The 70,039-nt window shown below is 43.3% G+C and overlaps 5 protein-coding genes across 6 annotated transcripts in view; 2 read left to right on the forward strand and 3 right to left on the reverse strand.

Moving 5' to 3' along the window:
• Nucleotides 1–2,357: 2,357 nt before the first annotated feature.
• On the forward strand, nt 2,358–21,326 carry mmel1 (membrane metallo-endopeptidase-like 1). Its single transcript, XM_030092678.1, is given in 31 exon segments — nt 2,358–2,504; nt 6,874–7,050; nt 8,087–8,131; nt 8,388–8,447; nt 8,553–8,714; nt 8,818–8,898; nt 9,710–9,729; nt 9,731–9,769; nt 9,771–9,807; nt 10,161–10,279; nt 11,517–11,575; nt 11,578–11,581; nt 11,942–12,076; nt 12,342–12,431; nt 13,579–13,595; nt 13,597–13,648; nt 13,651–13,715; nt 13,795–13,888; nt 14,459–14,468; nt 14,471–14,586; nt 15,530–15,628; nt 16,795–16,878; nt 16,980–17,083; nt 17,358–17,416; nt 17,917–18,036; nt 18,192–18,325; nt 18,457–18,522; nt 18,713–18,779; nt 18,782–18,807; nt 19,294–19,370; nt 20,073–21,326. Coding segments are annotated over 30 exon segments (2,298 nt in total). The 5' UTR covers nt 2,358–2,504; nt 6,874–6,893; the 3' UTR covers nt 20,173–21,326.
• A 4,559-nt stretch (nt 21,327–25,885) lies between these two features.
• Nucleotides 25,886–35,688, reverse strand: prxl2b (peroxiredoxin like 2B). The gene is made up of 7 exons (XM_030091445.1): nt 35,491–35,688; nt 33,012–33,216; nt 32,517–32,568; nt 32,286–32,349; nt 32,088–32,163; nt 30,777–30,895; nt 25,886–26,231 (listed from the first exon to the last, which is right to left on the reverse strand). The coding sequence occupies exons 1-7, from the start codon at nt 35,551–35,553 to the stop codon at nt 26,205–26,207; spliced, it is 606 nt and encodes a 201-aa protein (XP_029947305.1). The 5' UTR covers nt 35,554–35,688; the 3' UTR covers nt 25,886–26,204.
• A 2,896-nt stretch (nt 35,689–38,584) lies between these two features.
• slc45a1 (solute carrier family 45 member 1) lies at nt 38,585–45,828 on the forward strand. Of its 2 annotated transcripts, XM_030091444.1 has the most exons (10): nt 38,585–38,791; nt 39,395–39,835; nt 39,943–40,035; nt 40,207–40,431; nt 40,531–41,405; nt 41,502–41,655; nt 41,753–41,929; nt 42,039–42,244; nt 43,611–43,836; nt 45,094–45,828. In XM_030091444.1, exons 2-10 carry the CDS (start codon nt 39,415–39,417, stop codon nt 45,120–45,122), a joined length of 2,406 nt encoding a protein of 801 aa, XP_029947304.1. In that variant the 5' UTR covers nt 38,585–38,791; nt 39,395–39,414; the 3' UTR covers nt 45,123–45,828. The 2 variants fall into 2 exon arrangements, with proteins under 2 accessions (XP_029947304.1, XP_029947303.1); XM_030091443.1 differs by lacking the exon at nt 45,094–45,828 and having other exon boundaries at nt 43,611–43,883.
• An 812-nt stretch (nt 45,829–46,640) lies between these two features.
• LOC115388351 (parathymosin) lies at nt 46,641–48,754 on the reverse strand. Its single transcript, XM_030091446.1, has 5 exons — nt 48,543–48,754; nt 47,890–47,979; nt 47,380–47,443; nt 47,093–47,178; nt 46,641–46,995 (listed from the first exon to the last, which is right to left on the reverse strand). Exons 1-5 carry the CDS (start codon nt 48,591–48,593, stop codon nt 46,924–46,926), a joined length of 363 nt encoding a protein of 120 aa, XP_029947306.1. The 5' UTR covers nt 48,594–48,754; the 3' UTR covers nt 46,641–46,923.
• Nucleotides 48,755–64,027: 15,273 nt separating this feature from the next.
• tas1r3 (taste receptor, type 1, member 3) overlaps nt 64,028–70,039 on the reverse strand; it is a 6,095-nt gene continuing 83 nt past the window's right edge. Inside the window, exons 1-8 of the mRNA XM_030091131.1 lie at nt 69,920–70,039; nt 69,440–69,740; nt 68,129–68,485; nt 67,632–68,048; nt 67,352–67,552; nt 67,111–67,231; nt 66,507–66,877; nt 64,028–64,900 (exon numbers count right to left, since the gene is read on the reverse strand). The exon at nt 69,920–70,039 is cut by the window's right edge and continues 83 nt beyond it. Coding sequence (XP_029946991.1) covers nt 64,262–64,900; nt 66,507–66,877; nt 67,111–67,231; nt 67,352–67,552; nt 67,632–68,048; nt 68,129–68,485; nt 69,440–69,740; nt 69,920–70,039 — 2,527 coding nt within the window. The 3' untranslated portion in view covers nt 64,028–64,261. The remainder of the gene's footprint in view (nt 64,901–66,506; nt 66,878–67,110; nt 67,232–67,351; nt 67,553–67,631; nt 68,049–68,128; nt 68,486–69,439; nt 69,741–69,919) is intronic.

The raw sequence follows: 70,039 nt of genomic DNA on the forward strand, positions 1-70,039 counted from the left end.
ATTTCTGACCAAGATGGGAGAATCCAGTCTGAGAACAAGCCACAGGTATGTTTGGTGAAGCCTATTTAGGCGAAGAGAAGAGAAGAGGAAATATCTGGATATATAAATAAACGGGACTGCGTTCCTGACCTGTGTCTCCTGCCTCATCACGTCTGCAGCCAGTGGCTTTATGACTGTTTGCTTCTTGCTCTCTGTCTTTATCTTATCCTTTTCTTTATCATCCCCTCACCCCAACCTGACCTGCAGAAAGTCACCTGGTTCTGCTGCTTTCTTCCTGTTAAAAGGGAGGTTTTTTTTCTTTCCATCACTGATTTGACTGTATTTGTTGCTGTATGAGTAAAATGAATTGATGCAAACTTGCCAGTGAGTCAGCTCAGAAGTCTGCTTGCTTGTGTTCTCTTGCTAATACATTTTACTACAGTAGATAACGGTTTGCTGCTCCAGACTTTCAATTTCAAACGCATCTAGGGAAAAGTGGTGATTTTCAAATTTCATGAGTCTTCTGTGGTCTCAACAGCTGATGTTCAAAAGTTTTGCTTGGAAAAGACAGTTCACAATGAGATATCACCTGGTGGAAATATCCTCAAAGACAGGGCTGTGTGTGATCGACTTCAGCGGTACAAGACAGCATAAGCAAAACAAGCTGTTTTCAACAGATAGCGGGAAGTGAAATAATAAAATCTGATAAAAGATAAGTAGACAGAGGGTACGAATGAATTTCAACATGTGACATTACAACACAAACGTCAAATGAAGACCATACTAAGTGCTGCAGGGAATTCCTGTAGAGTGTTTAAGACCCGGGTTAGCTTTATTTACCATGAGGGGAGATACTGTCAGTCCCTCCTGCTGTGAAAGTAATCCAGACCAGAGGGTCTGTTCTTCCCCCGCGTCCCTGAGTCGTCTCCATACCTACACAAGAGTCGTTCATGAACACTTTTATCAAGAGATGAAGGCGTATGGTCCTGGACAAACACTCAAGTTAAACATTGGAGTAAATTGATTGCTCTTTTGCAGAAACGTTTCAACATGGCAAATCCACACGAGGAGCCATTCTCTCTGCTAAATAAAACCCATGAATAAATTATCAACTCAGTTGCAAATCTCAGCGCCCCACAGTGCAGCCCTCCATCCATCATGGTGTCGGTAAATGACTGCAGCTTTCTCACTCAAAAACAACTCCGCCAGATTCCCCCCCCCCCCCCAACGCTGAAAAGATGTGGCGTGCCAGCTGTAAACATATGGGTGCACCAGTCACATGCATTTGTTTTCAGTTTTGATGGAGATCGCTCTTCGACGTCATTAAACTGGCACGTGGATTTTCCTCGGGTAGCAGCGGCACCTGAGCAGCCGGGTGTCTGAGGACATGAGCCGACACACTGTGGTCCCCACTTTCTCTTTATTATCAGCTAATTAGTGTGGTTAATCAGGCTGATAATGAGCCCAGGCGCCGTGCCATTTCAGTCTGACTCCAGGCTGGGGTTCAGCTCCCCGCCAGGCTCTCCATGCATCCCACACCCCCCGAATGAAGGGTTGTCCTGGACAGAGGAGTCACACCGGCGAAAAAGGTTTCACCGGTCTGAACAGTCTGACAGGTTTGGGTGAAGTGTGTTGTTGGATCGTGTGTCTGCAGAGCTTCAGGAACACGTTTGTCATGTTTTACGGGAGCAGCTGGAGACCAGTGTGACACACCCAGGGTCCTGCTGACCCCTCAGCCACACACACACACGCACGCACGCACGCACGCACGCACACACGCACGCACGCACGCACGCACACACGCAGACACACACACACACACACACACACACACACACACACACACACACACACACACACACACGCGTCTTCCCTATCTCCATCATGTAATTAAAAACAATCCAGGACTATCACCTCCCATCTCCCTCTTCCTCTCCCTCTTCCTACTACACCTCCTCCCTCTCTTCTTCTCACTCTCTTCTTTCTCCCCCCTCTTCTCCCTCTCATCTTCCTCCTCCTCCTACCTCTCGTCCTCCTCCTTCTCCTCCTTCCTCTCCCTCTTTTCATCTTCCTCCTCCTCCCTCTCTTCATCCCCCTCCTCCCTCCTCCTCCTCCTCCTCCCTCTCTCTGCTCTCTCCTCCTTTCTCTCCCTCTCTTCATCCCCCTCCTCCCTCCTCCTCCCTCTCCTCCTCCCTCCTCCTCCTCCTCCTCCCTCTCTCTGCTCTCTCCTCCTTTCTCTCCCTCTCCTCCTCCCTCCTCCCTCCTCCTCCTCCCTCTCTCTGCTCTCTCCTCCTTTCTCTCCCTCCTCCTCCCTCTCCTCCTCCTCCCTCTCTTCATCTCCCTCCCTCCCTGCTGCCTCTCTCATTCCCTGAGCAGCATGTTGAACTGGGCAGTCTGGTTCAGCCCGCAGCACAGACTCATTTCTCCACACACCAGCTCTGAGTGGATGCTCAGCAGGGGTGTTTGAGATATTAGCGCGCTGTGGGGGATCGGCTCAGGGACTCAGGGACCATCCACATACAAAGGTAAGCCTCTGGATCCTCCACATCGCCTTCCTGCCAAAGTGAAACTGGTTAAAGTTATCCAGCTCCGGGTGCAGCCTTCAGGCATCACCCATGTCAGCAGTCCCAGGACGGATTTAAAACGCTGCGTCTGCTCTGATTTCAAGCTGCTCAGAATCCTTTACGGGGGGAGAATGAAGATGTCAGAGTGAGTGGCTGGAGGGTTCGCCGTGTGAGGCTGACTGAGTGGAAGCGTGCAGGCTGCTGACACAGAGCTGACCTGGGAGTTAATCCGTCTTTTGTTTGGAGGACCAAGTTCAGAGAGCAACTGTACCAGTCACAGAACACGGCGGCGTGTAATCTTAATGTGCTTAACAGGAGGAGAGCCTCCACCATTTAGACCGCATTAGTCTCACTTTGAGTGAAAACGACCTGCGTTTTGACACACTGAACCTCTGACCTCCTGGTATGTTCATGTCTCAATGCGCCTCATGCTTTGATTTGCTCACTTCTGTTTGTCTTGTGATGGTGGTAAAATGAGTGTAAGGCAATGTTTAATGACCTGAGAAGTAAATAACACATGGAGGAACTGCAGGATGTGGGAGCTGAACCCAGTCAGCAGTGTCTGATCAGTTCAGACGGTTCTGGTTTGATGAAGATCTGATCTCCTCTTTAATGTGTAATCACAACAGGTTTCTTGCAAGATGTTGATTCACAGCATCCGAACTGAGTTGAGTTAATCTCTTGTTTTGATTTTATCTCCATTTTTACCTGACTTCTTTGTACCTGATCAGATAAAGACCGGCTCGCCTGTGACAGGCAGAGAGAAAATGTAATCGTTTCTGAGCGGTGAGCCCTGAGAAGCTTCAGATGTTCGCCTGTGATGTGAATGCTTTCTACATTACGGGACAGCTGTGGAACAGTGGGTCATCTTTCAGTATCGGTGATGTGGTTCAATTCCCATCTCTCTATGATCCTGTTGAAATGTCCTCAGGCAAGACACACTGAACCCACAGCGAGCCCCCTGCATGGCAGCCGTCGCCACTGCTTTGTGTTTGAGCGAGTTGAAATCGCTCCAGAGGGCGACATAAAGTCATTTTACCGTTAACTGTTCAGGAATCGAGTCTTTGAAATGACAATAAGTAATGGTTACATTTCCATCTCTGGATCTGGCTGCGACTCAGTGACAAAACTGGACGTGGATTCGCTGCTCTGAGCCAATTCCTGGAGTTCAAGCCAAGGATTGTGTTGTTTCTGCATTCATATACAGTTCACCCTGGCAGCAGGCGTCTCATTTCAATTCAGGTTTGGTATCATTCACTTCAGTTCTTTTATCTTTTCGTCTTCAAACATACAGTATTTAGGATGAAATGAAGCAGAATATCTCACTGCACAGAACTTCCATCCATCATCTTGAAGAACTTCAGGCAGACGGAGGCGATCCCAGCTGACTGAGGCAGGGTACTCTGGATGTGTTGGAAAAAAAAAAAAACCCAGAAGTTTCAAGAGAAAGAAAACAGTTTTTCCACCTGACAGGAATTCAGTTAAATCTGCTCACTCTTAAAATGTTGATTCGGAGCAACTTTTAGTGTCCCAGAACTTTGTACAAAAGAGAGTTTTTAAGTGATGAATTTCTCTCTCAGTTTCTAAAAAGCTGTTTCTTACAATGTAATGTAAAATATATGTCAATTAGAAAGAACTTTAAACAAACTCTTTATTTCTTTTCATTGAGTGAAAATTTCCTTAATAATTTAAGCTGAAAATGAAAAGTTCCCGTCTGTTTTAATAGACTTGGTTTCATTCTCTGCCACAATAAGCTGTGATAGATTTAAGGGAGCAAATAAATATTAATGAGTTTTGGTTTCTGTGGGTGAAGCTATAACACAGGATTTATTCATCTGGCTGGAATGCAAAAACCATATCTGGCAGAGCAAAACGCAGTATTCTGTTGTTTTTATTAAAGTAATGCACAACTTGAGGCTCACTAAGTTCATTTCCCATCTGCTGCTGTTGCACTTTGTGCCACAAACACCCAGAAAACAACCCCATTAATAAAAATGTTGTATTTTTCCCACTCTGATTATTGACAAGCTGCTTGGTGGCAGTAATGCTTTTACTGGAATCGACGTAATGGCATTTCACGGACGCTGGTGAGTTTGAATTATTGTTCTGATTAGAGAAATCCTTCTGTAAAACCCTTTCATCCAGGATTAAAAGGTTTTATCCTCATTGTCCAACTCGACTGTTTAGCTCGGTTTTGCTGTGTTGAGTTGGGAAAAAAGCCACAAGCTTCCTTTTCCCTAAACACAATTAATTAAATCCATGTAACAGCAGATAAACTAACTTCTGTCTGTGAGAAACAACGCTCTGCGAGGGTGTTGAACCGCTAACAATTCCTGTGAAACCTTGGAGTTGGCGCAGGATTGTGTGCGTTCCAGTGAAGTGTGACGGCGGTGGACCTTCAGAGAGTCGGATCCAGTCTGCGGACGGCGGTGAAGCCCTAACAAGCCCCTGTCTGCTCTTCATCAGCGTTGCTGCCAGACATGTGCCCATGAGTATTCATCAGGAAGGGCTAATGGGGCAGAGCGGTGCGAGCCTCTGATTTACAGCCTGTCCCCCGTCAGGCCTAATGATAGGGCGATGAGGAGGCTCGGGGAAGAGGCAGGTGCCGCCGGGCGGATGGATGCAGAAGCGACGCCGCTGAAAGCCAACTGTGATTGTTGTTTTGTCCTTTGCTCAAACGCTCATTTGCGATATTATGTTCGCACATAATCACCACGCATAGAAATGAGTTCTCGGGATGTGGGCTTATGGCTTGGTGTGTGTGTGTGTGTGGAAAGGATGTGTGGGTAGGGGTGCTGTATGCAACGTCGTGTTTTAAATAGGTAACTTCTGCTGTTGTTTCCTGCATAAACTGAGTTCATACAATAATTTTTCTGTCTATATTAGATACATATGGAGCTCAATGACAGTGAATTAAAACTCCAAGATGTAATGAGAGGAGTGAAGTTTGAAAAAACACTATGATGAGCCTTTTTTTAGTGATTCAGGCAGATAACTGTCTTTCATTATAAAACAGTGAGTATAAATTGTTTGGAGCACGTCATGAAGTGATTTTGTTCCTGTGTGAAGCCGCCTGGCATCAACCCGCAAGTCTTCACCAAAAGTGACCCACAGACGATGACAAAGGTGGGATAAACTGTGCTTTTGACTTGAGGATAAGCTGCATTAATGCATGCGTATGCTCCTAACCGTTTTGGTTTGTGGCTCTGGAAGGGGAACGGGATGATTCGATTGCGTCTCGTCACAGACTCCAACAGGCACGTGGCCATTTTTGGTTTCCTCCAAATTCACAGTGTGGGGAGCTTCTCATGCGTATGGTCAGAGTACATACTCAATGATTTACCATTTTATCATAAATTGAATAGAATTACTTATCATTTAAAGAATTTTCTAAGCTATGAACTGAAAAAAAAGTTTGATTTATGGCTGTTTGTTACTTTCTAACAATTGTTATTACAGGAACAAACAGGAACAGGAACAAATATTAAATCACAAATCAGTCATCACATATAAGGGATTATATCTCGTAGATCAAAAGACCTCGGTGTTTGTGATTATTTCAACATTTGACTTCAATATGATGTAGCAGAGTGAAACATTTCAGCGCATGAAGTGACACTGCAGGTATTGATTCATTTGGTTGGCATTAGAGATTTCTAGGAAGCATGTAGGAATGTCTTACATCCTGTTGGTTTTCTGTTTGAGAGATTGGCTCAGTTTCCTCCAGTGGAGTGTGAGCAGCTTATCCAGATCAGTGTTTGTATGAAGGTGTGGACGTGATGGATGATATAAACCAGTAAATGCACCATATGAAAGATTTCTATGTGGACATAAGAGTTAGAAAACATTTCAACCAATGAATTCAGAATTAAAGTCACAAAAAAACTTTTTTTTGTTGTTATCATTATCTTGGTTGTCTCCTTGTTCTTTATCAGAGGCATTTAAAATGTGTCCAAATGGCCCATTTTAAGCCTTTATTGTCCTTTTTAACTGACTTTTTTTTTTCTTCTTAATAGTGAAGATAAAAAGTTTAGTTTGACATTGAGTTGAAGTTCAGTTTTTATGGAGGGATGAAAGTTTTCATGTTTGTGAAAGAGTCACAAAGTGTGATCGAGGCAGAAGAGCAACAGTTTTTCACAAGTCCTGTCAGTGAAGTTGTTGTAGGTGTTCAACTCCACTCTCACTGCAGGTCAGCTGGCAGCGTTCACCAGCGGATCAGCCCACACACACACACACACACACACACACACACACACACACACACACACACACACACACTCGGAGCTCTCTTCCTGGACCAATCCCACACTCCCCGGTGTCTCTCCCACAGAGCCGGCAGTGTGGAGGAATATGGGCAAATCCGAAAGCCAAATGGACATCATGGAGAAATCGAGCAAACCTGGGAAGCGCCGCTGGACCGCCGCAGAGATCGGTCTGTCCGTGCTGCTGCTGCTGGTCAGCTGCGCCCTCGCGGGGCTGGTGGTCCTCTACACGTCAGCAGTGAAAGGTAATGAGAGGCTGGACCTCACACTGCAGAATGTCATCACATCGTCTGGAGAAACTACTGAAAGTGTAACTTCTCCCTGGCAGAGTTAGATATCTGTGTTAGACTCTCTTTTGCAAACATTTCTCTCTTTCATTACAAACCAAAACTTTTAATTTCGGTTTCAGAAACCCAATACACTATCAAAAAAAGTCAGTCTATCTTTTATTTTGAGGGCAATTTCAGTTATCGAGGCCAAATAGAGTATTTCTATCATGTATCTTTTATCTTACAAGCAAATAATGGCAGTGCTATGACATTTTTAAGATTCTTTCATTTATTGTCCTTCTCTCTTTGGTTTTTCTCTTCTTGGACATTTTGAGGATTTTTCATCAATCATTTTCAACATCGACATGTTTTTTTGCCGTTTGGGGTGGCCACATCCGATCCCTTGATCCTCGTGTTTGGTCTGGCACCGGTTCTACTCCCTGATAAAACCCCCTCGCCATTCATGCAGGCTTTGGGCCACAGTGGCGCCCGTCCGGTGACTGGTGACGCAGCGGCGGGCAGCACTTCGGGGTCAGGGGCTCACTGCAATCACAAACCTCTGAAAATGCAGAGAAGCCTGATGCACGCACAGGGAGAACATGCAAACTTTAAACTGAGAACATGCAACTCGAAGTGAATGCTGACTCCGCAGTGATCAGGTAGCATACAGCTCACAAAAACAAAATGAATTGTGGTAAATGTAGCTTATAATCACTGTGAAGCAGCATTTTCTTTTATTTCGGGATGATCATATTCCTGTCAGACTCTAAAAAATGCTACAATCTTTTTTATTCTGGAGATGCCAAACAAAAGACTGTGGGCCAAAAGCTGCAGGAAGGTCCAACGCCTGGTCCTGGGAAAATCACTGGGAACAACATTTCACTGAAAATGTGGCTGCTATTCTTCACTCAGATGATACCAGAATGAACTGAGTCAGTCTGAATGTTCTGCTTGGAGTATCTGAAGAGACACTTTTGACCTTACAAACTCGTGTTTCTTTCCTTTAATTCAGAACAATCCAACAGGCCGAGCGTGTCCAGGAGCTCAGCAGGCGAAGGTGAGTCTGATCCAGCAAACTGCAGACAGGATGCACTGCGGGATGAGCGGTTTGCCTGGCGTCGCGGCCGTCTGACCCTCTGTTCGATGCTGTAATGCCGTTTTACTGCCTGATCAGCAGAGAGAGACGGTCGTCACCGCTGACACAGACGCTGCGTCGCTCACTTACAAACTGCTCTGTGCCTTTTAACACGCCGACATGGAGGCTGGTTCAGGCTCCTTCCAGATGTTCACAGTTGTGCACTGGGTGTTTGCAGGCCAGCTGTTTCGCTCCAGCCTCAGCAGCGTGTGCACGACCGCAGACTGTGTTACCGCAGGTGAGAGCAGCCGCTGCTGTTTGTTTTGTTTCCTCCCATCGTTTTTGCAAAGTCCCGTGGATCCTCACGCACTGTGTCTCCGTCCTCGCCTCTGCCGTCCCGAAGCCGCCCGCCTCTTGCAGAACATGGACGACTCCGTGAAGCCCTGCGACAACTTCTACCAGTACGCCTGCGGGGGCTGGCTGGAGCGGCATGTCATCCCGGAGACCAGCTCCCGCCACAGCATCTTCGACATTCTGAGAGACAAGCTGGAGATTGTCCTCAAAGGTCAGCCGGCTTTGATTCCCCGCGGTCAGTGGGCCGCGGTACCCAGAACCATGTGTGGGCTCCATTCACAAAGGGGATGTTTGCACACGCTCTGCTGTTGCAGGTGTCCTCGAAACAACAAACGAGCAGGACAGGGACGCCATCAGGAAGGCCAAAGTCCTGTACAGTTCCTGCATGAATGAAAGTAAGACTGAACAAAACACCAGGCAGCTTTTTTTATTTAGTTTTAACTCTAAAGAAATAATTACTTGTGGAATTTACATGATCTGATTTTGATCATTTAAAGTAATTGTAGAAGAATGAGCGCAAATTTTTAAAAACTACTTACACTAAGCTATCAAAATGAAAGCGGAAAGCACTCTGCCAGTCATGCAACATAAACTATACAACAATGAGAGCAGAGACTCAGGTTCTTATTGTTCAAGCCATGATTTTAGGAGTTCAGACCTATTTTACCTCAATAAATTCCTCTCACAAGCACAGCTCACATAATGTTTCACGTTGACTTTGACTCCAAACGACAACAAACCAACATGTGTGACATGGCATGAGATTACAGGAAGTCGGGTTAAATTACAGCTGTGCTGTCAGTTTTAGGTAACGAGCAGAAAGCTTTTTCGTGTCTGTGTTGATGATCTGTGAATTTAAAACCCAACAAAGACTGAATTACTGACTCTTACACCGGCCACGTACACTAACAATGTCTAACGGTTATTTTATGAACTTGATTAAATGACCGACATTAATAACAATGACTGATTGAAGTAATAAAGCTTTTTGCTGCAGGTTTGATGGATCTAACTGAAGCGGCACAACAAAGGGTCAAACAACCTAAAGTCAAGCTTGTAATTTAATTTTTGTGCCTTTCAGCTTTTTCAAAGCTTAAGGATTAACTGTAAGCTTGGAATGACACGCTCTCTTCCTGCATTATTAGCGGTGCAGTAATATTCATCGTCCTCGTGCTTTCTGAAGCCGTGATTGTGTACGATCTGCAGGCCTGATCGAGCAGCGGGGACTCGCAGCCTCTCCTGAAGCTCATCGACAGCATCGGAGGACTGGCCCGTGGCGTCCGAGGACTGGAACACCACGGCAGGTAGAAACACAGCCTCTGAGGGGAAGCCTCGTGGATCAGAACAGCAGGCTGTGTTTGGCGGTTGAGAACGCCCAGGCTTTTCAGTCAGGTGTGCGTTTGGGAGGGTGACGCAGTAGGCGGAGGAGCAATCCTCAATCAGCGGTGGAGGACGCTTTAAATAGTCCACGCCGCTCTCCACGTGCTCGCCACTGTTGCCACTTTAATAAGGTAATCATGGACAGGCGCTCAAAAAGAAATTAACCACGCATAGCTGCATCTGCACACACGGATTTCCACAGAGAGAGTCGGCTGAATGGGCAGCAGAGGCGCGGACTCTGTTCGGTTCGTTTGGATGATTTCTCTCTGGGTTGCAGAGGAAACCTGGAGCCTGGAGGACACGCTGGCCACGCTCACCGCTCGGTTCCACAAGAAGGTGATGCTGGACATGTATGTGTGGACGGACGACCGGGACTCTCAGCGTCACATCATCTATGTGAGACCACAGTTTGCCCTCATACCGATGGCAGGAAGCCTCTCTGCTGCGATCAGGGAGGCCTTCCTGTGTTAATGGGTTTTCATGGATATGCTCCAAAAAGACATGAAATAATAGTTGTTTATGTTGGATACATGTGGATCTGATCACATTTTGTGACTAATTAATACAGGAAACTTTGAATGTTCATCGCATTGAGCAAAGTCCATTAAAACCAAAAAATGTTGGATTAACTCTGAGCACCATAAATACCTTCAAACTTTAATAACTTGACCTATAACCAATGTCAGGGAAGGTATTGAACTGTAGCAGTAGAATACTTCTAGTTACATAGAAAATATTTGGAAGTCACACACATTGATTTTGGTCTGTCTGAACTGATCAGTCTCTTCATGGCAGAAATTCGCAAGCGGCACATAAAGCAGCTGGAAAAGCCACAATGAGCAGGAAAAGTTACGTCCACCTCGTCAGTCTCTGCAACCCACCTTATGTTTTGTGGGAATGCTGATTTAGTGCCATCGGTTTGAATCCTTCAGCGCCGACTGGCTGCGAGCTCGGTGTTCGGGTTTCCTTCCTCCGCAGTCAAGACGACAAATGATCGCAGTCCTCAGCAGTCGGCTCGTTAATCGTAAATTTAAATTCAAGCTTATTTGATGGAACCGTAGGAACCAACACACAGGAAATCAGCTGCAAGTTTCAATCCACAAATCCTCTGGCTGGACATCAAGGTATAATGGACGATTTTCTCGAAAAGTCGAAGCCAAACGTGTTACTCGCTTTTTGAAAAACGCGCATGTGCCAGATCATCCCACCTGCTCTGCTGCTCCTACGAGCACGCTTGACGGCGTTACGCAAGCATTTCTCCAGCGTGATTGACATGATGGAGGACCAATAGTTGAGACTCGCATCACGCCATTCATTGGCTAAAACATCGTCCATTATTCCTTTAAGACAGAATTTTGAGGATATTTCTCTATTTTCCTACTTAAAGGATTGCGGAGTGTTTGGGATATCAGGAAAATGTGAGATTCCTCTTGGGTTGTTCAGGCTCATTTACTACATCGACCTAACTAACATTACACTCGATGATTTAGTGAAGTTACATTGCTGCATTGTAGAAGTGATTTTTCTATGCAGATGATAACAGTTAATTCAAATCACTGACTTGTTGCTGTATGAAGATCAATTTGATGAAATGACTCACTTATTTTTCTCCCTGATTTTGTATTTTGCTCAGATTGACCAGCCACTACTTGGCATGCCTTCCAGAGACTATTACTTCAACGATGGAACTACAAAAAGGTGAATCATCCAAACGATTAACGTCAAGAACAGAGTAGTGATGTTTAGCCTGGTATCCAAAAACTTTTGGCTTTGGAGGAAACACTCTGGGGTTTTAGGTTGGCTGCAGTGCAGTGAGGATGACGTTCGCCATGTTCAGACATTAAATCCAGCAGCAGAATAAATCCACACCCACGTCTGATTTAAACTGTCCAAATTAAAACTTTCTGCAGTGAAAAGTTGAGTTTGTGCTGCGGAGAGTTTGAATATCCTTTCCCTCCGACTTCTGCAAAATCTATTTCCCTTTAAGTCCAGTGACCGCGGCGTATCTGTGATTTCAAAGCGAAAACAAAATTCACACTTGGCGTGATTGCACCTCAGGTTCGAGAGGCCTACCTGCATTTCATGGTTTCCATTGCGAAGATAACCCGAGAGGACAGGAACCTGACTCAGGATGACGACCGGGTGTGGGAGGAGATGATGCAAGTGCTGGAGCTGGAGACCGACATCGCCAACGTGAGTGCCGGCTGCAGCAGGAAGGGAGTCGTGACACAAAGTCTGAGTGAAATTAATGATGACAGGAAGGGACCTGAGCTCCTCTTATCTGCTTCCTGTAAATGAGAAAACGTTTAATGCAGAGTGAGGAGATCTGCCACGCTTTCATACGACTTCACGCCTGTCAGGGGCTTCACGGCTGAGACATCGCCGGCCAAAAGAGAGGAAAATGTCAATAATCGACCGAGACTCATTTTATTACCCGTCTCTTCTTCATTCTGGACAGGCCACCTCACCTGCAGAGGAGCGCCAAGACGTGACCGTCCTGTATAACAAGATGACTCTCGGCGAGCTGCAGAGCACCTTCAGCTTTCACGTGAGCAACATCCCTCCACTTTATCGTGTGCCTAATGTTCAGTGTCCACCATCGGCCCTGTGCAATGAACAGGCGAAGAGAGAGAAAACGAGGAAATAACCACAAACAAAACAGATCTGTCCATTCAGACTTTATCCAACTAGTTTACTAAGATCCTGCTTTTAACCACACAGACTTCCGGTTTCATGCATTTTGGCTGGCAGCACACGCAAAACAGGAGCAGAAATGAGGGTTTAATGTGCTCGAGACTCTGTTTACACGAGGACCATTAGCTGGAAGTGGAATTGCCTCCCTGTTTGTTTGGTTTTCATCACCGCAGAGTGATTGGCAGGAGTGCTGAGAACCCTCCAGCGCAAAAAAATGGGGAGTTGGACGACGTTATTAAAACACGTAGGAGTCTTTCAAAGTACTTTATTGAGCCTCTTGAGGAAATTACTCCTCTACATTTAGCCAGTCCTATTGACCGTAAACCTTAACTGTTCATGCTACCAGCAGTGGCCTGCTTGGTGTCAAAGGTCGTGTTCTGAGGTCACAGTGGTGACCTGTCAGCAGTGGGATTTGAACCTGCGACTTTCCAATCCCAAATCCACTTCTCTGGCCACCACTGGAGGTTATTTGACAGCAAAGAAAAGAAAAAAGGAGCTCAATTACAATTCTCCTTTAAATGTCCTCTCTCCATGGCACATAGTGTATCTATAGTCATTTATCCGGGTCACTACGGGCCTTTCTTTTGATCCAGATCTGTCTCAAAATATAATTTATTCTGCCTCAGCATATTGCCAATCAACCTATCATCCAATAAAGACTTTCATCATATTTTCTTCTGGCTCCTGTATTTCCCACAATATAATTCAGATCCCGCCCCAAAAGAAATCACTGTTTCCTTTGCATATTGTTCATAAGCTGAAGCTGAAAAATATGAAAACCAAATGAAAATACCTTATGAAATACCAGTGGGCGGTGCATGATTTCCCTGTGCGTTCATGGATTTTCCTCAGTATTTTACTTTCCTTCGTTTCAAAGTCATGCTCTGGAGGTTGATTAGTGAGTCTAAGTTGATTGAGAGCAAGTTTGATGAGCTGGTGTGGTGGAATATCAAATCAGGCAAAAAGAAAAGTGAAATGATGCCTCCCGTCTGGATTTCCAGGGTTTCAACTGGACCAGATATCCAAGGTGTGCTGTCCAGCGTGTCTGTGGACGTCCAGCTGGAGGAGGACTGGTGGTGGTGTACAGCTCTCCCTACCTGGAGAAGATGAACGAGGTGCTGTCCAGACACAGCGTCAGGTCAGTGGAAGGAACGCCCGTCCAGACCCGATCGCTGCTGAGAGACGGCACCCACAGGGTTATTTTCTGTCTGCTGCAGGACGATGCAGAACTACCTCACCTGGCAGATCATCTTCGACAGAGTGAACAGCCTGAGCCGACGCTTCAAGGAGGCCCGAGCTCGCTACAGAAAGGTGCCGCTAACACGAGGAAAACAATTTGCACAACATTTACAGAGGAAAGCACAAACTTTTACTGCGTTTTGTCTTTTTTTCCTTTACCCAAGGAGCACTGGGAGTCACTGAAAACCGAACTTGTGATGTGATGTTTTTCAGTCAGTAATCAGTCTATCATCTGCACACCCTGAGTAACCTGCATGATGAAGAGAGATACTTTAAAGTAGCTCGGATGTGTAATGTTTCTTTTTCTTTGTTTTAAATTTATAACTTTACATTGATGTCATGTAAAAATTAATAAATGTTTCGCCTCCTTGTTTTGGCAGAACATTTTTGACCTTTTAATCATTTAATCTGACATATTTAGGTTAAAATGACAACAAATTAACTAAGACAAAATATTTTGGACTAAAACATTGTCCACATGAAAGGTTTGGTGAAATATTTTATCTTGACTCGATTGAACATGATGTTATTTTAGACTAATGTCAAAACCATTAAATACAGTAAGATGCCAGTCTCTCTGTAAAGCTTTGATGATGATTAAAAACTAACTAAAAGGCTCTGATTTTGCTGTGTTTGGTCCAGACTCTGTATGGACCACTGTGGAGGATGCTTGGTGGCGGGAGTGTGTGCGTTACGTCCAGAGCAGCATGGAGAACGCGGTGGGGAGCTTTGTACGTACGAGAGACCTTGCAGGAGAAAGCAAACGGATGGTGAGTTCTGCTTTTTTCGTCTCATTGAAGAACCTCAAACATGATTGAAACTTTAAAAAGAAAGCTTGAAATGCGCTCTTTAATCTTTTCTTTTAAATGCTGCAACTTTTTTTGAGCCTCCATTTTGCATCTTATCTTTATAGTATTGTGTTGTGTTTTTTTCACTTCAACTACTTTCATTGACATGAGGTGGTTCTTTATTAAAGTTTTATCAGTTTTTCTTTTAATCTTCATGTTGTTGCAGGGATGGAAATATTAAATTGAAAATAATCACAATTTCTGTAATTTAGAAGTATTTTTAATTGGTTCTTCTTTTACACAGGATCAGTACAATTTTCACCTCTTGCCACTTTTACAATCATAACTTTGCGCTGAGTACATCCACAGATTACAGTAATATTCCCACATTTTAATTAGTAGCCATTAAATGTACCATTTTAACTGAGAAATTTAAGATACATTTACATTTCTTTGGCTATACAGACTGCTAGAGTTTAGTTTCAATTACTGTGTTATCTCCTTAAGAAAATGTTATGAAATAAAACATATATTTTACCATTGACAACCTCGGCAACTCATTAAAGCAATTTAAAAGAAGCTTATTTAGAGTAGGTATTGAAAAAAGTAGTAAAAAAAATGTAACAATAGTTCACTAGAATTTTTGTCTATAGGTTTCATATCTGAATTTTGAAAAAATAGAAGTTATTTATGATTGTCATTGGGAAAACTGTAAATAATGAGCAGCACACCTGTTTGAAATGAAAACACAATCGAGAAAAACTAATTCAAGAAAGTAAAACTGAGAAAGATGTTTTCGGCCTCTTCTGTGATATAAGACGTATTTTCTCCTTGATGAAAAACATACTTTTCTTTATGTGAGCGTGAGTCTGTGTGCGACACCGACTGAACCCTCTGATTGGAATCTGTGTGTCGCTGCTCTCAGGTCAGCGACCTCATCAGTAAGATCCAGACGGCGTTCGTGGAAACACTGGAGGAGCTGAGCTGGATGGACGCGCCCTCCAAGGAGAAGGCCAGAGAAAAGGTAAAATGAATGAGTGACACGTTCCTGGTCTTTATTATAACATAAAATCTTCCTCTCTGTAAATCAAATTCTGAAGTTTATTGAGATTCAGTCAGGTTTCGTGTTCCTCAGAACTCCATCCAAATGCATTATTATGATAATTGAAAGCGATACTTCAACATTTTGGCAAATTGGCCCATTTAGCGCAATTCCTTAGTCATTTCGAACAGCATACTTACTTTTTTTGTGAGGGCGAGCTGTTGTTTATTCAGAGGTGAGTCGGGGAAGGTTTTCGGGATGGACACAATGGAAGTGAACAGTATTTTTGTTCCCCTTGTCAAACTCATCAAATACACAATCCAACAACCCCAAAACACTTTGGTGAACACGTTATAATCTGCACATTCACTACGCTGTGAAATATTAATGCAAAATGAAAAGACTGAGTTGTTTATGTGAAGATTGCTAAGACGGAACTACTTACTAAACATGGCGTCTGGGCGTTAGTGATTTCAAAAGGAAAAGTAGTTCCCAGTATTTGCTTCAGTGTTGTATCGCTACAATATTATTTGTCGGTGTTCCACAGCGTAGTGAATGTGCAGATTATAACGTGTCCACCAAAGTGTTTTGGGGTTCTTGGATTTTGTATTGATGAGTTTGACGAGGGGAACAAAAATATCATCCACTTCCATTGTGTCCGTCCCAAAAACCTTCCCCGACTCACTTCTGAATAAACAACAGCTCGCCCTCACAAAAAGTAAGTATGATGTTCCAAATGACTAAGAATTGCGCTAAATGGGCCAATTTGCCAAATGTTGAAGTATCCCTTTAAAAGTCGAAGCTGACTTTAAAAAGGGTCCAAGAAAGACAGTAACTTATAACAAGTCTGCAAACAAAGCTGGGGGGAGCCAGCTGACGAAATGTCTCTCTCCTCAGTGGCAGCAGCATCTCTGTTGAAGGCTGAGTCTGTTTAAACCTATTTTCAAACATATTAAAAAAAGATGCAATCAGATGTCCTAATCTGAAAATCAAGCCGTAAACAAACGCTTCCCAGGAATGTTGTTTATACACATCTGTACTTCTACTTATGTAGAAAATGAGGGGTTTTTTTCCATTCTGGAGGTCATGATCGGCTCTCTGGAAGATGTTCAGCATTATCGTTGCTTACGGTTTCCCTTCCCTCATAGGCGATGGCCATCAAGGAGCACATCGGCTATCCAGATCACATTTTACAAGAAAGCAACCAGAAGCTCGACCAGGAGTACGCTCATGTGAGAGGAAAGAAAACAAAAAACAAATCCTGCCTCCAGGCAGCATTTTCAATAACTGAAAGTCTGATTTATCTCCGATTTCTCTGATTCCTTTTCTTCAGTTAAATTTCAGCGAGGAACACTACTTCGAGAACATCCTGGAGAACCTCCGGTCCGAAGCTCACAAGGGTCTGAAGAAGCTGAGAGAGCCTGTCGATCCTGACTTGTAAGTGTCAGAAACTCCCGGCGTTTCCTCCCGTGCAGCGCAGGAGAGGAAACACTCCTTTAAATCGGACTCATTGCTCAGAGATGACCGTAACACAGGTCTCTCCTCCCTTTCAACGCCGTTAGCGGCGAGGCGCTCAGTGCTAGCGGACACGCTGCGTTAGCAACAAGAAAGATGTTCTGTTTTCATTAAACAACAATCAAGGCTCGAAACGTTCGTTTTGGCGGCACGGCTGCTCTGTTGACCTTCAGCTGATCCGTCTGTCCGTCCTCAGGTGGATCATCGGCGCCGCTGTGGTGAATGCTTTCTACTCACACAACAGGAACCAGATAGGTGAGAGATCCACTGTGACGCCAGTTCAAAATGTGGGAAGTTTAAAAAAAAAAAAAAAAAAAACAGATTACACAGAAATGAAGAGATGTGACTAGTAATGAGTGTAATGCTCTCTCAGCTGACCTTGCATCACTCTGACGGCATGTGGTTTCAGTGTGTTTGAGTTAAACAATCATTATTTAAGTGTATTTTCTACTGTAAGCTCTCTGGAGAAGGCGATGAGTTTTCAGTAGTCGTGTGGAAACAGCTGTTGTTGAAAGAAGCTGATTTATGGACAAATGAACACGAGAGAAAAACAGCAACAAAACAACTTGCCGCCGGCGCTCATAACATGGTCGAATGTTTATTTTGAGGCTGCAAATACATATCAGCACTGCAGAGGCAGGCGGACTAGGGATAACACACATTAATTTAAAGTGTGTGTGTGTGAATCGTGGTAAATAGACTCTAAATATGCATGTCAGCTGCTCAGCGCTCACTGGGTTTTGTTTTCCATCCAGTGTTTCCTGCAGGAATCCTGCAGCCGCCGTTCTTCAGCAAACACCAGCACCAGGCCCTCAACTTCGGAGGAATAGGAATGGTCATCGGACACGAGATCACACACGGGTTCGACGACAACGGTGAGACTCGGCCGCTGTTTTCAGCAGCCTGGACTGATAAATGCAGTTTACTTTCACTTTATAATCACAGTTTGTCCCGTTGACGACGATGACGGTTTACTGCATCGTGTTTGGAAAGCGGCTTTTCGATTTCTTGCACTCTGTTTACCTCGCAGGGCGTAATTTTGACAAGGACGGTAACATGCTGAACTGGTGGAGCAATTACTCCGCGGAGCACTTTAAAGACCAGTCGCAGTGCATGGTGCAACAATACGGCAACTTCAACTGGGAGCTCGCAGGTGGACAGAATGTGAGCACCGCCGGGCGCGCGTGAGACGAGAGGCTTCGCTGTGGTGCTACGGCGTGTATGAAGTGTCCACCGGCGATGAGTGTTTTCATGCTGATGTGTGTGTTTTCACGAGTTTTTCTGCATGATTGCAGGTCAGTGGAATCAGCACTTTGGGGGAGAACATCGCAGACAATGGGGGCGTTCGCCAAGCATATAAGGTTGGATGTTAGTTGCACACGACCACGCGTTGCTATTTCAGCGGCGGTGACGAACTGCAAAACGCCTGAATTAAAGCGTCCGCGAGTCCTGCCATCTGTCGATAAGTTGCTGCATTGTGTGTGTGTGTGTGTGTGTGTGTGTGTGTGTGTGTGTGTGTGTGTGTGTGTGTGTGTGTGTATGTGTTTACAGGCTTATCTGAAGTGGGTGGAGATGGAGGGCGAGGAGGCTCGGCTGCCCGGTCTAGACATGGATCACAAGCGCTTTTCTTTCTAAACTTTGCCCAAGTAAGTGATGAAGAAACACGCTCCATACTATTTTCACCATCTGGACGGAGAGCCAGAGCTCGGGGGGGAGCTGGGGGGTGGGTGGTGGTGGTGGTGGGGGGGGGGGGGGGGGGGGGTTATGGACACTCGATGCTGAGAAGTAAACAGTGGGACCAAGAGAGAGGGGGTCAGGGGGTCCGAGACGCTGAAGCAATCGCAGAACAAATCAACACTGAGCTGCAGGCGGGGGGACTGGACGGGCTGCCAGGGCAAGAGCGTCTCGGTGGCAGAGATCTGGAAGCAAAAGCAGCAAACTGCCAACAAGGAAAGGGCTGAAAGTCTGTCTGGGAAGCACAACGACTGAGTTTCTAAGCATGATGGGCAAATTCAAAACGTGAATTGTATGAAAACATAATATTAGCAATGGTTTGTGTATTTATGCAGCACAACAAATCTGAAAAACAAAACTGATTTCTCTTCTTACATCATCCTCCTGTTCTCTTTCAGGTGTGGTGCGGTGCTTATCGGCCTGAGTTTGCCAGCCAGTCCATCAAGACCGACTCACACAGTCCATTAGAGTACAGGTAAAGACTTTCATTCTGCTCAGACAGAAAAATGAACATGGCTGTTCGTCACGGAGGCAGCAGCCCTGCCTCCACTGGAGGAAAGACTTTTAATCCATCCTGAGGGAGTAGAGGAAGCCACAGTGGGCGATGATCATGTGGAAACTTAACTTAGTCCTCCCAAAATCCCCCGTTGGAAAACATGAAGATTTTAATTTGACGGTCCAAACTGGGATTTCCAGACATCTGGGTCAGGGTATTTCCCGTAATCTAAGAGCGATGAACTAGGTTCACTGACGTAAACTTCACACTTAACTACCACTAACAGCTGATCCACTAAAAGTTTGCACGTATAGAAATGAGCTCAGACTTGACATTGGCTGCAGATACTCATATAAAAGTCGGTCAACTTACAGGATTGAGTCTGATTGAGTCGAGAGTGCTGAGGTTTTGCTGCATTTTGGATTTTCTTTCGAATGAAGGATGTTACTGTTATTGCTGAAATGCTGCCACTGTGCATGCGCATGCACGTCTTTTAATGCCGCTTTGAGTCATTAAACTGAAAAAAGCTGCTCACTGGGGAAAAGGAGCCTGACGCTCCCACTTGGAAAAAGCTTAATAGAAGATCTTGACAGCATGCTGATCCCAGACCTGAAGGCTGGACTCGTGTTTCTCTGACATTCCTCACATGCTCCGTCGCTCCGTGTTTCCTTTTGTCCGCAGGGTGCTCGGATCGCTGCAGAACTTCGAAGCGTTCTCCGAAGCGTTTCAGTGCCCGAAAGGCAGCCGGATGAACCCTGAGCAGAAGTGTCGTGTCTGGTAAAAACTCCTGACATGATCGTTTTGTGATTTAAGCGAGTGAAACTGGAAGAATAAGCTTAGTACTTTCCGAGTCCCGCAGAGACGTCCCGCTCATGAGCTTCTCCTCTGTATTTGACGCAGGGAAATGACACAGACATTGAAATATTTACTGATGTAGATGATATCCTGGTTCAGACTTTAGAGAATATTTACCATTACAAAAAAATAACTTGGCGAGGTCTCCTCTCGGGCTTGAGGGTTGTCTCTGTGTGAGAAGGTCATTTGTTCATTTTTCTGCGGTCTCACAGCGGATGATGAGAGGGTACGCAGACGAAAAGGCTGCGGAGGAAACATAAGACTTTCTGAAAAGGTTAAAGCGTACATGGCTGGCTCGAACTGCTTCGCCAGCCTTCGTTGAACTAATTCTTTTAAAAAACAATGTTTGTGATCTATCTTTGTGATTCCGCCGTTAACATCCGAGTTGCCTCGGTGTCCGTCGTCTCATATCGTGCTTTCGAGACTTTGTGCCACTTGGTAGGAAGTGACAGTGAAGCAGTCTGACTCTGAGCGGAGCTCTGGGAATAAATGAAAGCTCGGGGCTCTGCTGAAGCGAAGCTACAATAGAATTAGTCACACTCGGGGAGCGCGGTCATTCACTGTTACCTGAAAGCAAATTACCTAAAGACTCTAAGACTGTTAAATCTGCGCAGCTTTAACCTTAAATTAACATTCAGGAGGAGCTGCTGCATTCAGCGTTTTTACACTCACAGAGTGGAGAAACCTTTCGAAACTGGCAAATGCTGTTTCTTCGTTTTTCTGTTTTATTTTTTCCAAGTTTCTTTTCCATGTTCTGCATATGATTGTTCCTGAAAACCCTGACGGCTCGCTGTCAGAGATGTTTTTCCTGCACCTCTGATCGATATTTGTGGCCCGATACGTCTCGGCTTGTGAGAAAAACCTGACACTTGTAGGAAATGAAGTGACGGGATGTTTACTGCAGTTTCTCTCAACTTTCACTGCAATCAATGTCTGTCGCTCTGCTTCCACACAAATCAGCCTTCACTCGACAAGTTCGCCAAATCTGTACCGAGGAAGAGAGCGCCCAGTATGGGAAATCTGTCACCAACCGCTTTAGTTAAAAAAAAAAAAAAAAAAAAAAGATAACTTCTTGTAAAACAACAGATCTTTCCTTGTGATGACCAGACTTTGAGCCTCTGGGCTTTGCCAATTACGTGCTGAAGGCAAAGAAGAAGAAACCCGTGCTCAGATACGCCGGCATGCGGACGGGCTGCAGATGAAGTGCTCTGCCTTCTGATCTGGCATTGATCAGTGTTGTGTGAGATGAAAGGAAGAGGTGCGGCGCGCCGAGGCGCGGTGGCGGCCGCTGCCGATCCACCGGCCCTCAGGCGGACGCCCCGGTCATTAACCCAGCTGGCCGCGGCCGGGACTGTTATTTTCTACCTTTATTAACAAGTAATGACAGGAGAATCAAAGCAGAGCAGAATTCACGAGAGGGGATGGACACGCACTGACACCAATATATTTCACAACAAATCACAACATCCCGAAAACATGACGACTTATCTAAACTTATTTTAACCTCAACCCTAAAATACTTGGAAAATGACACGGGGCTGTCAGCTGTGTGGCTCCACACTGTCAGGAAAACCAGACCAGACACTCTGCTTGTGTTTCAATCCCTTCTGGAGACATATAATAGACCTTCATATATATCCCAGGCAGACTTACTGTAAACTCAACCATACTTACTACTTCACTAAATCCTGGCCTCACGCTAACATTAAAACATGTGTTTTCGTAAAGGTTGGTGCATGTGGCCATGATTTTCAGTGAAAGCAAACACAAACTCACATGTTTTGTTTGGAGGAAGTACAGAGACTTTCCTTTCCTGCCGCTACACCCTAAACTGAACCCAGACTACTACATCCTGTTTCCTAACCCCAACCCTCACCTTTTCCTTGATCCCAAAGCCACCCTAAACACAGTGAGACTCCCACTTTCCAAGCCCACACACACACTACCTGCCCAACCCTAATCCTTAGTGAACCTTCAGTCTAACTCCTGTATTCACGTAGATGATTTTCTCCCCATAATGTGAGTGAGCCCACAGAGTCAGATGCAGTTTGAAGGAAAAAACTCTAACACACACTCACACACAACTGGTTTCGAATGTTTGCTGCCACTGGTCACATTCAGGATGCCTTGGTAAAACCGAACACGACTGTTACGTCTCGTGCGAGGCCGCTGAAGTGAATGTGCACGCCGAAGCTTTACACTCTCGGTCCGTCTCTCAGTCTGCGCCGGTGGAGAGGACACGGTAATGAAAGACTGCTTTCCTCGCAGTGTAAGTGCTGGTAGAGTGCTCCCATCTCGAAGCAAATGTTTGACATTTTGGGAAATACGCTCGCTCGTCCTCTGTGCGGAGAGTTAGGTAATCAAGAGTTTAAGGCAACTTCGAAAATGGTCCACTCTCATGCCTGTCCATTACATAAGAAGCTCTGGGAAACCGAGGGAAGCTGCTGCCCTCGCCTGATTACATTAACAAAATCCATCTTCCAGCATCTCTGGAGTTCACCAATAACAGTCCTTGTCTGCTGGATAAGTACAGTTCATGTTTCCCCAAACATGTTTTGGACATAAACATAACGATTGTCAGGATGTTTTGAAGAGAAGCTTGTTTTCCACAGAATGAATTCCTACATTTGTGTACCGCATCGGAGTCCGAGTGGTGAGGACGGATGACATGAGGACAGGATGTAAACATCAGCGGTCAGCAGGGCTTGGCTCATCTCATGGAAAGATTGTGGTTTTTCTTCTGTGTTCATGAGCACATTTCATGTATTCGAGGATTTTTTGACTATATCAAACAGTATCAAACAAAACATCTCAATAATACATATTTTTCTGTTTATTTAAAAAAAGGGAAGTTGGACTGGCGAGTGCTTAAGTAGACAAAAAGCAAGGAAAGCAAAATAAATGTAGCAGCAAATCAAAAATAAATGATCAGTTTCAAGAGACATCAAATCTCGAGAGCCACTTGCTCGACTGATAAACGAAATTCACAGATGATTTGCATTGAAATGGTGCTTCCAGATGTACAATGATTGTATTTGTTCAACAATTTGGCACAATGTACGATCAATAATCCACAAAGAAGGCTGAAAGTATGACAATTCAACCATCTGGGGATGTTTTGAGTGAACGCTGAAGGTGTCTGTTCCCATGTGACATGTTTCCAGCCACTGCCGTGATTAAAGCTATGGATTTGGACATGGTGCTGGAAGAAGTTAACAGTTTGTTGCAAATGAATCTGAATTTGGAAAAGGAAAAAAAAATGCAATTTAAGAGATGATCTGTCATGAATTTAAAATCTGAGGATCAACACAGAATGTCTTCTAAAAAAGTCCTCAAACGCCTCTCTGTAAAGTCAAAGCAGCATTTCTGCTGAGCCCTGAGCTGTATTACACTATTGTTTTAAACAATGTAAAACCACATACAATCATATACAACACCATTCTTTTCAGAGGTAATATATCACATTGGATGCTGTACATTAATGTTTTATGATCAAAGCTGCTTGATGCTGGTTTTATGAACCCTACGAGGTTCAATCAGATAGCGGAGTGTCATCTGGATAGAGTGAACGGTTATCCTGCTGCCACCCGTTTCCTTCGCTGAAAACATTTGATTTCAGCCTTTAAAGTGAATGAAAACCTGATGGTGTGCGGCTGATGTCCAGCTGCATCCACTTTCTAGAAAACACTTGCAAACGATTTCCCAAAATGTCAGACCTATTTTAAAAACTCGGCACAACACCATGCCTGGTTCAAAGAAATGCTGAAGGCTAAATTCTAGATTCTTCAAATGTAGGCTGTTATTGGAGAGACTTGTGTATAATTTGTTTGTTTTTCTTTATTTTCTTTTTTCAAGAACAAAAGTTCAAGACGTTAACCGAACACTGTAACATCAAATGTGTGATTGTAGATACTCGATGTTCTACACTGCAGAAAATCAGATGAGAAACAGGTGAGAGGGACGGACAGTTTCTTACCTTTGTTTTAGTTTCACATTTACTTACAAAAAAATGGTGAAATTGTGTCGTTTTGAAACTACCAGCCACGTACAAACGCATCTCTTTTTCTGATATATGAACATGTTTCATCTGTACACTCATCAGAGGAGTTTATTTATCTAAATGAATATTTATGGAGCAAAATTGCTGCTTTGCAAGAATTTAGATGTTACAGATGTTTTATGAATGTTCTTGCTGCTATGTAATTATCTAGACTGCTATTTTTGTGACTCAGATCTGTAATTATTGCCATTAAAGTGACTGTCTCCAGTGGTGTGATCTCAAGCCTCCTTCTTCCAATGTGTAATTTTATCTGTGATTTTTATCTGAACAAATTGACTCTGGTTTTGGCTTTCTTCCTGTTTTTCACCTACAGAACACTTCTAAATATTGGAGATTTTATGTAAACACAAGAGTCTTTCTTATAAGCGACATCAGTCTTATCAATAAAGTACAGGCTGAATATCATTAATAGCAATAATAACAAAGAACAATATTTCTTTCTAAAAGTTTAAAAGTCATTGATAAAGTAAACAGCAACATATGAACTGGGACTCTTGTCTTACTGGCAAACACACACACACACACTGGCTCGTGTTTCAGTTTTCACATTCCATTTTTGTTGTGCTTTAGGTTCCATTTACATAACAGCAGCGCTTGGAGCCGCTGAAAATGCAACTTTTAAAAAATGGTCCCCAAAATGGGGGAAGTAAATGAGGCCTTGATCACCGGATGGTTTAAAGAAAATACAAAAAAGGAACAGCATAAATAACTAATATCACTTTAAATAGTGAAGACAGGTTTATTTCTATATCATCATTCAGGGAAGGAAATAAATCTATTGCTCAGTTGGAAACCCTGAGCCAAAAACAATGTTTTACGGTTTGATTTAAAGGAAGTGAGTGTCAGCAGGAAGTTTGTTCCACAGGTGACGAGCAGAGGAAGTAAAAGCTGCTTCACCTTGTTTCTTCTGACTCTGAAACACTTCGTAAACCTCTTCCCGGGGACCTCAGGGGGTTTGGAGGTTTCATATTCTATGAGCAAATCCCAGATATCGTTCAAAGCCTTCCAGATTTTGAAATGGATCCTTGGACACACGGGCAGCCAGGGCAGAGCCTGAAGCTTCATTTAATCTCTCCTCGTTTCCCAAATCCTGAGAATGATCACTTAGTGGTTATTATTACAGATATATCTTCAACACAGATTCATCCTTTAACTCCTCAGAGTGAATTCACAGTAAATTCTCATTAGTGCTCGAAAGGCATATAGGCTCAAGAATAAACTGAAAAATTATCAATTGCAAATTTGAGAATTTATTGTAGTTTTGTGAATTTTCTCGGATTTCCTGGAATATCAAAAGTCGTACAGTCATACTGAAGGAATGTTTTCTTTTTAGATCTCAAAATCATCTGTTACATGTATCCATTTCACTGATTCTGGAAGGATGCCTTGTTTATATCTTTGTCGTTTTCATTTGTTTATTATTCTAGAATAGTAGAATAAGGACAATGAAGTTCCAGCAGAACAATATCACATTACTGTGTTGGATTGTGAATAAAGCTTTGCACTACTGCATCGAAATGCTCAAGAACTGCATCTAAAACAGCTGATTTTCAATATGAAACAAATTCCAGACGCATGTAAAGTCAAATATGTAATTTATTAGCAGGATGCAACATGTACAAATCAATCACAGCGACTGGCTTACAAAAGGCAAATTACTGCAAATTACATGGAAAATCAACAAAAAGCAAGTAAACAACCAACAAAGTAAATAAAAAATGACAAAGGAATAGATGCAACTTTCACAAAAGATCGTAAACATGCCACCAAAAAGAAAACAAAAAGCAACTGTTTGATAATTAAACATGGCAGTTGATTAAATTAATTAATTCATTTCCACATTTTCATTACATTCACAAATCTTCAGATTTGCCGGAAGGTGCTTTTAATTTGTGGCCTCATCGCGTACAAACGTCGTCGTTGCACTGAAAGAGAAGGAACAGAATTCATCAGTGCAGCTTCAGCTTCAGCGACGCATTCACACAGTCAACATGCAAAACGTGCAGCTGGACAGAAATACTTCATCTGTAAAAACTGCAAACTGATCAGGACGTCTCTGCAGCAGACCGACCAGACCAGTGAAAAACATCTGACTTCCAGTCGCTGCAGGGCTTCAAAATAAAACATTCTAAATATCTGGATCAATCAGAACACAGCTCGGATTAAAGAAAAAAATAATAAGCTGTTTCCTGCTTTAAAAATCAAACTCGAAACCAACCTGTTAATATAACTTTGTTTACCAATCAGCTTTAGATAGACTTTCATTTTTTTGCTTATTTTTCATACTTACCAGTTAATTTTTCTATTCTCTGCCCTCTTATGGCAATACTTCCCTGCTGCCTGTTTTCCTTTGAGTACTGACAAAGTCTTTGTTTTCTTTGCTTAGTTTTCCTGTTTCTGTTGTATAAAACTCTTTGTGTTACATTCAGTTGGATGAAAAATGTTTTAATAATAACATCTGGCTTATTTGTATCCTGGATCGCAGCAGAAACCCTACATTAGGATGATGACGACGATGATGATGTTCCGGCTTTGTTCAGACTTCCTCGCCACAGTGTGAACTCGCCTGTGACTGTCACTGCTCCCCGACTCATTTTTTCACCCCTTAACATAAAACAAACTAGACTGTGTTCCTGCGCCGAGGTTTTCTTTCCTTCCTTCCTTCAGAAGACGTGAGCGTCAGAGTCAGGAGGCGGCGCTGCTGAGCACCATGTGCAGGCGGTGGCGTTCTGGTCAAAGCCCCGACGGTCACAGGACAAACCCCACACAGTTGTAACGATCAGCTCCATGAACTGTGGCCAGTTAAAAGTGTCTTTACTGGATCATAGAGGAGCTCTTTTTCACCCCGGGGCAGTTTCACGGGAAATTCAATTAGACCGTCAAACCTCAGAGGACAGTGTGGATCATTGTGTAAAATCTGAAATGCGTTTAAAAAAAAAAAAATCTTTCAGCCATGAATTTTACTCCTCCAGTCCTATAAAGGAGTTCTTTTCATACATGTTTTGGTTTTGAGATCAGCAACATGTGGGGTTTAAAAGGGGGAATTCTGACATTTCCGCCATCTTCTCATCGCCATGGGTCTGTTTGGATGGGCTGGTGGGCTGAAGCTTTTCACAGGGCAGAGTGTTCGCTGCTTCAGCCCTCCGGCAACCCTGAGACCCCAAGGGAGAACATGCAAATGCCCCCAACTCGCCCTCACACCGTGGGTGGTGGGAGGAGCCAAACGTATAGCCTGACTTGAAGACATGAGCTCCAACCACATCATCCATTTCACACACGATTCTTCTTCTGCCTCCACCGCACCAAGAGTTGTTAAATTTACTTTATGAGCAGCTTGAGACTGAAAACTATCCGCTTGTCTTTTTCCTCTCAGTGGTTACATGTTAAGAGTAATGTCCACTTCTTGTGTGCCCCAGGTAGCACATTCTCACAATCAAAAAAAAAAGGAAGTTGCATTAAAATCAACACCCTGCTGTTATTTCCTTGTCAATCAACTGAACTGAACGGCAGAAATTGGCTGTTATCTCTTTGAGACGGCGCGCGCGCGCGCACACACACACACACACACACACACACACACACACACACACACACACACACACACACACACACAGTCGAACTTCACTCACGTCTTCCTCCAGGTGTTAAAAAATGTTTGTGTGTGAATCCTGGTGCTGTTACAGAGAAGTGAGTCAGCTTTGTGTCAAACTACTAAAAACATCTTAACGGGATACGAATTTAAACAGAACGGCGCTCTGTGAGATCATATTGATTATCAAAATCTAAGAAAAGATTCCCACGTGTAAGAATGATCAGCAGACATGCTACAAGCGAGCTGCTGCTAATCTTCAACTTTGATTCATATAAAACTGGAAGACTGAAAGATAACTGAAGGGAGACTTAAGCCTCGAGAACTGAGAACATCTTTGAGGCTTCTGTGATTCTATCTGCAGGATCTGCAAACTCTCATCTCCACTCTGGCAGAGGTCCACAGTCATTTTATGATTCAGTAATTCCTGTGGTTAGTACTGTGTTTGGTAAGCATTTTTTTTTTTTTAATCATTGTTTTATTATGTTTTTGGGAAATATTTCTGTCTGAACCGCAAAATTTAAGGATGGTAGTTTTGAAAGAAAAAAAAAAAACATGTTTGGTCAAAGTGAGACTGTTTGACTCCGTCGTTTGCTTAATTGCTTTCACACTCTCTGTGGCCCGGTGTGACTCTAAACACTCCGGTCTGAAATGTGGATTCATGGATGACGACACACAAACATTTATAAAAACAAGAAATTATGTTGACAGAAAGAGCAACTTATCTCTCTTTACCAGTCACTGTTTTCATGTTATTTAGCATTCAGTATGTTTCCTCTTTGCCTCATTTCATTTCATGTGCAGTTCTTTCCTTCTATTTAAACAGGGAGCTGCTGCTCCGTGTTGTGAGACTTAAACAAAATAAATCATCAGTTATAAACTTCAGTTTCATAGTGCAGTTTCACCTCTCCAGCAGTCCCAACGCACTTCACACACTCAGTCACATTCACCCATTTTCACACACAGTGAGGGCATCCATTCAAGGTGCTTTTGCATCTCTGACAGTAAATTCTGCAGCATTTTAGCAAAAAACACTTCACCACATGGACTGGGTGAGATAAGGAATCCATAACTAGCCAAGCCTAACACAACAAAGAGACGGCGCCTAGATGAGGGCTTAAATAGACAAACTGGACGTACTGGGGAGCAGAGCTAAACGAGACACACCAGACGACGATCAGGGTCGTCACCGGAGAGGACGGAGCTCAGAGAACAGGAAGGGAGAGAAAATCTGCAGGAGAGCGACACCAGACTTCAGCAAACTCGAGGGAATCCAAGACTTAAGGACAGGCCAAAGCACTAAACTGATAGGACTACGTATAACACAGCCTTACCCAGCTCAGATTAATCCAATTTAAGATCATCCAACTCAATCTAATCCAGCCTAACCTAAACCAATCCAGCCCAGACTGACCTGATTGAATCTAACTTAACTGAATTTAATCCAGCCTAATGCTACCGGCCCAAATTAACCCTACGCAGTCTGCCCTAAGCCAATTTAACACAGCCTAACTTTAACCTTAAAATTTACCACCTAACCTGATATAATCCACCCGAATCTAACCCAACACAACCTAATCCAGCCAAGCGTAACCAAACCCAAATTGACCCAGATTGACCCAAACCAGCCTAACCTAGCTAAATTTGAACCCCAAAAAATCTTAACCAGTAAAAATTACCCCAAACTAGCCCAATCCAGCCTAGCCTAACCCAAACAGCCCCAGCCCAAATTAACCCCATTTAACCTAACGCAGTCAAAATGAACCCAGCCCTGCCTGACCTAGTCCAAATGATCCTTCCAGAAATGAAGCCAACCTGACAAATCTCCACCAAACACAACACTACATACCTCATTTAACTTTAATCTAATCTAATCTAAACCAACCCTGCCAAATCTAAGTGGACCTAATCTAATCCAGCCGAACCTGAAGTGATCCCGGAACTATCCAGAGTCCATTTCCAGGAGTCCAGTGTAGTTTTAGGACTAAAACCTCTCTTTTCTTCACTGACAAATCAGCTCCAACGTCAAATGATCACAAATCACGATTCTTCTGGTGTGGTAAAGAAACAGCCAAAGAAACACATAAAATAACATACAGGATCTTGCAGATCACACTGAAGAGACATTTTCCAGAAGAAACCATAAATGTGTATGTGAGGATGACTGAGCAGCTTTTCTCGGTTATCCAACATGTCTGCTGTCCTTTTAATAACTTCTGTGTGTTTTCAAAAACAGAGATCATCACTCCAGTTTAAAAGGTTTTCGGGGGCCTTTGACACCGACACTGACAAGCCATGAAGATGGTGTAATGAGTGTGAAATGGTGTGTGAAGAGGCTGGTCCCATCCGGGTGTGTGTACTGACGTAAAACCCAGTCTCCTGAGAAAAATAGATCTCTGCCGCAGATTCAGAAAAGCAAAGACGGCATTCGAAACTATACTGTCGAACAAAGATTTAAAACAAGGCTTCTTTTGTTATCTATGATATCTATGAACCTCTAAGGAACCAGGAAAACTGAACTGAGATAGCTAACAGAGTCCATACCAAAAGTAGTTTCTGCACAAAAAAACCCGGAGAAAACAGCAGGTTTCACAGCATAAGCTATATGCTATCAGAAAACTGAGAATGTGATATTATTTACAGGATGCATAATTTATTGATATCACTTGAAACCTGCCTAAATATTTTCAAAGGCACTGCGTTCTTTTATGAGCAAAACACAAAGTGGTTTTGATGTTCAGGGTTTCAGTTGCCAAAGCTTCATCTGTGTTTAAGTGTGTTAGTGTTTTTGATTGATCAATAAAGAGACACTGTGGCATGAATTCACAATTTGGAAAAAAAAACAAAAAAAAAACGTGAAAAGTCATGACAGCCAGCTCACCACTGGTCTTTCTCCTGCTTTCGCCGTGGCTGAGATCCCCAGAGCTTTGGAAATGTCCTCCAGAGGGATGTAATCTCCTGGGGAGTCCTGGACGAAGTGCAGTAAGACCTTCTCTCCACCTGTGGAGAACAAGACAAATCCAAATCACAGCTATCGCTATAGAATTCACTGTCAAAGATGTCAGAGATGAGGAAGCACGTTAAAAGAGTTCAGTGACGTCCAAAAAGGGACACTATGAACAGCATGAGGTATGACACAACGTTGTGACAATGTTGAATTTTCATTTCATCCTTCCAGTGGTTTCACCCTTCTTTTTGGTGGAGTTTCAGTGAAATGGGTAAATGGAATAAATCTGTTTGTCATGAACTATACAAACATCCTGAATATCCAGTCTGTGCTGAGCTACCATTTCTCAATGTGTTCACTTTTCCTCCTGCTGTCATAAGTCAATCAATACATCTTGTTGTAGAAAGCTGGAACTACAAGACTAAATGGGTTGGAGCAGGTGGCAATCTTTATTCAATTTGGTAAATATATCAGCAACACGTCACATTCTGTTTATCATTATTATTTATTTTTATATAACATTTTTAAGATGAGAAATATCTCAGAGTTTAAGATACTGATTAAAAAAATAGCAACACCAGCACATGATGCAAAAGGTCAAACATTTTCAATATCATCTGCTATTCCAGGCCAAACATCTTTTTTAATGACCACTAAAAACATGCCATTCAATAAGCATTCAGATTTAGGAAAAAGCTTCTTCAGCAGGTTCTCAGAGAGGAGAAGTGTCAGACAGAAAAACACCTCCAGAAAGGAGACCATAAATTTTTGTCTCCAACATTCTGAGTGCAGGTCAAAGTGACCTGGGATTGGTTGATTGGTCTCCATGATCAGAGGAGGCCTTGATTCAATAACAGAGAAAAAGCTTTTACTTGTGGAAAATTCCTTCTGTCAGTATTTATTTCTATAAATTGCTTCAGTCTGTGTTTCAATGAGAAGATTTATCAAAAAATATCTGATGTCAGAATTCAAGACTTTAACTTTTCAACTTGTTTAAATTGTGAAAAATGCAGAAATGAAAATCTCCTGATTCAAATAAACCAGTGTCCATCAGCCCTGTGAGGAGCTTCATGGTGGTCCACTATATGAATCAGGCGTGTTTGAGCAGCGTGTTTGGAAGATGCAGGGCTGGATGGAGAAACGCTCATGAACACACTGCAGAGACGTGATGCAGCATTGCCCTCTAGAGGAAACACTGCATCACTGCACCACTGCTGCACCCCCGGGTGTGCAGGGGCTGGGTACCTTTGGCCACGATGAGCATGCCTCCACTCTGGAGCAGATCTCCTGAGAAGTTCCCCTGGATTCCTTCAGCGCTGGCCTGAAAGCAACAGAGACACCGGAATAAATCTGACTTTGACTGACTGATTTTACAGATCAGCCGATCAGCCCCTGCGTCTGTGAGCTTCGCCACGAAGATGAAGACATCAGGAGGATTTCTACCTTTGCTGCAACGTCTCGGACTTTCTTCCCCAAAGCAGCAGGAACCACGCTCAGAGCCGTGTACCTTTGGGAGGGAATTGTTACTTATGGCCTTCATTTTAATGGGGTTGCCTGTTAAATTATTTACAATTTCCTGAGAGAATAATGATCTGGGATATCTGAATGACGGTTTATCTATTGTACTAACAGGTTCTAAATAATTCACAGTAAACATGAATTTATAAAACTCACCGTTTGAAACCCAGATCCTTGTAACATTTCTTCTGTTCATCCACATAAATAGCTATAAAAAACAAGAGAGATTCTGAAATTATTCAGTCATATGTGACAGAAATGATTGCTGAGACAGATGGACTGAGGAAAAACCACAATAGAGCAGAATTTTTTTTAAAAAAAATAATCATTTTGACTGAATTTGATGGTTGTAACAACTTCAATGTTCATGCCAGGTTGTTTTTCACTGGATTGTTAGAATTGTTTATTTAATGGCCCTTCACTACTGAAGAGACACTTCAAGTTGAACAAAAACCAAGTGGACACATGCTTCATTTCATGAGTATGGGAGCATCTCTCCAATCAAAAAATGGAACTTTTTCACCCAATGCAGGTGTTTGATTGAGGTAAGTTAACTGAGTTTCTCCCAAAAACTCATAATAAAACCCAAATCAGTCAGAAGGAAACTCCATCAGTTCGGTCTGTGGTGTCAGAAGAGCCAGTGCTGCTCACATCCTTTAAAAAACCCTCCGTCCCTGAACTCCTGCAGGCCCAGCTCCTCCGGTCCGACGCCCACCAGCGCCACGCCGCTGGCCTTCAGGTCGGGCTCCAGTTTGCTGATCTCTGACGCCGTCCATCGGCACACCTGACAGCCGAACCTGCGCAGGAAGAACAGCACCACCGGCTGGTCCTGCCACAGAGACTGCAGCTCAACCGTCTGAAACACAGAGAGGAGAAACGTTCAGAATCCAAACTGCGTCTCATCTCAAAAGAGACCATTCTGACTGATGGCCAGAAGAGCCACATCTCAACACAAGTGGTTCAAAATAGTCTCCTCCATATGGAGGCAGATCTCTTTCTTCGTGACAGTCCGATGAAGGTCAACCACCAGGAAATATCAGCATGCACGCTATTTGCAAATAAACACAAAGGACTAACTGAACTTGAATAAGATATATTTACATGCATTCACACTTTGCAAATTCAAAACAACAGCATGCCAAAGAAAAATGAGCTTCACTGAAATTATTTCACAATGAAAAAGCACAGGTCAGTGCAGCTGCTGTAAATTAGAGCAAGCACATTGTTATTTTTATTTAGAAAAACAAATCTCAAAGCTATCAGCATTATAGACTTGATTCTTTGTATTTATTGCAATTAATATTGATATTTCTACACTTAATAACATTATGGAATGTCATATTACTAACAAAGAGTCATTTTTTCCTCTAAAAACATAAAATATCACTCCAAACATTGGATATCTTTAAATATTTATCATCCCTCTCTTTCCTTTCTCCCTGTAACTCTCTGCAGGACCTCTGACTCAAACTGGAAGTTTGTGAATCACAACTACCGGATTTAATTAAAAAAATAAAACAAATTACAATCTATTTAACGGACTGGTCCTGAGCTTGGAACAGCAGTTTATCAAGACCTGGTTAAATTTTATCTATATTGAGTAGAACTACATTCGGCCCTATACTTTATGTGATCCTCTCATTAAATTGATTGCCGGCTCTGCCCTGAGTCTGCAGGAGGATTCCTCTTGTTCTGTCAGCCATGCAAACCAGCGTGGAACTGTTGGATTCTTCTTCATGTTTTATTTGAATCCATACAGATAAAACTGAAGTGAAAACAGGGACGGGCGGCTGACAGATGGTAAGTATGTGACACGCTGCGGAAGATGAAGATAGTGAGATAAAAATACTGACAGAATGTAAAACTGCACATTAGAGTCATTCAAGGCGATGTGATGATTCAGCCACCTGAATTCCCTTCAGACCGTCATCATGTTCCAGCAGAGGAGTCATTACAGCGCAAATGCTGAGAGGTAATGACAGCTTTATTAGTCAGGCTTAGCAGGAGACACCCTTCAGGACCCCCCTGGGAATAACGCCACATTACACAGTGCAAAATTCAACCCTACACTTTTATAGAAGGAGAAAGATTTGTACACCTTTGTGTCCATAAATATGATCACATAATTAGACCAAAATCATGCCAATTTCAAATTCCATAGCTAAAAATCACATGTTGCTGGATTACACTATGTATGTTATTGAGGACTAAATTATGGCTCATTAGGTTGGCCACATCAATCTGCCTTTTTAAGCAGCCATAAGATGATAAAATAAAGAAGGTCATTAAACCACATCTGAGCCCAACATTAAAGGCAATTATTCTAAAAACACTTTAAAAAAAAACATACATTTCAACATAAGGATTATCTAGTGTATGTATTTTGGTTTAATGGTTTAAGCCTAATTTACAGCCAATCATTTAGCTTTTTTTGTTAAATTAGTTACTCCAATTCTCAAACATCATAAAAAAACCCATTAAAATGTGGCCATCTGGTAAAAAAAGGGGGTATCTTTGTGGCTTCCTACCTATCTTAGATGACACTCTCTGTAGTGGATTGATGCTTTTTATTTTTGTTCTTAGTCTTCATTTTCACATTTTATTCAACATTCTAGAATAGAATGTAAAATTGTCAAGATAAAACAAATGTATTCCTATAACATCATCCAGACTCTAGTCATTTCCAGTCTGAGATGTATTTAGGGCAGTAAGCATTGATATAAAGACAGAAACAAGCTTTTACAGTGGATCCTTTGACACACAGGCAGCCAGTGCAGAGACTCAAAGCTCAAGCGTAATGTGCTCCACCCTGCTTTCACACAATTTCTATGAAGTAACGGATATTTTGCAAAAGAAAAAGGTCAAAACAGTGTCTGTGTGATTATTAGAAGTTCAAAACAAGTGTTGTTGTCATGAATTATGGACCCAAGCTGCTCCCATCTCAGTGTGCAGGACAATCTACTGCTGCTTGTTTGTAATAAATGCTTAGAAGTCAAGATGTTAATACATATTTTGACCTGTATAGATTTGATAGCACAGTTTTTTTAAGAGAGCACCTCTGAACATATTAATCAAATGTATCTGAAACAGTCAGACTCTCACACGTAACATTCAGCGTTTGTAAACTCACCTGTCCACTCTCAGCGCTCTTCAGCGAGTTCTTCCCAACTTTAGCGAGGTCGACTTTTGACATTTTGTATTACTGTGCAGCAGTTATTATGGAGAAAAGACAGTTTGAGGAATCCAGCTCCGACTGACAGCTCGCACTAGGAATAAATATTTATTCCGTAACTCGCTTTTACGCCCCTGCAACTGTTGCAAAACAACCACTTCCTGAACACGCCCCCTCAGCACTCTCCTCCAATCAGATTCAAGCAGCGTTGACACTTTAACCAATTAGATGACGCACTTACAGACGCGGAGGCGGGACCTAGAGGTGCGGCTTCCAACACGTGTCCACTCCTCTTACAAAAATCTATAGTATTTTGTTTATTTTGCTTCATTGTCTTTAGTAATCTGTGGGTTTTTCATTCGTTTGGAAGTAATTCACTGGAACCGGAAGCCAGACTGCTGCCAGAATGAATGTTTAAAACATTGTTATTTAATATTTTACCTTGTGTAAGGTGCAGGGCAGATGAGGTGAAAGGTGACAGGATTTATTGTATTCCTTTTGTTTGTGCTCCACTATCCTCTAGAAAATGTATTTTACAGCCACAGTCACTTATCTCTGGCTGTGTGTTTTATAACAAGTCCAAAGGAGGACAAAGTCCCAAGAAAGTATGGTTTACATCACTTATCAATTTTAGTGATGTAAACCACAATTTTTTCCACCATATACATTCTTGCATTGGCTTTTGTTTCTGTAATGTTTTACATCTTAAACATTAAAAGCAATTTGTGCATGTAATGTCATCCACTTCACTACTTTTAAATTATAATGTTAAAAAAAAATGTTGAGTTGTGTTTTCATAGCAGTACATTTAATCCTATAAGACTAAGACATGCTAAAATGCAACTGATATAATTTGAGTATTTTTGAAAAGCTCTTTATGCATTCACTTATTGCATCAGTACTTTTGATTGCACTTGAGTTGTTTCAGAACTCTTTCCATTCATCTTCCTGCTTTATCATGTGGTAATGGATGTTGGAGCTTATCACAGCTGACTAAGGCAAAAAGTAGAAAACAGTTTACATCACTGGGTAAACACAAAGAGACAACCACTCACTCTCCTGAGGAACTCAAAATCACCCATTAACCTTAAATGCATGTGTTTGGACTCTGTATTTCAATCAGTAATTAAATCAGAGTACCTGGGGAAAGCCCACATATGCTCAGAGAAAACGTGCAAACTTACAGAAAGGCCTCAAACTGGGAATATTCTCTCTGCGTTACTGCTTGCATCTATTGGAAATATAAATTTCTTGGTTTTGGAAACATATCATGTAAAATCCGAAGCGTTCTCATTTTGTCATTTTCATCTGTTTTACTTAATTTAAATAGTACATATTAAACCTTTTATCTGACAATATGTGGCCTTGTTAGATACTTTGAAGATGTTTTTTTTTTTATCTTTCCTCAAAAATCCAAATGTATAAACAAATATAATTTCATTTTAAAAGAAAATCAGCGCCACTGAATTTATTACAACATGACATCTCTCATGGGTAAAGGTGCACAACCTGCAGGCCAGATTATTCCACTACAAGTCAATTAGACATAATGAGCCTGCTATCAGGGGGTGGCCCAGAGACCACTCAGCGAGTTCTGCTGGGACCGACACTGTCTGTCATACTGCTTCAAATATAGAGCAGAAGGATGGAGCTGAAAAATATGAAAGCAGGTGATGAAAGAGAAAAACTGAAACCTCACATCTGCTCAGACTAGCAACTATTTATCCTAGGTTTTTGGCAATAGTGGGTACATTCACATAGGTTCACACTTTTCTCTTCCAGAAAACATGAAGAGCTATATGTCAACGAGTTACAAAATCGACTACTGTCAACAAATCAGAGTCGGCCTGAGCTTCTCCTGGGAAAGGGAATTAAAGCTCTCCACTCTGCTCACACTCACTACCAAACATAAGCCTAACCCCCTCATCCATATGCCAAAGTGCCTAATTGTAATATCCACCTTTCAGAAGTTGTCAAGATGCAGATAACACTTAACACAAATGAAGGTCATGGCACAGGGAAAAAAATATTGATCGCAGTTAATCTTGTAGCATCCGTGTATATCTGACACATCCAGCATGGAGGAGTGTTTCCCAGGCCAAGTCTAAAGATTTCATTTGGGGTGTAATAAAATAGATGCCGGGTTTTGAATGTATTAAACCTTCCTCTTAGATCCATGAACATCATCTGAGAGTTAGCATTGACCCATTTCTCCCCTTTATGTGATACGCCGACATCCCTTCCCCAGAAAGTCACAATGGCTGATAAATCTTTGTCTCCTGTGTACTCCATCAACCTCATGCAATATTTAGCAGCTTCGTGACCTTTATCCTGGGACTGAATGAGCTTGTCTAACTCATCTGTTGGGCTGGCAAAACAGAGACTATTCTAACAGTGTTTTGCAATAATTTGTGCTCACCTGAGAGTGTATGAGTGTATAGTTGAACACCAGTCTGTGTTGGAGTCTCACAGCACACAACAAAGAAGAGAAGAAAGGGATCATACTTCATTTGACTCCTGTCAGGCAGTTGATTTAATAATTAACAGTTAAATAGCTTGCAGGTGCTAAATCTAGATCACGTTTTTAATCATATAATGCTGATTATCCTAATTTAGTGTTACTCTGAGGGCAGGATGCACACATATATTTGGGTGAACAGTGATGGACGATGGACACAGATGTTTGAAAGTGTACCCTAATGGAGCGTGCACATATATGATTGCATGTAAACTGTCATGGAGGATGCATTTAGATGTTTGCCTGTATGCTGTAATAGACTATGCACATATATGTGTGCATAACATAGCAAAGGATGCACAATGATGCCTGCGATGTGAGAGATGCGCACATATGTTTGCATATAATTATAGCACAGGACACACACAGATGCCTGCATGTAGACTACAGTGGGACGATGCACGCGGACGCTCGCATGTAAACCGTACAGTGCGGGACGCACGCGGACGCCTGCCTGCAGGAGGACGTAGACGCGGTGCTGATGTTGCAGGGAGGGGCGTGACGTCACGGGAGAGACCGGGAGGAAGCGGCGGAGGGGGAGAGAAGGAGAGGGGGAAGGAGAAGAGGGACGGAGGAGAGAACGGGGGGATGACAACAAAGGGCAGAAATATCACTAAAAAGAAAAAGAAAAACAAAACAATCATGTCTCTTATAATTTACACCCGGGTTTTTATACATCATCACGGTTACTCGGTTCACCTACACAGTATGCCGCAATAAATGACGAGCCGCCCCGAGAAGGTAATTACCATCTTTCAAGTCTCAATGTGCACGTCGTTTTCTTTTTATCACACAGAAAAAGTCGATTGTGTTGTAATCGCCTTTAGTTCCTAATGTCACGTTGACGAGATGATCGAAAAGCCCGGAGAAAATAAACAACTGATCCATGTCTACGGGGATGCATGTAATCTATATTTGACACATAATCCGTGATTTTGGAAACGATGGTGACTCGTTATCTCTGCAAATGTCCCGAAAGCCGTCGTTACGCTCCGGATCGGCTCCATTGTGTCCGTTTTGAGCTTGCTTCATGCAAAATTAAAATGGAAACAGGCGTCATGAGAGCGCTGCCGCATAGTACACTGCTGTAGTCAGCCACGCCGAGCACATGGGCTTTGCGCACCGCACGCGCACTGCTTGCAGTGCGTCGTGCCCGTCGCCGCTGTCTGCCCGTGACTGCAGTGTCCTCTTATCACTACATTAGCATGAGCCGCTCACATGGTCGCAGCAGGAGACCGTGCTGCACTTGTGTGACCTCTAAATGTGAACAATCAGCATTTCACCAGCTTCCACCACGTCTCAGCCCAAACTTGTCCTTGTTTATCCCTCTTTCATGTGCTGCAGTGTAAGCTGGCTTGAAGGAGATGTCATCTCCAGGCATGGGCACCCCAAGTGACCCCCTCCTGGCCAGTCCGGGAGGGCGGTTACCCACAGCTCAGGAAGGGATCTGGAGGAGCTCACTCCCCAAAACTGCCAGCTTCCCCACGTCCACCACACGCCACCTCAGTCACCGGGCCAACAACTTCCAAAGACAGCCAAAGCGCAGGAAGCTGATACGGCCTTCCCCACCTCCGCCTCCCAACACACCCTGTCCCCTGGACCAGCTGGACCTCAGTGAGCTTCCCCCGAGACGCACCTTCCAAGAGCTGCTCTTCAACGGCTGCATCCTGTTTGGTATTGAGTTCAGCTATGCCATGGAGACGGCTTACGTGACTCCCGTGCTCTTACAGATGGGCCTGCCTGATCAATTCTACAGCTTAGTGTGGTTCATTAGCCCCATTCTGGGTAAGTGTGCAGCAAAAATGACTTCCCTATCCTTTCCACAAGGAGATGTGAATCACATTAATGTTGTTCTGATGTGAAGTGATAAGGCTTTTGTGTTCGTCTTGAAGGATTCCTCGTTCAGCCTCTCATTGGAGCTTGGAGTGATCGTTGCACATCCCGGTTTGGGCGAAGGAGACCTTTTATTTTTGCTTTGGCCATAGGTAATCCATTTTTAAACAGGACTGCATTGATCTTGCATTGCATTTGCATTAATGCTGTCATTGTGGCATTAGACAGACTTTTATAATAGGCAACAGAAGTGAATAGTGCAGATTCATCTTTCTTTGAACATGTCGAGATATGACTATTTTTTTAAATTTCTCCTTCTCTAGGGGCACTGATTGGTCTGACCCTCGTGCTGAATGGACGAGATATTGGAGGAGTCCTGGCTGACACAGCATCAAATCACAAATGGGGAATTGTCCTGACTGTGTGTGGCGTGGTTCTGATGGACTTCAGCGCTGATTCAGCTGACAACCCGAGCCATGCCTACATGATGGATGTGTGCAGCCCAGAAGATCAAGACCGGGGGCTGAACATCCACGCATTGCTGGCAGGTGAGAGAATTTTAACAGACATCAACACTCATTCTTTGAAAGGGATATGATAAATCAGATATTACAAAAGTAATGCGTCTCCTTTGCTCCTCCACACAGGGCTGGGTGGCGGGTTTGGATACATTGTCGGTGGCATCAACTGGGACCAGACACAGTTTGGAAAGTCAATGGGAGGTCAGCTGCGGGTCATATACCTGTTTACAAGTGTCACTTTGGTGATCGCCACAGCCATGACTCTGATGAGCATCCCTGAACGACCCCTGCCACAAAGCCAGCAGAGCAAGAACTCCAGCAAAAACCACCTGAAAAGCCCCAGCCTCCCTCTTCCTCCCTCTCCTCCCGTCCCCCCTGGACTGACCCTGGGTCTGGATGAGGAAGACGAAGACGGTCTTTACAGCTACAACTTCTCCAAGTCTCACGCTGGTAATTCAGACCCTCTCGCCCATTCTTGCAGCGCCAATGCGCGTCTCTGCGCTGGTCTCACAAGTCCCATATCGCCCCTGAGCCCCCTCACTCCAAAGTATGGCAGCTTCATAAGTCGAGACAGCTCGCTCACCGGCATCAACGAGTTCGCCTCCTCATTAGGAACCTCCTATATAGACAGTGTGCTCATCGACTGCTACACTGGTCAGCAGACGCCACAGGGACTGGCCCCGGGCTCCAATGCCATGCCCCTGCCTCCAGGGGACTCGCCTCCTCCTGAGGAGCGCACACAGGAGTCAGGGAGCCAGGCTGCGGGAGGGACCCAGGCCGACGAGGCTCAGGAAGCAGCGGGAGATGCACAGCCGCACGGCGCGTCTCAGGGCACGGCTGGGGCTCAGGCTGGGGCTCAGGCTGGGGCGGGGCCTCATCGGGGCTCCGCTGCAGGCATCCTGAAGAGACCGCAGAGTCTTGCACTGATGGAGGAGCCGATGGCAACCCAGATTGTCGGGCTGGAGAATGGACGCAGGAGAACGGTGACTTTTAGCCAGCAGGTCAGACTTACTTCTTCAACATTGGCTCTTAATCTCTGAGCATTTTAAACTTTGCAGTATTTTAAACACTTTTCTTGACTTCTTTGTCTGATGAAGGTTGCAAATATTTTGCTGAATGGGGTGCGCTATGAGAGTGACCTGAGTGAGAATGTGGAAACAGGAGAATCCCAAATGTCGATGAAGCTGCTGTGTATAGCCATCTACAGAATGCCGCCCTCTCTCCGGAGTTTATGCACTAATCATTTTTTGGGTGAGTCACAGTCGCAGAACTTACAATTTGACTCCAAGAAAGACGTGAAAATGTTTGAACCCCACACTGAAACCTTTTGTGCCCCTCTTCCATGCAGGTTGGCTGTCCTTTGAAGGCATGCTGCTCTTCTACACTGACTTCATGGGGGAAGTCGTGTTCGAAGGAGACCCCAAAGCCCCCCACGACTCCGAGGCTTACGAGCGGTATAACGCTGGCGTCAGCATGGGCTGCTGGGGGATGTGCATCTATGCATTCAGTGCTGCTTTCTACTCAGGTAAGCAGTCTCATTCCGTCTGGGATGATCGTGCAGCCTTGTTTTCGGAGAAGTCATTACTTTCTTCCGGTAGTTTATCTTCCGTGTCTTTATCTTTTCCCTCTTTCAGCCATATTGGAGAAACTGGAGGAGCGTTTCTCCCTTCGCACTCTGTATTTTTTCGCTTACCTGGCGTTCGGTTTGGGCACAGGCTTGGCGACGCTGTCCACCAACCTCTACGTGGTTCTCTCACTCTGCGTCACCTACGGGGTGCTCTTCTCCTCTTTATGTACGCTGCCTTACTCTCTGCTGTGTGAATACTACCAGAGCCCTCAGGTCAGTAGCTACATCTGTGCAGAAACTCATTATTTGTAGTTGCCTGTTGTTGATTTCTTTCCATTTTGGGAATTGAGATTATTCATGTTGCAGTAGTTCAGATCAGATGATCACTTCCAGTGTTTTAGCTGTTAACTTACATGAAAAAAAACTTTTAAAAATATGTTTTACAATGTTGGATAATGTGGCAAAATAACCACGATACAACTTGTTATATTTTATTTGCATTACTCGACATTTCTTAAACCATTTCCATGTAATCATCAGCTAGGAGTTTGTTAATAAATCTACCATATGCATGCGTATGGACAGAAATGCCTCCAAATAACAAGGACGTAAACATCAGCCCTGTTTTCAGTTGTCACATGAAAAGACAACAGCAACATCACGACTCAACTATCTGACATTTTGCTTGATAAATATCTCCACCCTGTAGACTCATCCAAAGAAAACTTTTCACAGTTCAGTCACGAAAGATCAAGCGGTTATTGTGTAAGAGTGCATGAAAGCAGACATTTTATTGCTTGCACTTTCAACTGGGTATGGCATTAACCTCAACCGTCACAGACAATGGTAAAGAGATCTGAGTCTACACTTCTGTGTGATGTGTTACAGTCGGCACCGTTTAAATCAGAGGTATCAGAATAATTTTAGTTCAGTTAATTTAGTTCACCCCACTTAAATCTCCACTGGGCTGGACCATTAACCTTCTACAGAGCACTCAAGGAAATACATGGAAATTCCAGTTTTCTACTATACAAAGGCAAAAAACAAAAGAAAGAATCACATGAATTTCACAGGAGTCACTGATGTGGATCTGAAGCTACCTGGGGAACTTTCAGGTGTCTTGTCCAGTGCTGTTACTAAACATGTTTGATCTCCTGTGACTGAATACAAATTAGACGAGACCCTCTCACCTGTGTGCGATATGTTTGACACCTTTTCTGTAGACTTTTCATTAAAAAATATGAAGCCAAAGTCAGCAGCTTTATGGCTTAAAGTCAAAAGTAGGAAAATGAGAGTTCAGTACCTAAATCTGCTGGTTTTCCTGGTGTCTGGTGGAATATGACACTGAAGGAAGCGACAGTACCGAGGTGTCTGAGCTCTCAGTTTTCTGGGAGCCAGCTTGTGTTACCTTTTCATTAATGTCATGCTTGCAGTTTGTTTACTGTTTCAATCCCAGGAAAAGCTTAGAGAACCAGCAACCTGCCGCGGCTTCACTTTTAATGTCGACACATGAGAAGAAAGCTAATTTCCCAGAATGCCAGACTCTCATCTTTCAGTGGTGTACCGGTTTGCTCGGCTTTCATTGATCTCATGACGTAAAGTATTTGTGTGTGTGTGTGTGTGTGTGTGTGTGTTTCAGTTTTGCGGCTCCTCAGAAGAAGGGACCAGGCGAGGCATGGGGGTGGACATCTCTCTGCTCAGCTGCCAGTACTTCCTGGCGCAGATCCTGGTCTCTGTGGCGATGGGACCCCTGACCTCTCTAGTGGGCGGGGCCCAGGGAGTGATGTACTTTGCAAGCCTGATGTCATTCGTGGGCTGCGTGTACTCCTCCCTCTGCGTGGTGTACCAGCTGCCCCCCGCTGAGGGTGAGCCCCCCGATAGCGAGACCCAGCCACTATTGGTGCACATTTAGATTTTTTTTTTTTTTCAAAAAACCTCTTAAATTTCACCTCACACTCACTCGCACTCAACACTCTCACACTGTCACTTGGTGTCTGAGTGTGTCGACCTTCACAGCACTCGACAGTGAGACACACACACACACACACACAACACTGCACACCCTGCCGCACACTGTACAGCACAATTTCTTATGTTGTTTTGCAGTAATCAGCAGCACTCGCCTCAGAGCTCGACAGACAGACAGACAGACAGACATTGGCCACTGCTCTAATTTATGTATACATGACCAGTGTGTTCATACAGTGTGTGTGCCCATGCATTCTTCTCAACTTTTGCTAAATAAGCATGCGTGTATGAGTGTATGTGTATGTGTGTGTGAGAGAGAGAGAGAGACTGAGTGTGTTTTCTCTAACTGTAGAAAAGCCTAAGCTGTTCCTGTGTCTGATTCTTTGCTGTAAAATCTTGCATCTCTTTTCTTTTTTGTTTTCTGGCTCGTTTGGTGGATAGAAAATGTTGTTCACTGCGTGCAGATCTAACCACAGCTTTTCCCCCCCTCTTTTTCCTTCCTTTTATCAGTTGCCTAACGTCTGCATGAGCTGCATTGTAATCTCTCAAAGCCTTGTGTTGATATTTTGTTTTGGTCATATGGCCGAGGGAATATCTACCTGCCTGTTTCTCTGAGTTAGCACACTAGCATCACACTCTAGGCGGGATTTTTCTGACTAACTGAATGTGCTGCCAGTGACCGTTCACACTCACTCTTGATTCTCCTTCGTCAGTTCAACAGCTTTTTTGCATAATTCCACAAAAAAAAAACAAAAAAAAAAACAGACTTAATATTCACATGAAGCTGAACGACACATACTCGATGTCTGAAAGGGCTTCTTCACATTGTCCAAATATATTCAACACTTTCCACGCAGTCTCAGGCTATTTGACTGTGGACCAGTGTGCTATCCCCAAATTTCACACTTCGATGCTGGTTGACTCCTAATGGAGTAATAGAATGCCAGCAACGGAGGAAGTCGTGACCAATAGGATGAAACACACATGCACACTCAAACATACACGCATCAGCCAAACGTGAAAAAACACAGAGAAATGTGTACTGGTGGCAGTTTCTGTCTGGGCCCTCACTCAGCCATGGACAGCCCTGTGAGCTGTCAGCCTGCTCCTGGCCATGCTTTTGTAATAATGACAGTGATTCTTGTCATTATCAGGAAGAGGAGAAGTTGAGACTGGGGTGTGAATCAGCATTCAGTCGGAAACCCAACAAAACAGAAGAACAGCAAACAGGGAGAAGACTCATGTGAACTATGGGTCATCCTGGAGGTGGACTACATTTAAAAAAAAAAAAAGACTGTTTGGAGGGTCACAGAGCCAGCAGCAAGTGCTTGTTGTCATCATTAGGGCGCATGCTTAAGGTAGTTGGCTTCTGCTCATCAACTCGGTGTAGTGATTACCTTCTGTTTCTTCGACACATTCCAGCTTCTGACTGGAAATCTCAAACCTCATCCATCTCTCATTCGGAAGAAGCCATCGTCATCGTCAAAGTGGTACACTCGGTTTGTTTTGTACGTCTGCCGTGCCGTGGCAAACGGCACGCTTTGTCCGTCCAGCCTCGACTCGGGCGACGGGCCTGACTTCAGGGCGCTACCAAGAGGTCAACTTCAGTATTTCAATCCTTTCATTGTGATGGTTTCACTGACTGAGCACCCCAACAGTCTGGTGCCTCAGCAGAATGTCAATGATGGCCTCCTGGACTGAGCGGATGCACGCCATGCTAATGTTTCTGAGGAAACAGTAACTGTACCAATCATGCTGTTGCAGCTTGCTTAAGAAACAAAACACAGTTTGTGTTATATTGTACCACCTATTGCTTATTATTAGCAGTGTTACTGTAAAAGCTACTTCAATTCAGGGTTCAGTTCTAACTAAAAATGATCATTTTGCCACTTTTGACTCCTGTGTCTCAAAGTCATTTCACCTCTGTTGACTTGAGGAGCTCGCTGCAGTTCCGCTTTGCACCACACGGAGGAGCCGGTGAAGAGGAGACCGCAGGCCATCTCTGTGCACTCTTTTCCATTACCAAGTGAAAATTATTCCTGCTCCTTCCTGCATCCAAGCCAGCCATTTTCCATGTTAAGGAGAAATTGGGTCAGGTGACATCATCCCCTTACAAAACCCACCGACGGCGATTTAACAGGTAACAGACGCACGCGGATTTAAGTAAAAAGACAATTTTATTTGTTCATCAGAATATACAAAGCAGTGGCTGAAGTAACCGAATGCCATTCTGGTTCTGGAAAAGGGCAGTATTGTACGCAAAACTGAGCTACCCAACCGTAACATAAAACTTGTTGAAAATGTAAGAGAAACAAAGTAGAAATGGTACAAACTTGCGTGGAATGCATACAGAACAAACGACCAAAGCTTTAAGATTTAAGAGGGGTTAATTAACATTGCAAAATCCTGCCTCCACAGAACCGGGGTCAAACAATCTTATCATGGAGGTGCAAGCCAGAGCCCCTGTATTCATTTGCACCATCTGTTATGTTAACAGGGCAGCTGAGGATTAAATAGCAGCTCGAACAGAAAAAAATCACACCCTAACTAATAATGCTAACAACTGTCCATTACCCCCTGCTTAAAACTTATCTTTGGTCCTTTTTTAAGTGTATCTGAGAGGTCAACATGAGCCTTGGAGGTGAGCAGCTGCCTGTAAGTATGAATCATCTGGTCATCACTGCAATAATAGAGTTTGTGCTTTTGACATACTGATATAAAACCTCAGGAAATGAAATAAACTGATCTCAGGGTGTGGCCCGGTTTGTACAAGTAGAAAAGAAAGCTCATTTTAAAGACCAATAAATAACATTTCATAAAAAAAAGGATGCAGGGCCACTATGTTTCAAGACTCCAGTGCAATGTGATAACATGGGAGCAAAAAAAAAAAAGAATCTCTCAAAGATACAGAAAGCACAAGCTCTACAACACGATGTTGACCAGGCTGGTGAGACAGTGCCGCGAACAAGGAGCAGCGCAGAGGCTTAAGCTTCCACCTCGGCCTCTTTTGAATCTCCATTCTCCTCCGTTTTCTGCTTTTTTGTCTCCCCCTTTTCCTGAGAAAGACAACATACAGCATATATTAGTCAAACGCAGCCCTGACATTCAGTATAAGTGATTCAAATTGCATACTTCAACCTGATGACAGCCTACCTCCTCCTCCACCTCCTCCTCAGCAGCACGCTTCACAGGCTGTGCATCAGTCTCCTCAGCAGGGGGCGCCTCCTCCTCTGCTTTGCCTGTGAACGCCACAGTTTGTCACTTCACAAATAACAGGCTTTTACTTTCGTTCTCATTAAATCAAGACTTATTTGGACTGCAGGCAGCAGCAAGAGAAGGTGCATGTCAAGGCCACACAAGGAGCCAAAACAGGAGCTGCACAGCAGAAAAAAAAAACCTCCTTGGAATTAAAGATTGTGGATTGTTTCATTTAAACTCACCATCTCCATTCTTTTGCTCCTCCTTTGTGGCCTCCTCCACTTTGTCGCTGTGATTGGCACCATTCTGAAAGAGGAGAAGACAATGTCAATGAAAAGGTAAGCCAGGCCTGAGCTACAACTATGTAACCAATACAACAGGATTAGGAAGACTATCCAACCCCCCCAAAAATCCCTAAACATATTTGATATAATCCAAGTACAGACTTACATGTATACACACACCAGGGGACCATTTTTAAAAAAAGAAGAAAAAAGAAGGCATGTGTGTGGAGTACTTATTGCTTCCCTGGAGGATTAAGCCACCAAGCTGTGGGAAATCTCAAGACTAGAGGGGGACCAATGGAGACGTCCAAAGGCTCGCTAGCTAACATCTGTGCCGTTTCACAACCTAAACAAAGCGCAGCTGAATGGGAGAGAGGGAGAGAGAGAGAGGGGGAGGCGGGCGCAGCGACACCTGCATGATGAGGGCCGCTAAGACAAAAGGCCATGAGGCTGCTGCTCCAAACTCACTGTGCCATTGGCAGGTGCGTCCTCGCTGTCGGTCTTCTTCTCCTCCTCCTCCTTCTTCTCCTCCGCCACTTCTTTCTTTTCTTTCAGCTCCTACAAATAAAAGAAGCATTCAATCAACCTCGATATCAAAGAGTAAAAAAAAAAAAAATTTGAAAAAATATCAAAAACTGTAACTGGAGTAAGAAGGCGGAGCTGCATTTGAGGGAGAATGAGTGAAAAACGGAGCGTTTTGGTGCCATGCCGCGCGTAATAACGCAGTGGAGCCGTGCGGTGGCTTCCCGCCCACAGCAGCAGCTCCACCAGCTGGACCGCCGCTCCGCTCGCTTTTGTCTGCTCCTCAACACGATTTTTCCCTCTCATTCATATCAAACCACATCACACACATCTCAGCTTCTCGCCGTGGACGGTGGAAAATCCACCACCGGTCGTATTATCGGCGCGTAGCAGCCGGCGAATGGCTATTTTTCCACGAATAAACCTCGTTTCAGTGGCTACTTACTGTGTTAACTTGCACCGAGGAGCATGAACGGTAACCTTTATAAGCTCGTTTCAAGCCGAAGCGGCTAAAGCATCGACAGAGCAACTTGAAAAAAAGTTTTCCAAATCTTTTTACCACGTTTGAGCGAATAAAGAAAAAGCTGAATGAAACGCACCTTGGCTGTAACCTCTGCGGCTGCGGTTGTGTCAACAAGTGTGTCGGCCATTGTTATTTCTGAGAAATAGTTGATATAATTATACTCCTGTTTTGAGAGGGGAGAAAAGACGGTAATTTGTTTGTCTCTTCGTGTGGATAGTCCAAAGACGCTGAGAGAGGAATGATGTCTGCCCCGTCTCCGCTTTTCTCCCCAGCTCGTTGAAAATCCACTCTCGTTGGATACAGCGGCGCCATCTCGCTTCTGATTGGCTGACGACAAGCAGCGGACTTTTTCATTGGATAAACGTTCTGTCACTCCCACCAGAACGTCCCGCCTCTTTGGTGTCTCGTCGCTGATTGGTCAGTTTTTTTAAAGCGCTGCGCTGTGATGCCACCGCTTTTTTTTCTTTTTTCTTTTTTTTTTTACTATCCATCAGTTCGCGCTCGGTTTTTCTACTGAAATGTGAACAATGGATTTAAGTGTATATTTTGGAAAAAGTTGTAATCATAACCTTGGCTTTATAAGCGGACGGACGCTGTATCCCACCGAGGGATTGTTAAAAGTATCTCCAGTTTTCCTTAGGGGGGCTGCATCTTTTGTCTCAGTGCTCTCTCTCTGCAGAGATGGGGTGTCAAATTACATGAAAAAAAAAAGAAGAATAATGTGACGATGTGAGAAGCAGGCAGCCACTCCTCCTTTCTATATTTAACACTTTTAACGAAGTGTGTGCTCAAGTGTACATCCACTTTCACTTTTTTTTTCCTGACCTGATCACTGTCACTGCTGCTGCAAACAATGCGACTTGTGCATTAAACAAACATCTTGGCTGCGCTGCTGAATGACCCAAAAAGCATGAGGAACATTTACTCAATGTGGGTGTTATTGTCACTACTCAGCAGGTCCGCGTTATTTATCCCAGGAATAAATTATTTTTCATCCAGGTTTGATCCATGGGTGGGGAAAAAAAGCTTCACACGCAGATCAGCTAAGCTTTGTGATTTGATAGTCCATCACACATCACAATTGGGTGTGGTGTTACTTACAGTAAGTGTGTTAGCATCCCCTGTATGTGCATTTGCTTTTAGATATTTATCCCATATGCCTCCTGTCACCATGCTTTGCAGCCCACAAGGAAATTTTTAAAAATCTAATCAATAAATTCCTATTATTCAAAATCTTTTTCACAATATGTACGTTTTATAAATTTCAACCAGGTGCCAAGTGAAAATGTACCAAATTACTGTATATAGCGCATGTTTGTATCTTGATTAAAATTCAGATTTCTTCAACACTATGGTCACAATTTGAACTTTGAAGGTGTTATATTTTTTGAGTCCAAACCTTATTTGGGGTTGCACCAAAAACCTCATCCAAGGTCAGACTTACTGCTTATTGTTCATTATTAGTGAATTTATCTGAAGACACAAGTGTATATGTGTATATTGTATTTAATAACAAGTGGAAGTGATGTGTCAGACTGCACAGACTTATTGCAAGACTGTTGTTTCTTTGAGACTTGTGGCTTTAACACATCCCACTTGTTTTAAGATGTGTTCACAGTGAAAGAGTTTTTCTTTGAGAGATAAACTGAAATCTCTCGGCTTTTAAACTTTTATAACAAAAATAATCCCATTTTGTAGCCAGCAACAACATCTATCCATCTCCTGTGACGATTTGTCCATCTAAGGTCGTGCGGCATGGGAGCTGATCCCAGCTGACTGTTGGTGAAGACAGGTTGCTGGTTGATCACAGGGATTTCAGAGAGGAAATCACAAACACACACACTTGTGTTTACCCTTATATGCCGTAGGGTTGTGAATTAACCTTAGCTGTATGTTTTCAGACAGGAAAATGGACTTGTGCACAGGAAAAACATGCAAACCCTCCACAAAAAAGCTCCAAATTATGTCCAAAATATTCTCACGGTGAGTTCAGAGTGCTCAGTGTGTGGTCCAACCACAACAACACAAACATTATACAAACAGTACAAACATGGACAAAACAGGGTGAACGTCTCAAAAATCAACTGTCCAATGGGGACTGACTTTGGAATTGATCTAAAATTCTGCAAATTTGTGGAGTCATGAATAAAACACAAACAGATGCACAACTCTTTCAGCTCAATTTGACTGATTTCTGTTAATTAGGAATGTATTCTGGTTGCTGCAGCTTTGTAAGCCTTACCAGATGAGCCTATTTCCTTCTGCTTTAAAAGCTGACAGAGGCGAACTTCCTTTGCCGTCCTCACAGTTGCTTATCCAACTGTCAAACCAAAGGAAGTAGCAACACACATTATTGTGGGTTCCCAATTCTGTAATTTACATCCTTTTCCCCGTGAATCTGGCCAGCGCCTCGCTGTCAGTTAATTCCAGAATGTAACAGACTGTATCTCGGGTAAAAGAAGCCAGTTCGCGCCTCGACACTCTTGACTTGCAATTTGAATTCCTCAAGTTTCAACAAAGCCGTCTGACCTTGAACAACCCGTGCCACGCCTCTCACTGTTTCCCACCCACGCATGGCGGCTGTCTTCATTTTCATGTTGCGTTTACCTGTCTGGCGGTTGTAAGTGTAACTGTGTTATTTCCACCTGCTTAACCGTGATACACAAAGCACGGCCCCACAATTTCTGCACGTGTTGCGTCTGGATTACAGGCAATTTAACACAACGTTGCAAATGTTAGGATCTGAGCATGTTCCAACACACCCAGGCATGACGGCGCTTCTCAACTACTTCTTCACCCTTTAATTTTTAAATTAAGGCTCTCTGAGACCTCGATGTCGCCTCGGTTGTCGTCTGCAAGCTTTGCCATGACTCTTTCTAAGAAGCCTTCTGGGCCTTGTCTTGTCATTCACCTAACATTTAAGCTGGAATATAATTATGAAGAGTGTAATTACGCTCGGTGATCAAAAGAATTTTCTGTCAGTGGACAAGCCGTTCACTCAGTGGGTGTCTCACTCATGCTGCGTTTCTTTTTCTATAATTTATGATGAAATACGGGTAATTCACCATGTGAATGCTAAAATGGATTAGATAGCTTGCAGCTGTTTCATACAATGCCATTTTGTGCAAAGTTGCACCAAAAAAGAAGAAATGAAGGACCGTCATTGATTCATTTGGGAATTGAAACCAGTTGTGCGACGGCTGAAGACATCCTCAGCGTAATGGCCTCAATGTGTTCAGACTCTACTGTAAATCCATGGGAGGGTTTTTGAAGCAGACTAGAAAGCAGAAGGCATTACTCACTCTTTTTCTGTGTCTGGAAAATGGGAGCAATCAGCAAGAGGGGGAGTGTTTGTGAGATCATTTCCTGTCTTTTTTTTCCCCCCTTCTTATTTGCCTACTGCACCATGTTTCCATGTGCCACTGATCTGCTACCAAGAAGAGAATAAACCTGTGTATGGGCCGCCCGTTCATGCTGTAGGTTAAAGAAGTGACCAAACACAGGCAGCAAACAGAAAGAGGGAAAAATGGAAAGAGAGATAGTTGAGATTTTTATGAACTGCGTACTTACCAGTGAATGTGTTTACCACAGTTTCCACATGTAGGAAAAGGAAAACTTTTTTTTTTTTTCCTGGTACTAAATATTGCTAGACCACAGAAAGTAATACTGTTTGAAAGAAAAGCGTCTTTGTGTTCTCAGTGACTCATGTTTGGGAATAAATGAAATATTTTTGCTCCACTTCTCTTTCTGTGAGTGTTAATCTGCTACCTGCTGGGGACTTGAAGGTAAAAGCCAGGGAGTAAATTTCATCTTAATTTCTGGAAGACAAAGGATTGACCTGACTTGAGGAATGCCAGTGCTGGAGGGAAGAGCAAAGTGGGGCCCATCAAAGAGCAGAGGTCAGGATTAGGCGGGGGAAGGGTCCCGATAATTGGAGGCATTGGTGGGCGCAAACTGAGCTCTTTTGTTTTGAACAGCAGTGTCCTGCATGGTCTGGTTGCCATTCCCGGGTTCCCAGGCGAGTCCGACAGAGCACAGGGACAACATGAGACTGACTTCTCAATGGGAATCTTGACTTAAATGCACAGTGAAGACCAAAGCCAACTCACTGTACTCATCCTTAATTAACACGATTAAGTGCAGTCATTATGGACCATAATGGAAACATATGCTCAGAAGCTATGAGCTCCTCTGAGCTACAAGCTGCACAAACCCCTCTGGAAAAATCCGACATTACCCATGAGCCAAAGTCAGTCAGATATGAACGTAGTGGTTTAAATCTATGCCACTGGTAATTTTTAGAGTGTTCCATCTTAATATATTGATTAAAATGTTGGTGTTGTTTCATAGTGTTGCATCTATATGAATGAGTAAAAGCATTTAATCTGAATAAGTTAATCTTATTGTAAAGTTATCAATCACTATATGGTGGAATATAGTGTAATTGTGTAGTATTTAATCTGTAAATATTGGTATATATGCTTGTGTTGTTGCATAGTATTTATTCTGTTAATGTTGGCAAATACTGTGTGCATTATAATATAGTATTTAATCTACATAAATATATAGATAAAATGTTGCATTATCTGTTCGTATTCTTTACGCATATATAAAGATTTATTTGTTAGTATTATTGTTTAGCATTTAATGTACGTATACATTATATTCATAAGGTTGTTGGTCTAATTGTACAAAATTTATAGTGTATATATTGGTAAATAAATGGCCATTATTACATGATATTTAACCCATAAATAATTCTTTTAATGTGTTTTTATACTGCCATTTCCATTTTAATTGTAAAGTATTTAAACAATATTGCTGGTAAGTATGTGTTGCATAGTATTTCATCTGTATATATTGGTAAATATATTTGTGTTATTGTGCAGTATTTAATGTTAATATTTTGGCAAATGTATTGCTGTTATTGTATAGTATTTCCTCCTTTTATATTGGCCAATAAGTGTTCATTACACTACTGTATTTAAATGATGGTATTATTTTACAGTATTTAATCTATATATGAAGATAAACTGGTGGTACTAATTTATAGTATTTGATCTGGAAAAATAGTTCATTTGTTAGTCATTGTTTTAGCATTTAATCTAAATTTTCTAAAGTTGTTAGTGTTACAGTATACCATATATTGTGTCAATAAATGGGCCTTATATCATAGTATTTTATCTATATATACTGCTGAATCTATTAGCATATTTTATAGTATTTAATCTTTAAATACTGGGAAGTGTGTTGCTTTTATTGTAAAGCATTTATTGTGTATATTTTGGAAATTACGTTGGCGCTATTTAATAGCATTTATTTTGTAATTATTAGGAAATATATTTTGATATAGGCAAATATTTTGGCTTCATTGAATTGATTTTTAATCTGCACATGTTATATGTTGGTGTTATTTTATGGTATCCCGTCTAAATATATTACTAAATAAATGTGTATTGTATTAAATTTGAATGTTTGGATAAATACTACCATATTGTATTAATCTGTATATTTTGTATAGTTTTCATTCTGTATATAATGGTAAATATGTGAGCATTATATTGTCTCTATGGTATTTGTTTAGTATTTAAAGTGTTGATACAAATAATCTAATATTTGGAATAAAAATAATTCCCTATTCATAGAGGGAAATTCTTTTCTTTGACAGTATTGCTTCAAACAGGATGAAAAAACCATAAATAGAGTAGAAAGTTAAAATATCAAATGAGTCAGGACAAAAAATTAGAGTCTGAATACTTCCTGTGGTTCTTTGCTTTGCTCTCTAGCAGTGTGATCAGTAGCCTATATGTCAGTAAATATGTTTTCCTATTGACAGATATGGTTTTTATTTGTTGTGGCACAGAGTATACGGGGTGAAAATGTCTTTATTTTCACAAAAACTAAACAATTTTGACAAAAAGCAGCTACAATTTCGACATAAAGCCAATTTGAATAAAAATCTCTGATGGAAAAAAGTGAAAAGTAAAAAAGAAAAAAAAAACATGCATCATGTATGTTTATACAAACTCAACTTAGCCAAGAAGCTACTTTGATAGCGACACAGTAGCTAGCTACCATCTCTGACATTTCAGCTCAGGCCTCAGCATTTTATTGTGTGTTTCTCTGAAGAAATGCATCTTAAAATCAAGATTTCTTCGAAATTTTTTTACAATTTGTCTGATAGTTTTGATGGGTCGGATTGGAGCCTCTTGTGGGCCAGTTTCGACCCACGGGCCTTATGTTTGACACCCTCGCCTTCACCTCTTGGTCTCTGCACACTTTGATGGACATTATTTACTGTGTGTTTGAACGAGTTCAAATCATGCGATGAATTCATGCCTCGTCTCTTCTGAGTCCAGCAGGCCCTGAACACTTGTAACTGGAGATGATCATTTGCTGAAAGGTGTGAAGTGCAATAAAGATTAAGATTTATGTAAGGTGTGTATTTCCATCCAGGTAAATGGAAACTACGCTGAGCAATCACTGCTTCTGTTTCAATGAACAAGAGAAAACTGATACCACATATTTCTGGAGAGACCTTCATGAGGCCAAATAAACTATATATAATGTAAATACATGCAGCTGAAGAGCTGGACGGCCGCTGTCTCCACACCCGTTGGGGAGCCTCCCTCTGGAAGTGTATGTTATGCTGCTAATTGGACCGCTGAGCAGACCTGGAGAGCGCCACTGCGGTCCAACTCCCAGCTGGCATGGAAGTGCTGATTGGAAGTACTGGAGGAAAATAATGGGAAAAAGGTCACCTGGGGTACTGCAATGGCTGCGGTGCCACATCAGACTTTTAAAATCTGCTTTGAGGATGGAATAAAAGAATGGATGAATGACATTTTCATCAATATTTTGGACCTTTTTATCGGAGCGGTCAGTTTTGCTGTTTGCCACTGTTTTGTCCCTGCAGGTCAGATCAAAAGGAATTCATGCAGTTCAGAAAGCTTTCACTGCCTGCAGTCACTGAAAGAAGTGAAACTTCAGGACACAGTCATTTATTTTGAAGTCACGGCTGGAAAGCTGTCAAAATGTATGTAATGACTTGAGTGCCTTGGCTCTTTATTCTATTTCAACTTCCACTTTAGGTATGAGGCAGTTCTGAGTGTTTATGACTGTGCATGTTACAAAAGTGTGACATGCTGCTAAATCTTGTCTGTCATTAGACGGTTGGACCACGGAAGTCCTGCCAGCCGTACGGGCTACAAGCGCTATTTCTCTGTTTTCTGGTAGTGTTTAAATAATTTTACAAACAGTCTGAGTAATGAGAAGTATGCAGGTCAAATCCTGTCAGTGGCGACAGATCAGGAGTGTCAGAGCTTAAATTATCATCACAAATTTAACCTACATTGTATTTTCAGCAGGACATGTTGGCACATTTTCTCACCATGGAGTTTAGAGCATACTGGGGTGGATGTAGGCTACGAAGAAAGAAAGAGAAATGCTACTGCTGCTAATCTGAAACAGCGACGCTGCAACATTTCAAATAATCTTATGATCTGTTTAGAAGTTGGCTACAATAAACCAGATGTCAGACAGATAGTTTCCTTCAGTCCCACCACTTGAGTTGACTCGGCTCTGCTACCTTATTTACTTCACCTCTAAGCTCCACCTCTCTAACTGTGTTGCCAGCGAAAAGTGGAAATTTCCAGTAATCCCACTGCTTTGCGAGATGCTCCTCCTCCTTCAAGTTTCCCGCCTTCTCCCCTACCTGCTCTTTCCTGCCACAAACTGGCCTGCAGACCCTGTGGCCCTGCTGCTCCTCATTGTGTGGCTCTGTTAAGACACGGCTAATTTCTGCACAAAGAAAACTCCGGCTTCTCCTGTGCTGCAGTCTGCAAATAGCTGCAGTTGATCACAACCGGTACATTTGTTTCTTAATTGAAAATGTCAAAGCCTGGTTTTTCTTGCACGCAGGCTTTATTTGCACTGGTCTTTGTGGAGCGGGTGGCCCTTTGTTTCTTTGTTTACGCTTGTGAAAATTTTAAGCGTGCCGTTCGACTAAGCTATGTGCAACTATTGCATTAGCTTTTGAATGATAAGCAAGGGTTGGTTTGGGATCACAGAGCAGATGGTGAATTTGCATTTGTATTTCTCAGGCTGATCTGATATTCTTGTGTCTGGCTTATTTCAGAGATATCACAAGCTCAGAGGCTTGACTACATCAGACGCATCATTTACGATTCAAGAAATCTGACAAACACCTTAATGATCATTATCGAGCGCTTCGGCGTGGCTCAGATATGGAAAACACGATGATATCCGCCAACGTGTTTACAGCCTGGGAAGTCTGGGTTATCTGAAGGCTACGTCTGTGGTTTTATAACTTCCTCTTGGTTCACTACTAGTAATATAACCATTTGCATACAAGCAGCAGTGATGTTTGGTATGAAATCTGTTAAGATCACCTGCAAATGCAGGCATGAGACAGCTGGAGCGAGGAAGTTTGAGTGTGTTGATGTGGTACGAGGCACACTGACCTTAGACCTATTGTCAAGCACCAACAAAGAGCCATCTGCACAGCAACCAAAGCTGAGATGAGGGACTCGCACACAAGGGGACTATGGAGGGGGGCAGGGACCTGGAGAGTGTTCAGCACAAAACAAATCAGTGACACTGAGAAAAATAAATTACGCCTGATCATCTGGACAATGTCTAAATCACCTGAACTGTTGGTGTAACACTGAAAACACAGGGGGGGAAAAAAAAACAAGGTGCTGCATGGTATACAAACCCAGAGAGTACACAGATCTCTGCACGGCTGCTGAAGTGGAGGACAAGAGCTGCAGGCCTAATCACTCAAGAGCACATTTCCTGCCTCCTGCATGATGAGACGGAGCCAGCTGAAACTGTTCAAGGCTAATATTTAACCCAAACCTGCGTCTCGTATCCCATTCGCTTCAGCGGCAGAAACGTGCACCGATCCACGCTGTCACAGAATGTCTTGGTTTATTAGGTTTAGGAGAATTAGGTGAATAGTTTTCACACTGCAGCCCAAGTGGAAGAGGACGCATTTCGAAATGGTGATAACAAAGACAAAATGGTGTCAAGGACATCTGTAAAAATCACAAATGTTTCACAGGTAAGACATGAGAGTCAGGATTGCTTAGCAACAGCAGCAAAAAATTCTTGCAGCTTGTCTGGAAACAGGAGGGACTGGCCGTGCTGCCACCCAGTGGTGGACAGCTGGCATAAACTGAGTGGGGGTGCACTGCCACTGAAAATGATCAAAGGGCCTCTCTTCTCAGAGGTATGCATCTGGAGCTGGATGAAACATCAGCAGTGATCTGCAGACACACAAACCTCATGAATGAAGAAGCACTGGGCTTTAAGGGACAGGAGAGTGGGAGATTCTCCCTCTGCCTCCCCGGCGCTGTTCAAAAAAACATGTTCAGTAATTTGATTGGCCGAGACAGGCACCGGGGCTCTTGTGGATGGTTGCTTAGCAACTTCCATGGGAGGGTGGGGAGAGGGTGTGGGGAGGGAGGAGGAGGAGGAGAAGGAGGAGGAGAAGGGGAGGTGGGGCATTCTTGGAAGGGAGGGAGCAGAGTGGGTGCAGGCAGGCTGACTGGGGAAATACCTGGCAAAGTTCCCAAATAAACAAACAAGAGAGGAGGTGGAGGAGGACAGAGCGGAGACAGGGAACGGGGGTGTTTCTGGGTCCAGATAACAGTCTCGTCGGTGAGAAAGGGAACAGGGCAGCTTAGTGCTGACCCACGGCAGGCCCAGCCGGGGGGGCACGAGAAGCAACACACTCCCTGTGGTGACAGGAAAGTTGAAGAACTTGAACGTAGGGGAACAAAAGAAGTGACTGAAAATAATTTCTTCACAAACAGGGTGGGACTGAAAGAAACGGTGACTGACAGGAACAGGGCCGCTGGACTCGCCGGTGGCTCGGAAAGGGCCAGACGCAGACATGCAGATGCCAGACAAGAACTCGGAAAACGCTACCTGCGCCTGCACGTTGGCGTTTGCCCGGTTGGGGTGTGCGGGTGTTTCCAGCAGCCGTTTGCTTTTGATTGCTACAAGTTGGACGGAATAAAATAACCTCGTCCACCGGTGCTGTGCGGTAAAATGAAGTGATGAGCTGAAACGACAAGAGGTGATGATGTGCAAGAAGGTGCACCAGTAGGAAGACTGTGGAGCTTAAAGGAGGAGGAAAGGTGGAAAATGTGCCACTGTTTATAAAGAAGAGGAGGGATTTAAAGGAAGAGAGGAGGGAGGGGGGGGCCTCTGCTGCTGGTAGGTCCAGCCTGCTCCAGGAGGTGGGCTTTGAAAATGGCTGATGCGGGCGGTCTCTACAAGGCATTGAGGAGCCTTTGTCAGGAGCAGGAAATGAGGTTTCTGTTGTGATTAGAAGGAAGGTTTCTATGGCAATGCAGAGAGCCGTGCGCACAGAGAATTTGTTGGAAGTGGAGGGGGGCTAAGTGAGAGTTGAATTTCAAAGAAAGCAGCCGTCTCCAGCTCATCTCCCACCACCGCCGCCGCCGCCGCCACCCTCGGCTTTGCCACAGCAACCTTTTATCTCTGATAATCTGTTTTCATAGCCACACAGTTGAGACTGTAAGAGGGATAATCTGCAGCAAACCGAGGCATCGGTCGATCACTCATCAATGTTTACAGAGAAGCAGTTTCACTTCCCTAAATCACTGCTTGTGAAAACCTGGCGGGGAAAAAAAAAAAAGAAAAGCCAATTGAAACCACAGCACTCAAGGTAATTAACACCATGACCTGAATGTGTCTACTTCTTGTTTATACAGGCACACTCCTGTCACATCACCATTCGCTCTTCCAGCAGCAGTCCACAAAAAAGAATGATGGCATCAGAGGAGTGACCTTTTCAGCCTAAAAATAGCACAACACTTTGTTAATTGTTTCACTGAGCTGCAAGTAGTAAAAATATGCCTCTTAAAATAAATTCTCCATCCCGGTTTTCCCTCTTTGTATGGGGGAAGTTGCTCTTTGCAGTGAATGCCATCTCTACTCCAGCACAGTCCGCTGCAGGATGTTTGGATAAGATGACATTTGAAACTCCAGCAGATCAGAGCTGAGGTGATTTTTCTTCTTCTTTGCCCGTGCATTTACACAAATAAGTTTTATTTGCTCCCAACATGACAGTAATATGGTAATGTGCCTGGCATGACATGCCTTTGATACAAAGAGGTTCCAGACTGTGCAGAAGCATGAGCTGATGTTCACTGGTTGGGATGTATTCAAACTAAAAAAAAAAAAAAAAAAAAAAAAAAAAAAAGCAACTGAATTGAAAAGTGACAGTTTATTTAAAGATACTCTCCAGGGACATTTGAGGATGTGCAAAAAATATTTTGCTTTGATGGTTAATTTGTGCCTGGCACCTTACAGTTGTCTTTCAATCTTCAGTTTCAACAGTCAAATGAGGATTTCTACTCGGACATTAATGCAGTTTTTGTTTTTGTTTTGCTTTTAAACTTCCTAATGCTTCCTCAAATGCACAGTGACTGATATCTTTCTGTATGGGGTTTACATGTTGGGTTTTTTCTGGGCCTTCCCATTTCCTCCCATCGTCCAAAAAAACACGTCTGTCTGTGTTTGCTCTGTAGTGGACTGGCGATCTGCCCACAGATCATGAGGCTGGGCTTTCAGTAATGGAGGAGTCATCCATCCATCCAGCCCCTATGCTGTTTTATCTAACTCAGGGTCGTGGGGGGCTGCAGTTAATCCCATCTGATTATGAACAAAGGCAGGATGCACCCTGGGAAGGTCACCAGTCCGTCACCAGTCAACCGTAGGAAGACAGACAATCACACATTTTCACTTTTTAAAACTATAAGAGTTACCAATTAACCTGAAGCGCATGCAGGTGAACTTTGGGAGGAACCCAGACAAAACCCAAGCATGCACAGGGAGACAATGCAACTCCACACAGGAGAACCCCCAAAACCTCCAAACCTCCAAAGCACATTGTCATTATGAATACCAGCCACATTGTCACTGTGCAGGTTAGTCCAGTCTCACTCGATGCTTATTTTCCACATTAATTATGTACAGGTTGCCAGTTACTAGTTGTGATGCTTAGTTTTTTTTTCTCTTGGGAAAATTATTTTAAAAATTTCTTAAATTTGTTTGATTCCATTAGAAACAGAACTGCAGCTCAAACATTTCGACAAAGAAACACCATAAAAAAAAAAAATCTTAGTCATAAGAGTTACCTAAAGAAAATGACCTGAAATACCTGCCTGTGAGTCACAGACATGCAATCTGTGATTCATTACTATTCCTGAAACAGAAATGTGTTGATAATCTGGAGCACAGTGGAGCTCTGAATGCTCCTCACCTCCTTTTTGGAAACAAAACCAAGGCCTCTCAGCACAGCAATCACAATTACAAAAGCTTCTGCTGCCCCCAACCTTTGTGTTTAAGCATAGCAGCGAGGATGTCATAATGAAGCAGTGCCTGAGAGGGAGGGCGTCCTGACCAGACTGGATAGTTAAAGCCAGATGGCAGGTCACACATCAGAAGGACAGCTGGTTTCCAGTCTTTTTGGCTCCAAACCTAATTAGTTTCAACTCATCAAAATCAGACTAATATATAACACAACAGAGCATGGCACATTTCATCACAAACTCATCTGATGCAACTAGAAAATAGAGCTTTCAGTGTTTACAAGGAGCAGCAGTAGTTGAGACGGGCAGTCAGGCCATAACGCTGCAGAACTATATGAGAAACACGATGAGGATCTATACAAGGTTCTACATGATGAAGATCTTCAAGAGGATATACAAACCATCTGTACTTTCATCAGAGCCTCAGGGACTCTAGAGGCCTCCATTGTTGTTGTTGTCATGCATGTACCAAATACCTATTTTCTTAAGCCGTGGTGTGCATGCGCAGTAACGACGTTTCCATCATCTACACAGATATTAAGCCGGAGTGCTTTCAGAAAGTGGCGTGCCCCCCGTCCTGAGTTGGAGTATTTCTAAAAAGTTCCACCCTGGTGTCTGTTTTCAAAAAGCTGAAAAAGTTGTGGCTCTGACCACAGTTATCGTGTAAACAGAAACCCAAAATGCTATGAAAGCTTTGCATTTTCACCTGAAAACGTCATATAGTCAGAGCCTGAGAGCTGAGCACCGTCCTGCTGCTTTCACCTGCTTTCATTTCTCAGAGAAAATAGAAAAAAATAAAATACCTTCACCTGGCTACCGCTCAGTGTGTCGGCCTCTTTACTTTGCTCAACAGCAAACTTGAGGAGTGCAGAGTTCCAGTGATCACCTACAGAATGAGACAAAACTCTTAAACACACTTAAATCTGGTTTGTGAGGAAAACATCAAATGATTTTAAACCTTTCATTTTGCCTCTAAGAGAAAGGACACTGAATAATGTCATGTGATTTCTAAATATATCGAAGAAAAGAAGTGATTGTCAGTAAATATGATAGAAATGCTTTGGCGGAATGTTTCAGATTTACCCTGGATGAACCTGTTCACCAGCAGATCCTGGTGGTTCTCACCTCTTCCCCAGTGTTCATTCTCCTCTGCTCCCTCAGCTTTGACCTCAATCATGTCAGTGCTTACAAAAAAATGGGAACTTAATCAAAGTAATTTTATTATTATTATTATTATTATTATTATTATTATTATACATTTTACTTATCAGCGCCTTTCAGGACACACCAGGCCGCTGTACAATAAACAAAAATTGATCAATTCCTTCCTTTTACAAGGCCTGAAAAACAAGGCAAATGAAAAAACAACCAAATCCTTTTAATTCAGCTGCGGTGTTCAAGGACACACTGGCAGCACCAAGTGTACTTTTCACACAGTTTGGGTTTCTAGGCCAAAAACAACAGCGTTGCTTGTTTTTCTCTAAGATGGATTTCAGCAAATTTCTTCTTTCTCCTGCCTGAAGATTTCAAATTTAAAATTCTGCATGTAGCTGTTGTTCCAGTCAGTGGTGTTAGAAGAGCTACTGTTAGCGGTGTGACAAGACACTCAGCTCACGAGACGCGGCGAGACACGATATTAGGGTCACAATCCCCAGACGAGATTTCCGCTTTGCTTTTAAGAAAACTAAAATGACAAAAAATGTGGTTGGAAAAACAGACTTTTTTTATTAACAGTCACACAACAATACAGGTGCATTTTGTGCACAGGTCTAATGAGGGGACACCCTAAAATCCAAGTGGTAGTGTCCTCTGGAGGGACCTGCTATGAGGACTAAATGAAAGACATATTTAAACATATTTAAAACAAAACAGTTTGAGCTCATTGCTGAAAGTGAACGGTCAAAAATACCAAGTGGAGGCACGCAAAAAGCTGCTCAACAATTGTAGGAAGAGTTTGATTGCTGTCATAGCTAATGAAGACTTTGGTATGAAATAATAAGAAGGGTGTGAATAATTTTGGGCATGCCATTTTCTGTTTTTTAAACAAAACATGCTGTTCTTTCCTTCATAGGATGTGAGTACTTTTACCGACCCGGCCCTGCTCTAACCTCATATACTGAGGAGCTCGATGACGACACATTCAAAAGATTTTAATGTGTTGAAGCACAGGAAAAGTCCCTTAAACCTTTAGCAGAGTGACCTGCCTTCCCAGACCAGGACTGAGCTCCTCCACAGTCGTCCTTTAGCGGCTCACACTGCGAGCTTCCCATTTCCTGGTCATTGTCATGCCTGCTCGTCTCGCCGCACTCGGTGGTCATGAACTCTTTACGGTTATACTCAGCTACTAAAACCCTTTCCAGCTCCTTCACCTCAGTACTGGGCAAGTTACAGATATTCTTCCTGTACTTCCTACAACCAGACAGTCTGACACTTCTCAGGTATTAGATCCAGAATGGGTCACTGGTGGGCCGAAGGCTGAAAAAACAACATATAATGAAATAAACCCACATGAACTACAGTGCAGAAATACATGCAACTCGAAAAATTTACAATGGAATGGAAAGATGTTCTTTGATTTAACTGAAAAACTGACATATTTCAGGTCCTTTTTGTTTGTAATATTGAATCTTTTATCTTGATATTTTGTGATAATGAGTTTTATAGCTCTCCCTGGACACTAGTGTTCTCGTCTCTGCTCAGTTCTGCCAGTGTGGCTTCTCTTTCTCCACCTCCTCCTTCAGTGTGTCGAGCCGCTCCAGCTGAACCCGAAGTCTCCGGGTGACCCCGGTGTCCCGCTGTGGGCGTGACACACTCTTACATGCATCAAGTCTTCAGCTCTTCCTGCTCCTTTGCCATCCTGTCCATTTCCTGCCTCCAGCCACATCACACAAAAGGCCGAACACATGAATAAAACACACACTCTCTGCCGGAAACGTGTAGCTCTGATTCACTGTTTGTGGATCTCCAACTATTCCTGGATATTGCTGATTTCTCTCCATGATCCTGATCGACGATTTCACAAGATTCACAAAAAAAAAAAAAAAAAGAACTAGATTAACTTTTGTTAAAACTTTAATTTAACAGGTATTAATTAATTTCATAGTTGTCACAAAGCAGAAGCGAGCAACACAACAATCAGTTAAAACTAGTCAAAAAGTCACAAAGCCATTGAACAGCTCCACTAAAAGGTGGTAAATGAAAATAATAATAATTTAAAAACAAAAACAAAAAACAGCTAAACACATCATTTCACAGCATAAATGTATAAATCAGGGCCAAGTGAAAGAGCACTGCTATTTTCATGAACAAAGACGTCAACATCATTGACAAAGATGATTCTGCTAAACTGTCTTCACTCGGTTTTCAAAGCATTCATATTTAAAAGTGATTCATATATGAAACACAAGTGTAATTTCCCATGTCGCCCTCCTTACTGCCCCTCAGTCTCAGTCTCAGGCTGAGATCCAGGCTGATCCTGAGGCTCCGGCTGGGCCTGAGGCTGCGGCTCGTCCTCCAGTGGTCTCGGCGGCGCCCCCTCCAGGAAGGTGCAGAAGTGCTCCGGTTTGTTCAGGTCAGGTTTCCTCAGCAGAAAGTAGCATTTGGGGAAATAATAAGCTCCCATCAGCCCGAAGATGCCCGCCAGGGTGAAATAAACATGTAGGACGGACTTTTCCTGGTCTTTCATTCCTATGTAGATGGGGATGAAGACCACCCAGACCACGCAGTAGATGAGAGTGGAGAAGGTGATGTCCCTGGCCAGGTTGTACTGATGCAGCGGCTTCACGGCCATGAAGGTGCACATGAAGGAAATCAGGGCCATGGCGCCGTTGAAGCCTTGCATCAAAGCCAGTCCCAGCAACGGCGACACCGGGCACGGGAGGAATTTACTCACAAAGTCTATTTTCATGTTTGCCACATGTTGCGAGAGGGTGACGCTGTTCTGGACAAACCAGCCGCAGAGACCGGCCTGCACGGCACAGCAGGTCAGCACAAAGAGCCAGCTGAACGGGCCTCTGATCCTCGGCAGGTGGCGGGCCGCCGTCTCCGGGAACTCGGTCACAAACAATATCTGCAAAAAAAAAAAGGTTTTAAAAATCAGATTATGTACAGCTGCATTAAAAAATCTGATCGAAAAGGTAATTGTTTTGTCAGTAATTGATATACTCATATAAAATTAAACATTTCAAGGTGTTTTCATTGTCATATTATGGAAGCTGGTTAAAATTCTTTAAAAGAATAATCTTGTAAAGTATTCTTATGTTTTCAAAAATATTGACTTGGGTGCAATAAACTGAAATTGCAAGGATTTTCAAACTTTTAAATGAACTATGGGAGAAATTAACCGTACTCTTAGCTATATTTGTTCTTGTAGTGGATTTTTTTTTTTATAGAAGCTTCATATCTGTCTAGAACAGAAAAAAACAAGTCTTTTTTGTAATAAATGCAGAAAATATTTTAAAAAAAGGAAAACAGCCTAAAAAAATCAAATTCTTAAAAAAAGTGTGAGTAGTTATAAGCACAGCAGGGGTGTCAAACATAAGACCCGCAGAACAAAAACAGCCAGGCAAAGGTTTCAGTCTGACCTGAGAAAAGTGTAAAAAAAATGACAGAAAACACATTTGACTGTAAAGCTTCCATGAAAGTAGCTGCTGTTTCTTATTTGTCCACTGGAGGTCGCTCTTTTCAACACCATCAGCAGGAATCAGACAATCAAAGGCTGAAATTAAATGCAGTCGATGTGAAATCATAGTGATTCCTGGACAGAATGAAATAGAAACGGTAAGAAAAAAGTAGAAAATTACATGCAGAATAAACATGTTTGATTTAACACAGACATATCTACAGAAGTAGAACACAGTGGAAGGGGAAATTTGTCCATTCAGTTAAAATACATACTGAACTTTTGGCATATTTCACATTTATTTAAATATAACTCAAATATATCATGTTATTTTATTATTTATAATTCTGGATATTAGGTCATGCAAATATAAAAACAAAACATCTCCAGATACTTCTATCCTAACCGAAGGCCATAATAACTATTGAGATGAAGTAAGAGTTTTAAATTCTCTTTATAGTTTATCTGAGCAATCGAAATAACCGCTTACAGGAAAAAGAATTTCAATAAATTTTCTTTTTATTTTCGATGTACCTGGAAAAAAAATTCCATCCTGAGAAGAAATGAGGCCACCTTTCAGTGGGTGTTGTTGGTTGTTTTCATAATGAAACCACACATGTGTACGCACAGAGAAAAATACACTGTCAACATTAACAAAGGACAGGACACTGACATTTGTATGGACAGATGATCAGATTGGATCATTACTTGGTGTTTTCAATGGCTACAGACACTGTTCTCATGTAAACCGTCTCCCAAAGGGCAGTGGAAGTTTTGTATTTTCACTTTTAAACATTAACCGAGCCTTTAGTTGCCCCAAAACCTGGAATTTTCCCTGTGTTTGGCTAATAAAGAAAGGGTTACTAATCTAATATTAAAAAAAAATTACAGTCAAAAGTTTTGAACATTTCCAATTGATCCTCAAAACTGAATTTTAACCTTATTTCCTGTGCTTTTCTTCTTTACTCTCATTTAATAAACTGGAGGGTAATTTAGTATCTTTTCCCCACTGACACATTCTCCAGGGTGTTGTGTGTGATCTGTGACCCCTCACCTGTAGAGAGATGGACATGACGATGGAGAGAGCCACGGTTTGAAAAATGGAGATGAAGGGCAGCTGCAGACGACACACCACGTCGCCCGGCCTCCCCAGGAACAGCAGCAGGCTGAAACAGGCCCCCATCAGGCCCAGCAGGGCCACCAGGCCCAGGACCCCCCCCGACGCCGTCACCAGGGGGGTCCCGCGGTGCCGCAGGAACACCACCGCCACGGCGCCATGGCACACCAGCACCAGCACCCCCACCAGCATCATCTCCAGGGCGGTGGAGGAGCCCCAGGACAGGAACTCGAAGGTGGGGGGGGTGCAATTGGTGCTGCGCAGGTGGGACCACTGACGCTCGGGACAGGGCGTGCACTGGATGTCCTCTGAAGGTCAAAGAGGAAGAGTTCATCTAATCAGCACTACATCCTCTATCAGCTCTGCTTTGCTTAGTTTGCCCCATTTACTCTGTTTTCACGTCAGAATGCAAAACTTCATCTGCGTTTTGGGCGCCTACTAGTGGCCCTACAGGGGAACAACTTGATTTTCAGCCATTTTCAAAACATTGTCATATAAACACAAAACGTTTCTGAAATGAATTTGTGTAGACGCTCGTCACCGTAGTTTGCCTGGTAGGTGCCGGCCAGACAGTCGATACAGTCGAAGCAGCAGGAGTGGAAACCTTTGACCCTGCGCACTTGACCCGACTCGCACTCCGCCGAGCACGTGGACAGAGGAACCTGCATGCATGCAATGAGAGAAGCATCAACTGCATCAGGCAAACCTTCAAAATGTAGCTATGATGACCCAGAGAGGCCTGTCTGGGTGTTGGGTGAGGCTTGCTGATGAAGCGAGGTTACCTGGGAGTCTGCAGTGTGCCATGACATTTTGGACTTGTTGAGGAAGAGCTCGTACATGAAGGTCCCCACGTGTCTGAAGTGCAGTTCGGGCTCCCAGATCCACTGAATCACATTGTAGCCGATGTTCGGGTTCCCGCTCTCATCGAACTTTAAGAGTATGCCGTTGATGTTGACGGACGTTTTCCTCAGAACTTCTAAAAGCTGAAAAGGAAAGTGTCACGTGAGCGACGAAGGAAGTATGAGCCTGATTGCACGTTGTGGAGGGAGGGGGCAAAGTCACCTTCCAGGGGAGGACTTTGGTGTTGGGCCCCCAGTCACAGGCAGTGGTGTTGCAGTTCAGCAAGTCATGCAGTGCCTGCCCTACACTGTAGATGGCAGCATACACACTGAAGGCAGACCGCTGCACCCCGGGGTCCGTCACCAGGCTGATGTTCGCAGGCGACATGTTCCAGCACTGTGGGCAGGGGTTACTGGGGTCCAGAGTCTTTGGCGTCGGAGGGGCGGTCTCCGGCCTCTCCCTGCCCATCTTCTCCAGGAGCACTTCTGTGTAGGCGGTGAACTCCTCCAGGGTGCTGGTCTTGTCCGTGAACGCAATGATGGTGCCGATCGTTTCAATGTTAGGGATGGAGGTTATCTGAGTGCTGACGGCCCAGCTGGTGCTGGCAACCCAAACAGCCGTCACGTTCTTCCTGATGGCCTGCAAGAGATCGGATGGGATTAGTTGGACTGGACTGATCTGCCCTCTCATGTCAAGTCTTCACTCCACCTATCACTGACCTCCGTCAGAAGCACCTTGACTGGAGCAGTCATCGCAAACACTATGACCACGCCGACTTTGGCCGTGATGATGTTTTCTACGATAGTTTTGGCCGCCGGTTCGGGATCGGTGTAGACGGGTATAAAGGCCTGGTAGGCCACGCAGACGGAAATGTTTTCCGCCATCTTTGTGAAACGCTGCACGCCTCTCTGACCGTACTCCTCCTCGCTGCCCACCACGGCCACCCAGTTCCAGCCGAACTCCTTCATGAGGAGGCCCATCACGTCCACCTGCCACTTGTCGCTGGGCACCGTCCGGAAGAACGACGGGTACAGATGGTTGTCACTGAATCTCTCGCTGGTGGCTCCAAAGCTGATCTGACCGGGGGGAAATCAACAATCACACAATTAAACCTTCATCAGACAAGTGGCGTCCAGACTCCTTCCAAGCAAACGGTGAAAACAGTCAGATCAAACAAGCTAGTAGGCTGAAACATGTTAACATGCGTATTTCATGACTAATGACACTTTACTGAAGCACAAACAGGCCTCAGTAATATATAGAGAACAACACAACTCTACAGAAACATACTCAGAAAATAATCCCATTAATGAACATTTTAAAGTAAGAAATGGTTGGAAAAATGTCCTTCCTTCTGAATTTCCTCAGTTGTTTGTTTGCTGCCATTTTCCTTCATTTTTACTTTGTTTTTTTTTTTAATCCTAATAGTGCCCTTTAAGTGGTGAGCAGAGAGAAAAAGATCAAAAGACCTCATAGGAACAAGCGACAGCCCCCACTAGTGTCCCTTTAAGGAGACAACATCAATTTCTTTGTTTCTGCCTTATCTGTGTAAATGGCAAAAAATTTTCTGAACTGAAAACAGAAAATCAACACGTTGTAACTTGAAGCGTAGTTGTGTAAATTGGGCGTCAGTTATTCAGGTTTGTTTAGAAGGAATTAATGGGGATATTATATGCTTTTAGATGATTAAAAAAACTGCTTGAAGATCAGAATTGATTACACTTTTATTTTTATGTAAATGCAACAACTGTTGTTAAAATTTAAATCAAGCCAATCTCAAACATATTCCAACCCATGAATTTAATACAATACTCATACTGTAACACAATTACAAATATCACATTTAAGTGTTTTTCCCATGTTTTTGTCTTGTGTCTTGTGTAATGAATTACACAGATCACAGACAAAAAACCCTGTGCTTACTTAGTGAAATGACATTAATTTAAGTCAATGGTAGTTTTTATATGAAGAAATTGTTTTGTTGCTGATTTCAAATCTGCTTCACGTGAAAATGAACTTTGTATCCAAACCTGTGGCATGAGGAAGAACCCCATGAGTTTCCCGATGACGGACACCATCTCTGAGGTGTACGGACCAATGATGGCCGAGATGCTGGTCTCGTAGTCGGTGTAGTTGCACGACACCGCCAGCGCTTTTTTGTGCTTCTCGGTGAGGAAGGAGAGCGTTGGCTTCACCACGACGGCAGACTGTCTGCATGTGTCGTAGATTTCATAACCGAGCTTGACGCCGGGGAGCATCGCTTTGTTGGCGTTGATCTCGTCCACGGCGTATTTCATCACCAGAGCCATGCCCAGTCCGAACTCACTGAGTCTGTGGAGAAAGACAGCAGAACAGAAACCTGTCAGTCAGATTCAATTTCCATCTGTTAACTTTCACACCACAGCAGAATACATTTTAATGCTGCTTAGTTTCTCTTTGTTTAGTTTTCAAGTATTTTGGTTATTCATTTTTGTCTAAAACATGCATTTCTCAGCTTGCGTTCGCCTTACCTGTCACAGGTGATGTTGTTGGGCACCGTCCTCTCGCTGAGGTTGCTGGTGAGAATGTTAATGGGGAAAAGGCCCCCGAGCATGACGTCCCCGGGCAGCCTGAAGAGGCTGGTGGACACG

This window comes from Salarias fasciatus, chromosome 5, assembly GCF_902148845.1.
Source record: "Salarias fasciatus chromosome 5, fSalaFa1.1, whole genome shotgun sequence".
NCBI classification, from domain to species: Eukaryota; Metazoa; Chordata; class Actinopteri; order Blenniiformes; family Blenniidae; genus Salarias; species Salarias fasciatus.

Excerpts from the sequence above, each read along its gene's own strand:
- prxl2b (XM_030091445.1), bottom strand. The coding sequence starts at position 35,553 with ATGTCAAAAGTCGACCTCGCTAAAGTTGGGAAGAACTCGCTGAAGAGC. Across the intron at positions 32,350-32,516 it reads AAGGATCTGGGTTTCAAACG|GTACACGGCTCTGAGCGTGG; the intron begins GTGAGTTTTATA and ends TCCCTCCCAAAG. Across the intron at positions 30,896-32,087 it reads CATGCTCATCGTGGCCAAAG|GTGGAGAGAAGGTCTTACTG; the intron begins GTACCCAGCCCC and ends TGTTCTCCACAG.
- slc45a1 (XM_030091443.1), top strand. The coding sequence starts at position 39,415 with ATGTCATCTCCAGGCATGGGCACCCCAAGTGACCCCCTCCTGGCCAGT. Across the intron at positions 39,836-39,942 it reads GTTCATTAGCCCCATTCTGG|GATTCCTCGTTCAGCCTCTC; the intron begins GTAAGTGTGCAG and ends TTCGTCTTGAAG. Across the intron at positions 42,245-43,610 it reads AATACTACCAGAGCCCTCAG|TTTTGCGGCTCCTCAGAAGA; the intron begins GTCAGTAGCTAC and ends TGTGTGTTTCAG.
- LOC115388351 (XM_030091446.1), bottom strand. The coding sequence starts at position 48,593 with ATGGCCGACACACTTGTTGACACAACCGCAGCCGCAGAGGTTACAGCC. Across the intron at positions 47,980-48,542 it reads CCGCAGAGGTTACAGCCAAG|GAGCTGAAAGAAAAGAAAGA; the intron begins GTGCGTTTCATT and ends TTTTATTTGTAG. Across the intron at positions 47,179-47,379 it reads GGAGCAAAAGAATGGAGATG|GCAAAGCAGAGGAGGAGGCG; the intron begins GTGAGTTTAAAT and ends TGGCGTTCACAG.